The following is a 72,089-nucleotide window of genomic DNA, read 5'->3' as shown; positions in this document are numbered from 1 at the left end:
ATGAATGAGAAACTCCCGGTAGGTCCTAGTTCTCACTCTAGTGTCTGTATGTGTGGTCAGAATGGCCACTTCTGGGAAAAAAGGAGGGTCTGGCTGCTTTATTTCAAATCAATTCACATTTATTAAGTATATGCTATGGGAAAATCTGGACTGCAGAAATATATACATTTATACGCACAACACAGTCCCTGTCCTCATGAAGGTGACACTTTAGGAAGGGGAGATGACATATACATAAACATCTATAATTCAGGGGCATCCAAGGGGTACAAAGTGCTTGCTCTGTGAGGTCCCAAACCCATTACTATCTGGAGAGATCAAAGGAGACTTCCTGGATGAGGCAGTGCTTGGGTTTTCGCTTTTAAATGTTAGAACCCATGAGTTCAGGGGATGAGAGATTATGCATTCCATTTCAGCAGTTGTTCATCTGAGGCACCAGACAGGATGTGATGGGATATCTATCTGAGGAGCTATGGCTGTGGGACAGGCAGGCTCACAGAGGGAACAATCTATAGGTGTCAAACAGAGAGAAAATCCTTCTTATCTCTGACCCTCTGGGGCATCTTTTCTCCAGAAGGAAACTTATTTGGAAGTATCCATGAGGCTGGCATGCCTGGCACGTTCCTTCTCTTTGGATGTTGACCTCTGTGTCGGCGGTCTTAGGAAGAATCTAGTTAATCTCTGGTTCCCATTCTTTTTGACTGAAGAGAAACCAAGTGCAGAATACTAATGATCATGAAAATAATAATGGCTAACGTATTTTTACAGTTATAAAGTAATTTACATACATTGTCTCTTTTGAAATGAATATCAGCCTTATAAAGAGAGGAGAGTAAGTATTATTCTTTTTATTTAAACAGATAAGGAAACTGAGGTTCAGAGCTGATTTGCTCAAGATCACCCTGGAAGTCAGTGACAAAGGGGGCACTCAAATCCGGATGTTATTGTTCTTTTTACTCTCCCACAACTGGAAAGGACAAGCCTGGAACTGTGTGATGGGGAAGCCATCAGCTAGGTTTGCTCAGCTGCCTAACACAACTGGGTTTAATCCTTTTTTTAAAAAGTGAAATGAAACTGAAGTTAGGCACAACTGGGAGGCCCAGGAAGTTTGTCTTCAGAGGCCCCTAGCCTTTAACCTCTCCATGAACTCTTCCTTCCTTTAACTGAGCCCTTTCTAGTGATCCTCAGAGCCCCTCCTGTCCTAAGAAAAATGTGCCTTGTGCGCAGTTTCTCTGGGAATTAAAGAGGTTAATCTCCAAGAAACTAAAGGGGTTAAACCTCCCAAGGAGGTGTACATTTATTTATTTACTTATTTCATCGTCTTTCTTTTTTTATTTAATTAAAAAACTTTTTTCCATATTGTTCATTTTTGTGATAATCTTATAAAACCCAAACCCCCAAACATAAAAGTGGATGTGCATTTAAAAAGAGATGCTGGGTGCAGTAGAGAGCGCACTTGGTCTAAAGCCAGGAAGACCTGAATTCGCATCAGACAATGGACGCTGGCTATGTAACACTGGACAAGACACTTAACCCTGTTTGCCTCAGTTTCCTCAAATCTCTAAAATAAGCTGGAGAAGGAGATGCCAAACGACTCCAGTATCTTTGACCCAAAAAAATCCCAAACGACTGAACAACCACCACCAGGAGACTTTGCTACCCCTCAAAAGAATGAAACTCTAATGGTCAGATTTCAGGCAGGCTAATGCGAGCCTCTACATTTTACATCATACAGTAGATGACTATCGCCTAGAAAAGGTGACTCTGATTGAAATGGGGGGAACCTAGTATGGGAGCTCTTTTCCCCCAGAAGGGAACAACAGGACCCTGAACTTTGGGCAGGAGGCGGATAAGGATAATCCTGGCTTGGCTAAGAGGTATCAGAAAGTCGAGCTGACCATAAAAACGGCAGCAGAAGGAAATCTTTGTTTCTCAAGCCGATGGCCCCCTCCGCTGTACCACCTCCTCCAAGTAAGGGGGGGGGGGGAGCCAAAGCGTGAGAAAGAGTGAATCTGATTTCTTATTCTGAGTGAAGTTCTAGGCCAAGTCCGGGCCTGTCGGGACACCAGGCAAGGGCGGCAAGTCCGCTGGGCTCAGCGAGGTTCCGCGCAACCCTTTATTGTCCTTCTTTTGCTCCTCTCCCCACCCTAGCCAATCAGAGTCCTGGACTGGGTCCCGGACCTGAGCAAGTTTGGAAGGAAGGAGAAGCACCTTCCCTGGCCTCGGGCTCGCGGCCCCTCCTGGGCTCGGATGCAGGTGGTCTGACGGTGGCGATGTATGCCCCGGGATGGGGAGGGGCCGCTCCCGAAACCCCCCCTTCCCCTCGTCTGCACACAAACAGCCTTTCATCTTCAGAGGCAGACAAGCTCCGGCATTGGGACCTGTTCAGACTGGATTCCTTTCATCAGCTTAATGGGGCCTCTAAAGCTCCCTTAATAAGAAGGTGCTCGGCCAAGAGAAGCGGCCCCCTCCTCCCAGTCTACTTATTGAAGGGGGAGGGGAAGGGAACTGAAATTCCGGAGGGACTTGTCCCGCGGGGGTTGAGATGTTAACTAAGGAGGATATATGCAAGTCCCCTGGACTGGAAACCGGGAGACCTGAATTCTAGTCCGTGCCCTGCCACTAATTTTCTGAGGAACCTTGGATGTGTCCATTTATCCAATTGAGATTCATCTGCAAAACCAAATGATTTGACGAAGTCATTTGTATGACTTCGAGCTTTAAATCTGTGAATGACTCTACTTTTTGTCCTAAGTTACTAAAGAGGCCCTCATCTAGATCAGAGAAAGTCTGATAAAAGCCATTTCTTTTCTTAGAAACGTGAATATTGGAGTCAGCTGGGTAGCTCAATGGATTGAGAGCCAGGCAGGAAGTCCTAGGTTCAAATATGACTTCAGACACTTCCTTAGCTGTGTGACCCTGGGCAAGTCACTTAACCTCCATTGCCTAGCCCTTACCACTCTTCTGCCTTGGAACCAATACACAGAATTGATTCTAAGACAGAAGGTAAGAGTTTAAAAAAAAAAAAAAGAAAAAGAAAAAAATTACATGATTAACTATATGATTTCTATAAAGCCTTCCTGACCTAAATCTATGACTCTATGAATCAGAAGTCTCCTGAGGACTTAGAAAAAGCATGGAGTATTTGGAAAATAAAAATCCTTGTGTCATAGCATTATATCTGCCACTAAGAACTTTATGACCTTACTAAGTAATAGCGCACATTAAGAGAAGGCTAACAAATTTCTTTATGTTAATCATCTAATTTGGGCCTTCCAACAATTTTACAATTCAGTGAGACATGCTATGTAATGTTTTCCCCTTGTCACTGATGAAGAAACTGATTCCCAGAAAGGTCAAGTGAACTTGAACTGAGTCCCCACCAGGAATAGGTGATGGAGCCAGAATTTAATCACAAATCTCACTCTACATTGTTTCATTTCTTTGGGCCTCAGATCTCTACTCATTTGCAAAGTTAAAGGATTCATCTAGAATAATGTTTCATATCTAAACATCTAGCTCCTCTCTGATTCTATGTAATGAACAGCCTGGCATTGAATTAAAAAAACCGTGACAACCAGTCTCGGGGAAATGGATCATTTTGTCCTGATTTGTTATTTTTTTCTGCTCATTGAAGAATGGTTGCCTGTCTGTTGAAAAGTTTCTTCGCTTTTTTTTTCTCTCTGTGTGTTTCTCTCTCATTGTCTTCATCTCTCCTTTTACTTTCTCTGGGTCTCATGCTATTCAGAACTTTTCTGTGTTAATGTTTCCCTTTGCATTACACCTAACTCCTGGCTCTTGACAAAATGTACCATCTTTCTATATCTCAACCATGGGAGTATATTTCAGTATCTTTGGGACATGAGTATACTGGATTTAGTCTCTGAAGCAGAGGAAAGAGGAAAATAAAGTAATCCCAGCAACCATCAGGGTAACTCCAGTAATTATTGAAATTCAAATTCTACTTGGCAGACACATAAATGTGCTCTTGGGCTTTTCTGCGACTTCAGATTTGAAAACCATGTTTGCTTTTGTCAGTTAAAATTGAAAACATCTCTTCCTATTCACTTGAATTTTTAAAAAATTCCAATCTTTATCATCCCTCCTCAATACATTTTTTTTTTGGTAGCTCAAGTATGAGAAGCTGGATCAAATACCTTGGCAAGATGGGATTTGTGATGAAATGGTGGGGGAAGTAAATTGCTAAGAGGGATCTTTAGTTCCCTGAAGGGCAAATTTCTAACTCAGTATCAGGAAGGAAAACACTTGGAAAACCTGACAGATTACTCATGCTGTCTCACTACTAAAATATCCAAACTAAAATGTCAAGAACATTTAATAATGTGCATGGATGAGATGTTTTCATCTTTGACATACTAGAAATCTTTTTTGGACTTTACAGTGTTTATATTGAAAAGCCATTAGTCAAGGTTATTCCTTTGTTTCATGTAGTTAAGTGTGGTCATCTGATTCTCACCTTGCAAACCCAAGCATTCTATTATCTTGACAGCCATTAACATTGAAATTGAGTATACTTTCAAGTCAATTCAATTTACTAATTAGTTGTTAAGATCTCCTGTGTACCTAGTACTGTGTTAATTAATGTGTGGGACACAGTAAAAATATACACCCTAAACCTCAGTCTCACAAATCTTTAGAAAAATACTGAGAAAGAATGTCATAGATATGAGGATTTGTTTGGAAGGTAAACTCTGGTAAAGGGGCTCACTAATTTCTGTAGCACAGGTAAAGCAATGATCACATTTTTTAATTCACTTTAATTAAATACTTTACCAAACTTTTATTAAGCCCTCTTTGTGTACAGAATATTCTGCTAGTCACTGGGGCTGATTTGAAATTTAAATGAGGTCTATTCCCCATATCAATGGATTTACAGCAAAATAGATGGTTGTGACTCACATGCATTTTGTAGTCACCCCAATGTTTAATTAAGTCATTATATTTTGTAGTCTTACTACATTTGTTTGGTATTGCCTAATGTTTCAGTGATGGGAAATAAGTTACTTTTTTAATGTATCTATTTTATCAACTTTTCTTTTTTAAGGTACTAATAATCTCACACAAGAAAACTAAAAACAAGATGAATAAGTTGTTATTTGAAGGAAATTGATAAAAGAATAGTTAAAAAAATAATTAAATTTTCTATTACTCCTAAATCTACAAAGTCATTTCACATAAAGAATTATACCTCAATAATAAAGGAGAGAAAAACATTATTTTTCCAAACCTTAATTAATTTATAATTATAGGTACATTATTTATGACTTCTGTTCTTAAAATGTGGTACTAATATCTTCATTGTCTTTGTGTCAAAAATTACTTTTTTTCCCCTTCTTTCTTTTTTAAGTAAGTTTGAGAATGTTGTTGTTGTTTTAGCTACAATATATTCCCAGGACTTGCTGTGCTGTCACAAAACTGAGAATAAATAAATCCCAAATGACCAGAACCCCGCAGGCCCATCCTACAGAAAAAAGTATGAGTTGTATTCATTAATCATATAAGTCCAAATCTGCTTCAGGTATTATGTGGCAGGTGCACATCAGCAAAGTAAAAGCATATGGCTAACAAGATGCATTTTAAAATTAAAATACATTTTAGGGCACTTTTTACCCTGATATTGCTTGTAGTATTACAGTTTATCAAAAGTTGAATTTAAGTCAGTTAGCTAAAGTTCTTTCTTTTCCTTCAATCAAATTTCTTTTTAAATTTTATTTAATGCAATGAAGAATTTGATTATGAGCACAAAAACATGATATCCTAGGGCCTTTTGGTACTCAAATTCTATGGGTTGCCAAGATGCTCCAATAGGAAGTACAGACCATCTTTGAAGGAAGTTAGAAAATCATGACCATAATGAATGGGAAAACCACTTGCCCTGGTAAAGAAATGTGTTGATATTTTGATGCTAGAAAGAGGGGGAAAAAACTGGTTAGAAATCTCTGTAGGTTTTTCCTCAAATTATAGAATGTTAAATAATGCCCATCTTAGGACTTAAAGTGTTTGGTTTGATTATTTAAAATTTATTTTACACGTTTGACTTGTAAGTCTCCATTTTACTTTTCACTCAGCAGGTACAAAGTAAAGATTAGTGAAAGAAGTGAGGTCAGCCTTAAAAAGATATTATAAAACTCTCCCTTATTTCCATTAACAAAAATGTCAGCTCCCAAAGGATACATTATCCTAAGAGGAAGCATGGTGTAGTGAAAAGAGCACTGATTTTGGGTAAGAGTGTTAGAATCCCAATTTGCTATTGACTACTTTTGTGACCATGGTCAAATCACTTAATGTTTCTGAGTCTCAGTTTCCTCATCTCTAAGCTGAGAGAGTTGGATTAGATGACCTCTAAAGTCCCATCTAGTTCTAAATCAATGATCCCATAATCCTGCAATGTTTGATCCTAAGATCCTAGATTTACCTTAAATGAGAAGATTGATTTGGTGTAGAGGAAAGAGAAATGACATTCATGTCACTTTGAGACCTGTATTTGAAGCCTGATTTTTCTACTTAGAAATGTGACCTTGAGCAAACAACTTTTTAAAAATTTTCTTCCTTCCTTTCTTCTTTCCTTCTTTCCTTCCTTCTATGTGGAGTGAAATTCTGGGGGTCTCATGCCTCCAAAATCACTCTAATGAGCAACAGGAGACTTGATGCTGGCAGAGTTCACATAGCTTTATTCAGAGGCATGAGGGGGGGCATAGAGTGAAGGACACTGTCTGGAACTTAGACAGCAAACTCAGAAAGGGGCATGGATGAGGCATACTACCTGGGCATAGGTAGCATGCTCACTAGGGGTGGGGTATGGGGTGGGGAGCTAGGGCTAGTATTCTCACAAGGAGGAGGGGGCCTAAGGGAGAGGGAATATTTGACTGGGCATTACCAGTATCCCTCACAAGGCCTGGGGATAGGGAGAGAGAGAAAGAGAGAGAGAGAGAGAAGAGTGGCTCTACAGTCTGTGGTCCCAGAAACAGTAGGCCCGGATGCCTAGGTTTGCTCAGATTTTATAGGGATCCAACACAATGCTATCTCCATTTTTCCATCACTTGTATCATATTCCGCCCTCCTTCTTCTATCCTCCTCAAACCTTTTCCAGCTCTTTTGACATTTCTAAGCATATGGGAATATTCCTTAGGTTTGCAGTTTTTAGTTGAGTTAGAATTTTAAGCCTGTCCAAGGATTTATCAGTTTGCAACAATTCAAGCTGAAAACACTCTTTGAAACATTATTCGGGACATGTAGTGAAGATTTTTAACTTGTAAGTTTTGAGATTTCTCCCATAGGAATTAGGCCACCCCTAAACTTCTTCCCGCCAGAATAGAGGAAAAGGGAGGGCAGTTTCTTAGCCACATTTGAAAAAGAGCATATTAAAGTCCTATATTAATATGTGTATAAAGCTGCTCAGGGAGGGGGTTTCTTCTACTATTAATAAGGAAGTTGCTAATCTATAATTACTAATGCTAATCAATGCATATTAGGGAATAATGCACAAATGCACAAAAATGCACAAGTGACAAGTAATAAAGTACAAATTTTTGTAACTAGAAAGTTCTATGTAAGTGAACATTTATTTTCTTTTCATAATACACTGTTTATTAATATTTTATGGAGAAATATTAATGATATGCCATGTTTTGGATTTTTATTAAAATAATGGTTTCTGAAAGCATCATTTCATTTAGGACATTACTGATTTATTTTAGGCCCTGAGATCATAGAATAATGTAATTCTGTAGTAGGACAAAGAGATTCCTAAAGAATAATTTCTCTGATGTGGAGTGATCAATAAAAGACTTGGAACAATTACCATGTAAAATATAGTTCTTCTTCAACAGTCCCTTTTATTTTTCATTGTAACAGTTGTGAGCAATAAGGCCCAATTAGATTCCTGGTTTATTAAGCTCATTTGCTCCAACAGTCNAAGGAAGGGAGGGAGGGAGGAAGAGAAGGAAGAATGGAGGCAGGGAAGAAGGGAAGAAAGATAGGAAGGAAGGAAAGGTAGAAAGAAGGAAGGAAAGAAGAGAAGAAAGGAGGGAGAACTGAAAGAAGGAAAATTATTAAGTTCTTATACATATGAAGAATAAGTGAAAAAAAATCATTAAGCTTCAAGTTGAGAGCTCAAGATACAAATACAAAAGCAAAGAGAGTTCCATGTCTCCAGGAGTTTCACTTTATGTCAAGGAAGCTAATGAAGCAGTGGATAGAGTTTAGACCCAGAATCAGGAAGAGAAGTTCAAATATGACCTCAGTTATTTACTAGCTATGTGATAATTCTAAATTCTAAATTCTGGGCAATTCACCTAAACTTCCTGTTTCCTCAACTATAAAATGGGCATAATAATAGCACCTACCCCACAGAGCTGTTGTGAGAACCAAATAAGATACTATACATATTATATACTTTACTATGTAAAAAAGTTAACATAAAAGCCTGGAACATAGATGTCACTTTAATAAATGTCTTTTCTCTTGCTTCCTCCTTATATTCCAATAAAGAGAATATTTGGAGAAGTGGTGCCCAGGAAGGAATACATGATTTAGAAAGTATATGGAGATGGTCAGGCAGGCCAAATGGAAGTAAATTGACTCCCTTCCAAGAGCAATATCAACATCGATATGATATCCTGGTCCCAGAACTGGAAAAGGGAAGTATGACTGGCAACTGCCTAAAATAGTAGCCTAGGTGAAGCAGAAATCAGTCATTTATGATCTCTAAATTTGGACAAGTCACCACTTTCCTGAGTCTTAGCTTTCTTATCTTTAAAATAAAGGGGCTGAATTATATCACCTTTAAGGTCCCTTACATCTCTAAAGCTATGATCCCTGTACAAGCTGATCCATACCTAGCATGTACTTCTAATTTTTAGAGTCCTTTGCTGTATTCAAGCTTCAGTTCAACTTCCATCTACAAGAAGCCTTTTCTGACCTGCCTTTCACCCACCCCAATTGTCAGTGATCTTTATCTCTTGATATATTACTTGTATACTTTATACATTTTTATTCATTCAGTCATATTCAATCATGTCCAACTCTTTATGACTCCATTTGAGGTTTTCTTGGCAAAGATACTGGAGTGGTTTGCCATTTGCTTCTCTAGCTCATTTTATGAAACTGAGGCATACAGGGTAAGTGATTTGCCCTGGATCACACAGCTGGTATATATGTCTCAGGCCATATTTGAACTCAGGAAAATGGGTCTTCCTGACTCCAGCCCTGATACTCTATCCATTGCACAACCTAGCTGACCACTTCATATTCTACTTTTGGTATGTATTTAATTATAAATAGAAGGTAATTTCCTAAGAGTAAGGACTATTTTATATTTGTATCCTTATAATGAAAACAGTGCCTTCTACACATTTAATAAGGGTTTGTAAGGTTTAGTTGAATGGAAATTAACTAAAAAAAAGGTCATATTGGGCTGTCACTCCTTTGCTTTATAAACTTTAGTGGTTCCCTATTACCTCCAAATACAAACTCCTTTGTTTTGGTATTTAAAGTCCTATATATCTGGTTCCAACCCCTTTCCAACCTTGTTTTATATATATATATATCACTAGCGTTTACTTGTTCTTTAGACCAATCAAACTGGCCTTTTTTGCAGTTACTCCCACATTACATTCTATCTCCTGTCTTCTTGACTTTCCATAGACTATTCCTCATATTTGGATCACACTCCCGCCTCACTCATCTTATCTCTTAGTTTCCTTTAGACTTCAGCTGCAAAGCCACCTCTGAATTTTTTCAGATTCCCCAGTTGCTGATACCACCACTTCCAAATATTTTTTAGTGAGTTTACATACATTTTGTATATACTTCATACTTTGCATATTGCTTGCCCTTCCCTAAGAATGAGAACTTTGATTTCTCTCTTGGTATTCCCTTCACCTAGCAGAATGCTTGGAATGTAGCATTGATTAAAGATATTCTTATTGATTGATGCTTTTATGGGGAAACACTAGTGGGTAACTTAAATATTATCTGGGTTCAGAGGAAGGGAGAGAAGGAGACAGGACAGGGCAATAGACTGGGACCTAAGAAGTTGGGGAAACACAAATCAAGAATGGGTTTGGCAGTTGGAGGGCGTGATAGTTAGAATTCCAACTGCCTCTCAGATCTACCTAGCTAGGGAGTCTATGAAATCAACAAATAACTGAGTATACTGGGACAAAATGATTTATAAACACAGGTTTAATAATGATTAGGAGTTATGTAGGGATCATGGGGAAAGGCCACACTAACCTAAACACTAAAAGACCAACACAAGGGCTGGGAGATGGGTCAGAGACTACATCTACCACAGACTATATACAGGCTGGAAGGGACTTGGGTCTCTCACAGAGTTTTGTCTTCTTCTGCTCCTCTTGATGGTACAGGAAAACAGGTCCACAGGAGAGTAAATCCAGGAAAAGTTAAATCAAGGAGCTTGTCTCAGACTGGGATGTCCCACCCCAGTTAGATCTTCTTGCTCACTTGATCTTTCACTGGCAGGTCTTCCTTTTCTGTGATAAATCCATACTCCTTGGGCTCTCCACTGGGACAGGTAAAAGCAGCCACTCCCTGTCTCAGTCTTGACCAGAGCCCTCAAAGAAAACAGTTTCCTTCCCTTCATTCCATGGTCAGAACTCTCAGATCTTTAGAGACAACCTGGGTGTTATTCTACATTAAATAGATAACTTTCTAATTTCCTCATAACAATGCCCAATGTCCCTTAGCAAGGTAAGAAGCCAATCAGATATTAGGGTCAAAGCAGAAGGATCCAGTGGCAGAGTCCTCAGTTCAAGAGACCTGGTTTCTCCTAAATCTACTTTGGCCATTAACAAGTCATGTGTCCTCCTGCAAGTCACTAAATCTCTTTGGGCCAATCTTATCCCATCTGCTAATCTCCCAGCATCGTTGTGCCAGCCAGGACCAGAGACCAGTGGATGAGGACAGCATTGGTCATCACCTTAATGGTTCAGTGACCTCCTCCCTGGTCCAGGGTCTCTCTATAAATCCCTTCCCTCCTTTCTTCCCTCCAGGGGCCCAAGGCAGCAGTTGGGAATCTCACCGTGGAGCTGTTTACATTCCTGGGGAAAAATATTTCCAAGATACTCCTTCTTCAGAGCAAATATTTTGTTAATGCTGTAACATTGGGGGCAAACAAAGCCCGGAACCTGGGGGGTAGGGCTGAGTAGAGCTGTCTGCCTTTGGGAGTAGGGAAGGCTGAAAAGAACTTTGGCTCTGGGTGGGAGGAGAGCTTCAAAAAGCTTACTAGTCTTGGAAGCTCCAGTCTCAGCTCCATGACTGAAATCACACCCTAGACAAAGTAGTTTATTGCTTCCATGAAAACAGAGCTTTGGGCAAAACAAAGTGATGAGGATCAAGTACCTCACAGCCAAAATCTATGCCAAGAGGCCCCTGAGTGGATAGTTGAGAAGCAAAGCAGCAGCCCAGGTAGATATTCTATTGACCTTAGTTTAGAGTTGGAGATCAAGTTTGGTAATGTATTAATAATGTTATTGCCAGATGATAAACAGGGAGCCCAAGGTTCAATTTTCAGGTCTGCCTTTTACTATCCATATGACCTTAGGGAATCAATTTCTCTATGCTTTTCCCCTCTCATTCTGTAAAAATTAAATGATTAAAATAAATAATTATAGCTAGCATTTATGCTTCAAGTGCTTTATAAATGTTATCTCATTTTATCTTCACAAAAGCCCTGGGGTGGAAAAAGATGCTATTATCATCCCCACTTTACAGATGAGAGCACTGAGGCAGATGGAGGTTAAGTGACTTGCCCAGTCTCTCACCATAGAAAGTGTCTGAGGCCAAATTTGAACTCAGGGTTTTCTGACCTCAGATCCAGCACCCTTATCCACTGCACCACCAGCTGCCTCTAAGGTCCCTTTCAGCTCAGATCTATTTGTCTTCTGATCCTAAAAGAGACATTGATGAAAGAAAATGAGGATAGTTGAAATTTTCAAACATGGCTTCCCAACTGTATATGCAATAGGGATCTGTCTATCAGCCAGGCCCTTTATACCTGAGAGATTAGGTAATTCAATTCTACAATATTTTCACAAAATATCTACCATAAACACTGAAAAGATCTTGCTTCTGGGGTTTCTAAGACAAATACATAACAATCCCCAGAGAAAGATTTCTTTCTACTTGGGAGTAGAGAAGGAATACAATTTGTATAAAGGGAAATCAATATACTAAGTCTTTTGGGATGGAGGCACTAACTGGGAGAATCAGGAAGTCTGTTGTGGGAAGTGGCACCTGAGCTGAGGCTTGAAGGGGTTCCAGGAGTTGAAAGTGAAGATGGCAAGTATTCTAGGCATGGAATCCCACCTATGACAAAGCCATAGAGGTAGGAAATGGGGTGTCCCATACCAGAAAATAGCAATTAGACCAATCTGGTCAGAATGCAAAGCCTGTGCTGGAGAATAATGCAATAGAAGCCTGAAAGGGCAGGCTAGTGCCAGGTTATAAAGAGCTTTATATGCCAAAAGAGATTAGAAGATGTTCAGAAGCAGATCTTGCAGAGCCTTTACTTTCTCCTGATTTACTGTAACTCTCTCCCCAGCAGCTGTTGCAAAGCTCCTCTTTCCTCAAGTCCACAATGATACCCCAATCCCCTCAGTAGATGACCTCACATCCTATTTTTCAGAGATAATCGAAACCATCTGTCATGAACTACCACATCTTCCCCTCTACACTTTCACCTGTCCTTTCCCCTAACCTCTGAGAAAGAGGTGGTCCTTCTTATCAAGGCTAACCCTTCCACTTGTGCTCTTGATCTCATTTCTTTGTCTCCTCTGGAAGCTTGACCTTTTGATCATCAACCCACCCCTCTACTCTCAGTTTCTCCCTATCTACTGGATGGTTTCTATTTGCCTACAAACTTACTCGGATTATCTTCCATCCTTAAAATAACAACAAAAACCCTTTGGCTGACCATACCATCCTTCAAGGTATCTATCCACATCCACGTACACATATATGTACCATTTTAAACTGCTACATCCTGAGAAAAAGTTAATTCTACACTCATTGCCTTTACTTCTTTACCACCCTTCTCAGATACTTGCAACCTAACTTTCAACCCTCTACTGAAACTGCTCTAGCAAAATTACCAAAGTAAAGAGAAAAGAACCTATTTGTATCAAAATATTTATAGCAACCCTTGTTGTAGTGGCAAAGAATTGGAAATTGAGTTGTCCATCAGTGTGGGAATGGATAAAAAAGTGATGGTAGATGATTATAATGGAAATGATGAGCAGGATGGTTTCAGAAAAAACTCAAAAGACCTACATAAACTGGTGATGCAAAGTGAAGTGAGCAGAACCAGGAGAACATTGTATACAGTAACAGTAATATTGTATAAGATGAACTATGAATGACTTAGCTATTCTCATCAATGTAATGATCCAAGGCAATGCCAAAGGACTTGTGAAGAAAAATGCTATGTATTTCCAGAGAAAGAACTGACGGAGTCTGAGTGCAGATCAAAGCATACTATTTTTCACTTTCTTTTTTTTTTTCAATTTTTTTCAATTTGTCTTTTCCCACAATATGACTAATATGGAGACATATTTTGCATGATCACACATGTATAACCTAGATTAATTTGCTTGTCTCAGGGAGGAGAAATAGGAGGGAGGAAAAGAGTTGAGAGCTCAAAATTTTGGAAAATAAATGTAAAAAATTGTTATTATATGTAATATATGAAAATGAAATATATCATTAAAAAGAAAAAATACCAAAGTAAACTGCTAAATCTAAGGACCTTTTCTCAAATCTTATTTTCCTTAACCTCTTTCATGCTTTTGATGCTACTAATCATTCCCTTCTTATGAATCCTCTCTCTTCACTTGGCTTCCACAACATGGTTTTCTCCTGGTTTTCATCCTGTTTGACTCCTTTCTCATAGCAACTTTTCTATCATTAATTTCCCACCAACCCCAAGCATCTGAGTCCCCAGAAACTCTCTACTGGGCCCCTTCCTTTTCTCTTCCAATACCCTCTCTCCTCCACTTCCATGACACTCCACTACACAAACGACATTCAGGTTTATACATCAAGCCCTCAATTCTCTCCTGAACACTAGTTCTACATGGCCAAATGCCTTCTGGACATGTCCACCTGGATGTCCCATTGTAGCATATTTATTATGTAAGTTAGGAGTGCCTCAAGGGGAGACCTAAACCCCATAGACGACTGATTAGGTCCATATTGGTGAACCTATGGCATGAATGCTCCTTTCCCCCTTTCCATGAGTACCTGAGGACATTTCTCTCATCACCTGCCCCTCTGCCCAGCAGCCCAATGGAAGTGCTTCCTCCTTCCCATCTGGGGCAATGCAGGGGAGAGTAGCGGGGAGTGAGTGGGGGTGGGTGGGGAGGCTTAAAGATTGGCATGAGCATTGCAGTTTGGGCACTCAGTCTCTAAAAGGTTCAGCATCACTGGATTAGGTATTCTCCTTCAGGAATAAAGGACAGATGCTGTAGCTGAAGATTGTTGAAGTTTTCCCTCAGTATAGGAGCACCTTCCCCACCTTTAGCCATCTATACACCTTGCTTCAGATTCCTTCCAAGTTTAGTGTAAGGTTTTAAATCTGACATCATTCTAGAAAGCAATTTGGAATTCTACAAATAAAGTGACTAAAATGTTCATAATCTTTGACCCAGTCATCCTGCTGTTAGGCATATACACCCAAGAAAGTCGACGATGGAAAGAAAAGCTCCACATACCCCCAATGTTTACAGCAACACTTTTTGTGGTAGCAAAGAACTGGAAACAAAGTAGGTACCCATTAATTGGAGGAATGACTGAATAAACTGTGGTACACAAATGTTATGGAATATTACTATCTTGTAAGAAGAGGGGAACATGATGAATACCCAATAGCACGCAAAGAAGGGAAGATTGAACTGATATGAAGTAAAGTAAGCAAAGCCAAGAAAACAATGTATACAATAACTACAACATAAATGGAAAGAACAGCCATAAAAAATTGAAATGGTATGTCATGAAATTATAAAGAACAAATTTAAAGAAGAGATATGAGAAGATATCCCATTCCCTCTCCCTCCTACCTATTGCTGCTCTTTGTGGAGGTGGAGTCCATTAGAGTGGAATACTGCAAATAACAGCATGTATCCATGATGTTTATTGGTTTTGCTAAAAAAATTCTCATTCTTCTTTTATAAAATTCTTTGTCATACAGGATAGCTTTATAGGAAGGAGAAAGGGGAATGCAAGAAAAACCTAGGTACTATAAAAACAAAAATATCAATAAAATCTATTTTTAAAATAAAATGTTAATATTCACAGATAATCTTTCACAAATTTATTTCGCATTGCCTTGTTATTTTGACTCCATCAGACTCAAGAGGAATTTCCAATGAATTATCCATGCCTCAGTTGCCCATTTTTCATATTTCAAAGAGAAAACACACTCACATTTCAGTTTAGAATACCTTTCCTAAAAGAAGTTAAAATTTAAAAGACATTACTAAGCTTCCAGTGGCTTGTGTAACAGGCCTAGTCATCTCTCCTCCTAGACAAGCAGCCACACCCCAGCCAACCTTCGTCCCCAACCCCCATGACTAAGTTCACAACTTCAGTTTTTCCTAGGAAACTTCATCAGTGTGGTTTGATCCCAGCTATCAAGACCAGTAAATCGGATTAGTGCCAATGCTTGTATTAGAAAGGAGCTCCCCACAATCAAAAATTCAAGTCTCAAAGAAAAAGGCAAAAAAAAAAAAAAAAAAACCAACAAAAAACCCCAAGGTCTGTCTTTACCAACCTTCATTCTATTTCCTGACCTTCAAGAGGGCCAACAAGCTCACCCTGTGAGAACTTGAAGCTATGCGGGGTCTCATGTGATGTTTTCCATTCAGGTGGCTGCTCCCCTTGCCAACATTTTTAAAATGCATTGCCCAAAGAAGCTCAGGAAAGTGGGAGAGACAAGGAGCAAGGGTAAAGTGGATTTCCCTTTCTAGTTGCCTGCTCCCTACCCTGGTTGTTTCTTTACAAAATAGGGCTCTAAACAGTTCATTCTCGTGGATTTTTTAAAAAGTAAAACCTTTATCTTCTCTCTAAGAATCAATTCTTAGTACTGGTTCCAAGGCAAAAGAGCAGTAAGGGCTAGGCAACTGGCATTAAGTGACTTGCCCCGGGTTGTACAGTCATCATTCTCTTGGATTTTTAACTATTTTTCTCAGCATGACAATTTGACAACAGTTCTATCACTTTGCCGTTTGGGATACTTCCTATCAACTCCCTATTTCTTCTCCACACTGTGCTTTGGTCCAGTTGGGTCCAGGAGAATATAAAGGAACTTCCTGTCTGCTTGAACAAGGAGGCACAGCAGATAGAGCACTGGCCTTGGAAGCAGGAAGACCTGAGTATAAATCCTGCTTCAGGGGTATGAGACTGACCATGTAGCTTAATGGCTTTCATCTTCAATTTCCTGATGTATAAAATGGGATAATTATAGCACCTATCTCTAAGAGTTATTGTGAGGATCTTTTAAAAAATGTTTTTTTCAATTTTTTTTAATTTTTAATTTTTATTTAAAAATATTTTTCCATGTTTACATAGTTTGTTTTCTTTCCCTCCTTTCTTCCCTTCCCACTGTTGGATCCAATAAGTACTTCCAATGGGTTATACAAATGTTATCACATACCTATTTCCATATTATTCATTTTTGCAATAAAGTAATCTTTTAAAACCAAAACCCCAAATCATATATCCATATAAACAAATGTTAAGTCATTTGTTTTTCTTTTGTTTCTACTCCCACAGTTCTTTCTCTTGAGGTAGATAGCATTCTTATAAATTCCTTGGGACTGTCTTGTAGTAGCAAAATCTATTACATTGGATTGTCCCACAATTTTTCACTTTCTGTGTACAATGTTCTTGTGGTTCTGCTCATTTCACTCTGCATCAGCTCCTGAAGATTCTTCTTGTTCATATAGAAATCCTCCTCATCATTCCTTTATTGTGAAGATCTTAAGAAATATTTGTGAAATGTTTTGCAAACCTTAAAACACTATAAATAATAGCTATTATTATAAGAAGGGACTATACCACTAACACCTCAAACTTAGCATCCTCAAAATGAAAATATTTATCTTTCTCCTTAAATCTCATCTTCTTCCAATCTTCCCTATTTCTATTAAAAGAGTACTACCATTTAGATCAAACTATGCCATCTTCCACTTTATTTCCTTCACGAGTTTTTTACTGTATGTGTAATATGTGTCTTCAATCACAATATGAGCAATATGAAAATATGTTTTGCATGAAAACACTGGTATAATCTACTTCAGACTACTGCCTTGGGCTGAGGAGAGGAGGAAAAGAGAAAGGGAGAAAATCTGAATCCTAAAATGTCAGAAAATAACTGTCAAAAATTGCTTCTATGTATAACTGAAGAAAAATTAATTTAAAAAAATTTTGAGGCATAAGAACAGTAAGGGCTAGGCAATGAGGATTAAGTGACTTGCCAAGGGCCACATAGCTAGGAAGTGTCTAAGGTCAGATATGAACCCAGGACCTCCCATCTCTATGTCTGGCTCTCAATCTATTGAGCTACTCAGTTTACCACCCCACCTCCCTCATCTTTTTTTTTGATGGATTCCAAATAAAACAATATGAAGACAAATTGCTATCATTTTGTTTTTTTTAAGTAATATTCTTCAGATTGTTGTAGAGGTAGATACAATGACTGATTTTTCTCAGTAAATAAGATTATTAGAAAGTTAGATCATCTTCTATAGATTCTCTTAAAGTGTCCTTGGACAACTCCAGCAGTATTCAGGAAGACAGTGATGAAATACACTTCAACATTGTGATTTTCATTTCTTCTGATAGATCTCTGTATTAGGAAAGCCTTTTATTTCATGTAATTTGGAAATTATGAATATTTGGTATGGTGTCATCTCCTAAAAACATTGTTCCTAAAATTTCATCAATGTGGATGATTTCAGGTAGTAGTGGTAGGCATCAGATTTATCCGTCATGATATTCCAACTCTCGTATGGCTTATTTGTTGAATTCTCAAAAATATCTAAAGGTTTGCATTTGTAATACGGAGATTTTTTTTGCCTGTTAAGGATAAAGGATAGTGAAATTCCGATGTTTAATTCTAGCCATCTGGTCTTGCCTTGACTAAATTTTTGGAATCTCCCATAACATGTTGTAGTTTCCACCACTTCAGTGTATTATCTCATTAATAACTAAATTTAGACTCCTTAAGAACGACCTTCCTATAATTTCTGGTAACAATGACCTGACCATGAATCACTATTATAAACCTCTCTTTTTCTATAAACAAATCTGCATGATTTAGGCATTTGCTCAGTACTTCTTTATCAACACATCGTTGGTTGACTTCCTGTGGATGTCACCCATGGAGTGCCTTTTGATTCCACAAATGCATTTTTGCTACCCAGAGATAAGTCACTTTTAGTTACATCTAATAAGTCCAATGGCAGTATGCCTGTCATTGACCTTTATTATTGCTTTTTAAAGTCAACAAGTGGGGGGGGGGATTTATTAAGCATTTACTCTGTGCTAGGCATTGTGCTACATGTATGATATATAAAGAAAGGGAAAAAGAAAAAAAAAAAGAAAAAGAGTTCCTGCCACCAAAAAGCTTAAATTCTAATGGTAGACACAAAGCATAAATAATTAGTTACATACAAGATCTATACAGATTAGAAGTCATCTCAGAGAGTAAAGCACTAGTAGCTAGTAAGACTGGGTAAGGCTTCCTGTAGAAGATGGGATTGGAGCTGACATGACATCTGTTTGTTATAAAAGTATTTCTCTTTATTTTTTGCTTGTTTTATTGTCTGCTCAAAGAATATTTATCACTCCTCTTACTCTTTTTGACCATGAAGAGTTAATCTTTACATAGCTCCCTTGGGTTGATGAGCTTTGTGTTTTTGTTAATATCTTGGGTTACTTTTGTTAGGATACTTTCCAAATCCATTTTATAGTTCTGAAGGTGTATATCAAGACTAGAATTATATAGTTGCTAATTGTCTTAACATGTTCTTCCCATTAAATTTTGATTTCTTGGGTGCCAATCTCTTAACATTTTCAGGATACTAGTAAGTTTCTTAACATAATTAGCCACAGATTTCATCATAACTTTATGCTCAGTGTTTTGCCTGGTAGGAGATAATGTTTTTGGAAACACCATTTTATTTATGGCTTCAATTTAGCCTCCAGATTCAAGTTCATAGCACTCAGTCTCTATCTTTCCTTGTACTATATTAAGGATTTCACATTTATGTAGTTCCTCTCTTGGATTACTGCCTTATCATAGTAGAGAGGCTTGCTGAGCTCAGTGAAACTGTGAGCTATGCCAGCCAAGGTTACCCAAGATAGACTGGCCATAATAGAGAGTTCTGACAAAAGATGGTCCGCTGGAGAAGGAAATAGCAAACCACTCCAGTATCTTTGCCAAGAAAACCCATGGCAATATTAAAATGATCAAAGAAATGACATCAGACGATTTGCTCATCAAGTCGGGTGGTGTCCAACACACTACTGGGGAAGAGCAGAAGACCAGTAGCTCCAGTACTAATGAAGTGGCTGGGCCAAAGCTGAAGAGAAGTTTGGCTGTGGAGATGTCTGGTGATGAAAGGAAAGCCTAATGCTGTAAAGAACAATATTTCACTGGAACCTGGAATGATAAGATCTATGAGCCAAGGCAAGCTGAATGTGGACAAACATGAGATGGAAAAAGTAAACATTGACATCTTGGGGATGAGAGAAGTTAAATGGAAGGGAGTTTAATTTAGTAGGATGAATTTAATTCAAATGATCATTACATATGCTACTGTGGGCAAGAATCTCTTCAAAGAAATGGAGTAGCACTCAGTCAATAAAACAGCAAGAAAAACAATACTGGAGTATAATCTCGAAAACGACAGAATGATATCTGTTCAAATCCAAGGCAAACCATTCAACATCACAGTAGTACAAATCTATGCTCCAACCACTAATGCCAAAGAGACCGAAGTTACTCAGTTCCACGAAGATCTACTTCTTCTGGAAATAACATTCCCTCCCCTACCCACCCCCCCAAAAAAGATGTCACATTCAGCATAGGGAATTGGAATGCTAGAATAGGAAATCAAAAGATCATTTGAATAACAGAACAGTGTGGCCTTAGAATACGAAATGAAGCAGGGCAAAGATGAACAGAGTTTTGTCAAGGTAACTCATTAGTCATAGCAATCGCCTTTTTTCAACAATCCAAAAGATGATTCTACATATGGACATCACCAAATGGTCAATATCGAAATCAGGTTGATTATATACTTTGTAATGAAAGGTGGGAAAACTTTATACAATCAGTTAAAACAAGATCTGGAGTCTGAGTTTCTTATTTCAAAATTCAAACTTAAACTGAAGAAGGTGGGGAAAACCATAAGACTATAGATAGGACCTAAATGATATCCCTTATGAATATGGAAGTGGAAGTGATTAATAGATTTAAGGGATTAAATCTTAGATCTGTTAGATAGAATGGCTGAAGAAATATGGACAGAAGCTAGCAATATTGTACAAGAGGCAGCAGCAAAAAACATTCCAAAGAAAATGAAGAGCAAGGAAGTAAAATAGCTATCTGAGAAGGTTTTACAAGTAGCTGAGAAAGAGGAAAAATGAAAGGGATAGATAGAACAGACTGAATGCAGAATTCCAGAGAATTGCAAGGAGCGATAATAAAGTTTTCTTAAATGAGCAATGAAAAAAAAAATAGAAGAAACAATAGAAGGGGAAAGATAAGAGATCCCTTCAAGAAAATTGGAGATATCAAGGGAATGTTTCATGCAAAACTGGGCATGATAAAAGACAAAAAAAAAAAAAAAAAAAAAAACCAGTAAGGGCTTAACACTAGTAGAAGAGATAAGAAGAGTGGCAAAAATTTACAGAAGAATTATCCAAAAAAGATCTTAACATCACTGATAACCATGGTGGTGTGGTTACTGATATATACTCTTTCACCCTGTAGAATGAAGTCAAGTTGACCTTAGGAAGTATTGCTATTACTAAGGCTAGTGTAGGTATCAGAATTCCAGCTGAGGTAGTTAAAATTCCAAAAGATGATGCAGTTAAAAGTGCTGCACTCAATATGCTAGCAAATTTAGAAAATTCAACAATTTTCATTGGACTGGAAAAGATCAGTTTACTTCCCAGTCTTAAAGAAGGGCAATGCAAAAGTTCAAATTACAAAACAATTACATTCATTTTACACACCAGAAAGTTTATGCTTAAGATTCAGCAAGCTAGGCTTCAGCAGTGTGTAAACTGAGAATTACCAAACAAGCAAGTTGTTTGGGTTTGGGTTTTTGTTTTTGTTTTTTTCATTTTTTTTATTGTCATGCAAAACACACTTCCATACTGGTTACTGTTGTAAGAGCAAACTCATACATAACCCAAATCCCAAAATAAAACCATAAAATACACTAAAGTGAAAGACAACTCCAACAGTTCTTTCTCTGGAGGTGAATAGCATTCCCTTTCATAAGTCTTTCAGGATCGTTCCAGATCTTTACATTGTTGAGAGTAGCCAAGTTTTCACAAATAATCATCATCCAATATTGCTGTTTTTGTATGCAATAGTTCTGCTTATTTTGTTCTGTATCGGTTCCCACAGATCTTTCCAGGTTTTTCTGAAATTATCTTGCTTATCATTTCGTATAGCACCATAGTATTCGATTACCAAAATGTACCACAATTTGTTCAGCCATTTCCCAATTGATGGACATCTCCTCATTTTCCAATTCTTTGCCGCCACAAAAAGAGCTGCTATAAGTATTTTTGTACAAGTAAGTCCTTTCCTCTTTTTATTGTCTCTTTGGGATACAGACCCAGTAGTGGTATTACTGGAATGAAGAGTATGCACAGTTTTATAGCCCTTTGGGCATAGTTCCAAATTGCCATTTAGAATGGTTGGATCAGTACACAATTCTACCAACAATGCATTAGTACCCCAATTTTGTCACATTCCCTCTAACATTTACCACTTTACTGCCATATTGGCCAATCTGATAGTTGTGGGGTGGCACCTCAGCATTGTTTTTATTTGCATTTCTCTAATCAAGAGTGGTTTAGAACATTTTTTGATATGATTATTGATGGCTTTGATTTCTTCATCTGAAAATTGCTTGTTCATAGTTTGACCATTTGTCAATTGGGGAATGACTTGTATTCTTATACATCTGACTTAGTTCTTTCTAAATATGAGAAATTAGACCTTTATCAGAGACACTTATAAAAAAAATTTTCCCCGTTTTTTGTTTCCCTTCTAATGTTGGTTAGATTAGTCTTATTTGTACAAAGGCTTTTAACTTAATATAATCAAAATTATTCGTTTTACATTTTATAACAGTGTCTATTTCTTTTGGTTATAAATTCTTTCCTTCTCCAAAAATCTGCTTGGTAAACTATTCTGTGTTCCCCAATTTAGTTATGGTATCACTCTTTATAACTAAATCGAATATCCATTTTGACCTTATCTTGGTATAGGGTATGAGATATTGATCTATACCTAGCTTCTGCCATACTGTTTTCCAATTTTCCCAGTAGTTTTTGTTAAAGAGTGAGTTCTTATTCCAAAAGCTGGGATCTTTGGGTTTGTCAAACACTAGGTTACTAAGGTCATTTACCCACATATATTGCGTATCTAATCTGCTCCACTGATTTATCATTCTATTCCTTCACCAGTACCAGATTGTTTTGATGATTGTTGCTTTATAGTACAGTTTGAGAACTGGTATTGCTAGGCCCCCATCCTTTGCATTTTTTTTTCACTACTTCCCTTGATATTTTTGACCTTTTGTTCTACCAGATAAATTTTGTTATTGTTTTTTTCTAGTTCTATAAAATAATTATTTGGTAGTTTGGTTGGTATAGCACCGAATAGATTAATTTAGGTAGAATTGTCATTTTTATTATATTAGCTCTGCCTACTCACAAGCAATTAATATTTTTCTAATTATTTAGATATGACTTTGTGTGAAAAGTTTTTTGTAAATTGTGTTCATTTAATTTCTATTTGCATTGGCAAGCAGATTCATAGTTATTTTATATTGTTTAGACTTGATTTTAAATGAAATTTCTCTTTCTAAGTCTTGCTGCTAGACTTTGTTGGTAATATATAAAAATGCTGATGATGGATGTGGATTTATTTTGTATTCTGCAACTTTACTATAGTTATTAATTATTTCAATTAGTTTTTTTGTTGATTCTTTAGGATTCTCTAAGTATACCATCATATCATCTGTGAAGAGTGAAAGTTTAGTCTCTTCATTGTCTACTTTAATTCCTTCCATTTTTTTCTTTCTTTATTGCTAAAGTTAGCATTTCTAATACAATATTAATAATAATGGTGATAATGGGCATCCTTGCTTCACCCCTGATCTTTTTTTTTTTAAACCCTTAACTTCTGTATATTGGCTCCTAGGTGGAAGAGTGGTAAGGGTGGACAATGGGGGTCAAGTGACTTGCCCAGGGTCACACAGCTGTGAAGTGTCTGAGGCCGGATTTGAAGCTTCGCCCCTGATCTTATTGGGAAGTCTTCTAACTTATCTCCATTGCAGATGATACTTGCTGAAGGGTTTTTATATATACCACTCATCATTTTAAGGAATGACCCAGCAAGCTAGTTTTATGAAGAGGTAGAGGAATGAGAGAACAAATTTCCAACATTTGATGAATTATGGAGAAAGCAAGGGAGTTCCTGAAAAACATCCACTACTTTTTCACTAACTACACTAAAACTATTGACTGCGTGGATCACAAGAAAATGTCTTCAGAGATAGGAATACCAGATCATCTTACTTATCTCCTGAGGCACTTGTATGTGGGCCAGGAAGCAATAGTTAGAACCAAACGTGGAACGACTGATTGGTTTAAGACTGGAAAAGAAGTATGACAAGGCTGTATATTGTCACCTTGTTTAATTTATATACAGAATGTATCACATGAAATACCAAGTTGGATGAATTAAAAGCTGGAATTAAGGTTGCCAGGAGAAATATCAACAGTATCAGATATACAGATGATTTCACTCTGATGGGCAGAAAGTAAAAAAGAATTAAGAAGCCTCTTAATGAGGATAAAAAAAAAAGGGAGTGGAGTATATAAAAGCTGGCTTAAACTTTAATGCACACAAAAAAACCCAAAACTAAAATCTTGGCAACTGGTCCCATCACTTCCTGGCAAATAAAGGCAGAAGAAATGGAAACAGAGTCAGATAATATACTCCTGGACTCAAAGATCACTGCAGATGGCAAATACAGCCATGAAATGAAACGATACTTGCTCCTTGGAAAGAAAAATGATGGCAAATCTGGACAACTGAAAAGCAGAGACATCACCTTACCAACAAAAATTTGTATAATCAAGGCTATGGTTTTTACAACAATAACAAAATGTATGGCTGTGAGAGTTAAACTGTAAGGAAAGCTGAACACCACAGAGTCAATGCTTTCAAATTGTAGTGATGGAGAAGACTTTTGAAAGTCCCTTGAATAGCAGGAAGATCAAAGCAGTCAATACTTAAATAAATTAATTCAGACTATTCATTGAAAGATCAAATACTGAAGATGAAGCTTAAATACTTTGTTCACTTGATGAGAAGACAGGACTCATTTGAAAAGGCCCTGATGTTGGGAAAGGGAGATGGTGTGTGTCATGGAAATGACAAACATGAACTTAGACAGACTTTGAGAGATAGTGATGACTAGAAGGACCTGGATCCATGGTTGGCAGGGTCATAAAGAGTTGGACACCTTTGAAGAACAACAACAATATCAATAACACTTATCAAGTATAGATAGCATTTGGATATCATTGAAGAAAGAATTTGTGAAATGAAGGTGCTCTTTGATTTGTTTTTCAGTGGTGTCATATTGATTAATCTCATCTGTCTACATCAAGTGATTCATTAGGCCTTTTGCTTTGATTCCCTCTTTCATTTGGAAGCCATATTGAGTTCTATTAAGAACAGACACTAAAGAGTTGAAGACCAGGCAGGTCCATAATGGACTTAAACTGTCTCTTTTGAAAGGTGTCATATTCTATATCAAATGTTCTCAACATTGGAGTGTTAACAATATGTTTTAAATGAACAGTTCCATGTGAACATCAAACACTCTAATATCCTCATTCTACTTGTGTCTATTTTATATATTTATAGTATATATCTAACATTAAGAGCCTATTGTTGGGCATGGGGCACTGTTGCACTGCATATGCTCCTTTCTCCACTTATAGACCTATCTGCTCTCAGTCCATACATGAGCTCCAGCGTGGATTCAGTCCCAAGGGAGTCTGGTCTCTCATAAGAGAGGATAGGCTCCATTTTCTTGCACTCTTTAGCTTATTATAACCCCAACCCTGGCAATCTGGTGAAAAAAAGAAAAGCTTGTGGCTTATATTTTGCTTTCTGCCCAGTGTCTCACCAAATACTAGAGAGTAGAAATAGTCATTATGGATGTAGACTCTAAATAATCACTCTAATGCAAATATTAATAATATGGAAATAGGTCTTGAAAAATGATATATGTAAAACCCAGTTATTGCCCATTGGTTATGGGAAGGAGGAGGGAAGAGGAGAGGGAAAGAATACAAATCATGTAACCATGGAAAAATATTCTAAATTAATTAATTGAATTAATTAATAAAAAAAAGAAATATTCATTATGAATCAGATATGGGACAGGTTTTTATTTCCCCCACACAAAAGAAATGGTTAACACAAAATATTCAAATATCATTAACAGATTTAAGCAATCAGTAATATTACTATCTATGGGGAGACCAAGTCATAAATACTAGATCATGAAACAATTCATAGTACTACTGAATATACATTCTACATTTCACTTGATCTTTGCATTGTCCCTCTTCTAGCAGAAATCTTCTGTTAAGACAGGACAAGTTTGGGGTTCATTCTTCAGCCAGTGGTTGCTTCCTTCAAAAAGCACTACATTAGCTATCGAGGACTGCTCCCCTCTCACCATTAGGCCTCAACAAAAAGATCCAGGATCTCTCCGTTTCTCAGATTTCATGAGGTGGCCTCCAAGCCTGAACATTTCAATCTAAGGACTGGTATTCATTCATCTAACATCAAGAAAAAGAAGAGGCAGCCTCAAATCCAGGATCAGATAGGTAATCTGAGAATTGAAGAATTACAATTGGAGGAAAGATTAGGGGCTTTCCAAATTGGGAGGCTAGTGAACTGGTCAAATTCTTTGAAATCAAAGAGATGTCCCCCTCCCTCCTCCCTGCTATGTATCTGAATTCATTCAAAGAAACAAGTTAACAGAAACCGATTAATCAGTAAGCCAGTTTTCAGATAAAATATATGCATTGCTTGAGATGTGTAATTGGTGGTGGAGGGAAACTCCTTGCATTAATCTTACAATCTGACTGGGTTTCTGGCCAGCATAACCTAGGCCCTTGGTTATGGGTCTCTCAGCAGCAGGTAGAGGTTGCCCAGCTTCCCAGCCACACAAGGCTAGGTCCAAACAATGCAATAGTTTTTCTCAGGACAGAAACTAGGCTAGACACATAACAGAATAGAAAAGGAACCGAGTTAGATCCAGTCTTGAGTCACAAGATGAAATTAATGTGATTCACTCAGTTCCCACAATTCCCAATTTCTCTCCTCTGATTGTTATTGTTATTATAACCAACCTCCTCTCTATTCACATGGCCACTATACTAGTTCAAACTCATTACTTCTTGTCTGGACTATTGAAATAGCCTCCTAACTGATCTCTCTGACTTCAAGCTCTATTCATTGCAATTTATTCTCCGGATAGCTGTCCAAATCATCTTCCTAAAGCATGTTATCTGACTGTCACTCACAATACAAAAAACCTTTGGTAGCTCCCTATTGCTTCTAGAATACAACAAAAAATCTTCAGCCAGGGATTTAAAGTCTTCCACAGCCTAGCTTCAATCTACCTTTCCAACATTATTTCATACTTCTCCCCTCATAGCTTCTATGTTCCAGCTGAACTGGGATATTAGACATTCCTCCAAATCTGACATTTCAACTCCAATATCTATGTCTCATTCAAGTGGCTCTCTATTAAGGCATGGAGTGTGCTCTCAAGGACATCACAGTCTAATAGAGGAGACCACGTGCAAACAACTGCATCTAATCAAGCCATTTGCAAGAAAAATTAGAAATAACCAACAGAGGGAAGACACAGGCATTACAGGAGATCTAGAAAGCCTTCCTATAGAAGGTGGGATTTTAGCTCGGATTTGAAGGAAGTCAGGAGGTGGAAATGAGGAGGGACAACATGCCATGCCTGGGGGAAAGCCAGGAAAAATGCCTGGATTCAGGGGATGAAGTGTCACATGGGAGGAACAGCAAGGAAGCAAGTTTCACAATACCACATGGGTGGTATGGGTATGTGGGTATGTGAGATCAGGTGAGGAAGAGCTTTGAATGCCAAACAAAGGATTTTATATTTGATCCAAGAAATTACATAACATGAATGTGGCCAGACTTCAGGAGAGAGAGGAGGAAAGAAGGGCCTACTGTGCCAAGGTCCGTGGTGTCCAGACACAACTGAATGACTTAACCACAAGAGAAATGACAGGGCATCATTGGAGTTTATTGAATAGAGAGGGGGTGAGATTGGTCTCACCTGTACTTTGGGGGATGACTTTGAAAGCTGAGTGGAGATTGGCCTGAAGTAGGGAGAGATGTATGTGAATAGGAGATGGAAGAGAAGACCAGGAGCTTAGGATATATGCAGAAACATTGGATGTTCCTGTAATAGCAGTGTCAGAAGAGCTAAGGTCCAGGATGATCTGAGATTTGTGATAAATATTAATGAGGGTGGAAGCTGGGTGGCTCAGTGGATTGAGAGCCAAGCCTAGAGATGGGAGGTCCTGGGTTCAAATCTGGCCTCAGACACTTCTTAGCTGTAAGATCCTGAGCGAGTCACTTAACTCCAATTACCTAGCCCTTACTGCTCTTCTGCCTTGAAATCAATTCCACACAGAAGGTAAAGATTTAAAAATATATATTAATGACAACATAAAGAGCTTTGGTGGGGAATGGAACAAAGGGAGGAAAGCAAAGAAAATAATAGGTCCCCTACTTAGCATACCCTTACCACTCCCGGGCCAAGGATGGTCCCTAGCCCCGATGAAAAAGGAGGAGGGTTGGGCGTGGGGCTAGCAACCCCACCCTGTAAAAACTACGTCTGCTAAAGAAACTGCAACCCAAAGTAGGGACAGCTGGGCTAGCTCAGTGGATTGCTCAGTGGATTGAGAGCCAGGCTTAGAGACGAAAGGTCCCAGGTTCAAACCCGGGCTCAGACACTTCCCAGCTGGGTGACCCTGAGCAACTATGTGACCCATTGCCTACTGGTTGTGGCCCTATGCTCCTAGAATGGAGTCCCAGGATTAAAAAAAAAAAAAAAAAAAACTTAGCATAGATTAGGAGATGATGATGAATGGGATGGAATGAAATTTTTTATAGCATCATCTACTTTATTTATATAGGTATATATATTTCATATTTTTACACACAATGGCTTTCAAAGTGAATTTAATACTGGTCTTGCCAGACTGTTGTCAATTCTGTCCCCTTGGCCTTTTATCTTTACACTTGGTACAATTTTGTCTCAGTTTCATCTTTCTAGAAGTTCTCTGTAAGTTGTTTCTTTAAATCTGTCTCATCAATCAATGTGACTCTCTTACTGGACTTCTTTAGCCACTTATGAAAAAGATATTAATTTTTCCTAACCTGGGCTCCTCATGATACTCTCAGGGAATTACTCAAATATTTTACTTTTTCTACTAACTGCATACAGGTCAAGTGTTTTGTTTTTTTCCCCTCTGATAGAGCATTTGCAGGATATGTCCTTAGCTCAAGCCCATTTAAGTCATTGTAACTATGGGTTTTTTCCCCCTCTCAGATCGTATTCTTCTTTTTTCTACCAATCTTAAAAAAAAACAAAACCTTACCCTCTGTCCTAGAATAAATACTGTATATTGGTTCCAAGGTAGAATAGCAATAAGGGGTAGGCAATGGGGCTTAAGTGATTTGCCCAGGGTCATGTAGCTAGGTAATATTTGAACCTAGGACTCCTCATCTTAAGTCTTGGCTCTCTTTCCACTGAGCCACCTAGCTCTCCCCTTTTCTCCCAATCTTAATACTAAACTCAATAGCTGCTTGTCAGATTTGGATGGTGATTCCTGCTTTTTGCTGAAAGATAAACTGGCCCTGGGATGGCATATGCCATCCTAGCACCTAGGATAAGGTCTATTGTGTCATCCTAGCTTTTGTTAGCATTTTGATAAATAATTTCAGGTTTTTCTGCTCTCCGTGACATCACAATTTAAAAAAAAAAAATTTTTTTTTAAACCCTTACCTTCCTTGTATTGGCTCTAAGGCAGAAGAGTGGTAAGTGTAGACAATGGGGGTCAAGTGACTTGCCCAGGGTCACACAGCTGGGAAGTGTCTGAGGATAGATTTGAACCTAGGACCTCCCGTCTCCAGGCCTGGCTGCCCCCGACATCACAAATTTAAAATCAAACTTTCAGATACTTTCTACTAAATTTCACATTTATTTTCCAATCCAAATGCTTATCAGCCTTTTAGTAATACCTAGACTAAATCTTTACTGATTCTTTTTTAGGAAGACAGGGGTTTTGCTCTAAGAAAAACCTCTGACATGGGTCCACAATATTTTTGTAGCAAAAGAAATGTATATTCAACACTACCAACAACTGAAATGTCTTTCTCTAACCTAAGCATGACTGAGTTTTCTGACTAACAATGACTCATACAATCTTCTAAATTCTTAATTAACTCCTCTTTCTCAGAGGGTGGTCTAGAGATCAGTTTCTAAAAACCATGTTCTATGTCACCGTATCAGGAATTTTGGAGGGATCAGCCAGTTTAGTGATTCACAAAATGCCCCTTGAGTAGTTTCTCCAAGTTTTATCCTGCTAATTATCTCTTTACATTTCTCCATCTCTTTTTCAGTTCCTTCTAACAATCTGATGTCTTTGCCTTACATTCAGGATTTACTTCTAATATCGGGATGTTGGGGGTGTTCAGGGAGGACTAGCATTTCTGGTGAGAGGGCTTGCCAAGCACTTTTCAGAGCTGTCCAGCCACCTTTGGTGTTTACTTTCACCCAACTCACACCTGTGACTCCTGGAAGCTTTATCATGTTTCTTTTTTGAGCAGGTGGGCTAAACCAGGTTGAGGATGATCAACAAGTCTCAAACCTTTCAGTGAGTTAGGGGGATATCGACCCCCAAGCATGTGAATCCCCGAGGAATGGGCAGATGAGAATTATTTGTTCCAGTGGCCATGAAGGTGGCTGAAGCAAACTCTGTGGAGAGCTTAGAACTTGCTTAGACATCAAAGAAGCCAAGATCATCACCCACTGTATTCCAAGTCATTGCCAGGGTCTTGTATTGCCACTGGACATTGATGACTCTGAGAAAGAGAGTGACCCATCATGATAACTTTGTGTAACTCTGCCTCACTTAAATCCAATTCACTCTCAAGTCAAGAGATTATGCTGTGATGTTAATGGTCCTCTTGGAAATGAAGTACCAACAAAAACAACATCCAATATTAAGATGCTTTCCACTAGTTAACTCACAGTACTAATTAAACACATCAGCCTCCATTTAGTGCAAGGGTCATGGTGAATAGGAGAGTGGACAGAAGACAGGAGATGGGTAAACATCCCTTTTTCAAAAAGAGGAAAAGAAGATAGATTCTTTAAGCTTACAAGCTAATGAGCTTGATTTTAAATCTTGGTCAAATTATAGAACAGATTAGAAAAAAATATTTCTAGTGAACTCAGTGAGGTCTCAATTAGCTTGAATAATTGAATCCCAGGAAGTGGTCACATGGTTCAAATTCATACTGTTCAAAGTAATAATTACAAAAAACATGGCCATTTGGACAATCACCCTCTGTTTTCTCAATAAAGCATGCCCATACTTCCCAATGGAAATTTAAATAATTAAGCCACTCCACTGGGATTTATTATTCAAACTAATCAGAATCTAGCTAATAAGAGCAAGAGATGATCACTAGAAGTCAAGAAGAATAATGGCGTGTTCAATTATTGAATATTGAATATTGAAATATTGTTCTAATTATTAGAACAAGCCATATCTCACTAACAGGAAGCTAATGGCATAGCGGATAGAGTGCCAGACCTAGAATCAGGAAGACTCATCTCCCTCAGTTCAAATGCAACTTCAGATACTTGCTAGCTGTGTGATCCTGGGCAAGTAACTTAACTCTGTTTGCCTCAGTTTCCTCATCTGTAAAATGAACTGGAGAAGAAAATTACAAACCATTCCAGTATTTTTGCTGAGAAAATATCAAATGGGATCACAGAGTAGAATGTAGGGGGCTAGAGCTAGATGGCTCAGTGGATTGAGAATCAGGCCTACAGATAGGAGGTACTAGGTTAAAATCTGGTCTCAGACACTTCCTATCTATGAGCTATATGACCTTGGGCAAGTCACTTAACCCCCATTGTCTAGGCTTGACCCCTTTTCTGCCTTGGAAGTATTTATTCTAAGACAGAAGGTAAGGGCTTAAAAAAGAGTAGGATGTGACTGAATGACATCTCACTAACCTTACTTCCTTTTATGACACTATTAATAGATTAGTAAACTAATAGAATGCTATGAACATGATCAATCAAGATTTTAACAAGGGTGTGGGTTAAAACTGCCTTCAAATATCTGAAGGTTCTCATATAGAAAAGAGATTAGATTTTTCTGTTTGCCTCCAGAGAATAGGATTCAGAGTTTCCACACCAAAGGACAAAAGTTGAAGAGAGATAGGTGCAGTATAAGGAAGAACTTTGCAACAATTACAGCTCAAAAAATAGAATTAGCTGTCACTGGGAAGTGATAGAATTGCCCTTTACTAGAGGTATTCAAGCTAAAGAATGATCAGTTGTCAGGGATATTATAGAAGTGATTTCTATTCCTTGGACAAGAGAGCTTCTAAGATTTCTTTCAACTGTAAGTCTAAGATTGTGTGAAAATCTGTCATGAAATAATTCTGAGGTACCACCTCATACCTATTAGATTGACTAATATGACCAAAAATGAAAATGATAAATGTTAGAGAGAATGGGGTAAATTTGGGACATCAGAATACTGTTGGTGGAACTGTGAACTGATACAACCATTCTGGAGAGCAATATGGAACCATATAAAAAGGCCATAAAACTATGCATATCCTTGACCCAGCAATACCACTAGTGGGCCTATATCCCAAAGAGATCAAAGATAGGGGAAATGGACCTGCTTGCAGAAAAACATTTTAAGTAGCTCTCTTTGAAGTGGCAAAGAACTGGAGACTGAAGTGGTGTCCATCAATTGGGGAAAGGCTGAATAAGTTGTGGTATATGGTTGTAATGGAATACGATTGTGCCATGAGAAATGACAAACAAGATCAGTTCAGAAAAACCTGGAAAGATTTATGAATATGAACTGATACAAAGTGAAGTAAGCAGAACCAGGACAATCCTCAATAACTGCAACATTGTGTAACATTGTGAATGACTTAACTATTCTCAGCAGCATAATAATCCAAGACAATTCTGAAGGATTTGTGATGAAAAAAATGCTATCTACCTCCAGAGAAAGAACAGATGGAGTCTGAACGCAGATTGAAACCTACTTTTTGCAACTTTCTTTATTTTTCTTGTTTATTTGTTTGTTTTTGGTCTATTTTCTTTCACAACATAATTAATATGGAAATATGTTTTGTATGGCTGCACATATATTACCTACATCAAATTACTTGCCTTCTCAATGAGGGGCTAGAAGGGGGAGGGAGAAAATTTAGAACTCAAAACTTAAAAACAATTTAAATGTTAAAAATTATCTTTACATGTAATTGGGAAACAATAAAACATAAATAAATGCAGAGAAAAGGATTGTGAGCTCCTTGAGGGCAGGGGATGTCTTTTGCCTCCTTTTGTATCTCCAGAACTTAATACAATGCTTGGTACATAGTAGGAGCTTAATAAATATTTATTGACTGACTGACCTATAAAATTAGGATCTTAACAAGTTGGAATAGTGGGCGAAAGTTAACAAGATAAAATTTAGTAGCCATAAATATCCCTGTAAAACAGCCTCCCCAGCACTCTGGCCATTCATCTTGGATCCAGCCCTAAAGCCTAAAACCTAGTCAGGAGTTATCCTTTGTTCTTTCAATAAAGCATTAATGGATATGCGTGCCCACACTCTCCAAGCTGGGAAAGCTTCGAGTATGACCTTAGTGACATCTATAATGCAAGAATGAGCCAAATGAGCTTGGAGAGGATCCTCAGCAGAAGCTTGGCTACTGGATGATGATGATTTTTTTTTTTTAAATTATGATTCACAGAGATTCCCTACCAAGGTCTACTAAGCAGTACGGGTAGAGTCAGAAAGAGCTGAGTTCAAATCCTACCTCACACCAGCTATGTGATCCTGGGCAAATCACTTAACTTCTGTTTTTCTCTATTTCCTTCTATAAATTAAGGCTATTAACATCTAGCTCCAAGAGTTGGTGTAAGGTTCAAATGAAGTAACATGTATAAAGCCCACTGCAAACCTTAAATGTACACATAATACACACACGAGAGTCAGACATGACTGAAATGACTGAACAAAAAATATAATATACATATATATGATATATGCTATTATAATGCATATTATAATGTTATATCAATGGACAGTATTAACCCTGATGCAAATTTCAGATATTTAAGTAAGCAATTTAGTAAATGTGTGAGTGTGAGTGTGAGTGTAAGTGTAAGAGTGTGTGTGTGTGTGTGTGTGTGTGTGTGAGAGAGAGAGAGAGAGAGAGAGAGAGAGAGAGAGAGAGAGAGAGAGAGTGAGAGAGTGTGTGAATTTGGGTTGTCATTAACTTACTATGTGAACATAAGTAAAATCATTTTCCCTCTCTGGACCTCAGTCTCATCAACTACCCTGTGAAGTGGAGAATTTGGAAAAACTGAGTTTCAGGGTTTCTTCCAAATCTAATATTTTATCTTCTATGTCTAGTCTAAGGTCTCTTACACATTGATATTTGACATTCTATATCCTAAGGTTTCTATCACCCTTGGCCTTCCATATTCCATATGACATTCGATTTAATGATGGCTGGAGCTGTGGGCAAGGAATATAACCCAGTACCACTCTGACATTGACAGGATTTTTCTTGAATCCTTGACATACATTACACAAGAGGGTGTGCTCTCATGCATTCACACTTCATGAAATCATTTTACTAGTTTCAACAAGGGAGAGAAGAGAGAGAGAGAGAGAGAGAGAGAGAGAGAGAGAGAGAGAGAGAGAGAGAGAACCACCAGGACAGAAAAGCCAGCCTTTTATAATATTCACAGTATTTAACTTTTTTATCTGTGCAGTGAGCCTCGGTCTTGTTCTAGCAAGTCTAGAATGTCCTGAGGGCAGAGACAGAATGGGTCTGTTGGGCTTGGCACTCCTGCTCAAGGGAGGAACAAGAAGGCAGGCAGAGACCCTTTATTATCTCTTAGGGCTGTTGGAGGTGGAGACCTTTTCTGGGATCTGACTCTTCTATAATAGGCAGCCCTATACCTGCTAGAAACCTGGCTAAAAAGCAACAATAGCTTAGGCTCAAGTTGCTAATGATTTCAATGCCTCATCTTGAAGTCTGTCATACTCCATCGCCAACATCCTGTTCCTAATAACCTTAAACCTATGGAGAAAGGACCCTGAATTCCTTGGAGGGAAGAGAGATGGGGGTGAAATGAGTTCTTCCTGCTGAATGGGAGCCAGGGCTCAGTGGCATATGGAGGGGCAGCTGTCCCTCCAATAACAGACTTTTTCCCATGCTCCACCTGTCAGCTGGTCCAGCTTTGGAGCAGACAATCCAGAGCCTGCAGGACCCTGGGCTTGTGCCGAGAAAATAACAAAAGGGGACAGCATGTCATTCGCTATTTGAAATCCCCATGGCTCTTGGAACAAATTTCTCGAGGGACAGGAATATTAAAGAGGTGTGTGTGTGTGTGTGTGTGTGTGTGTGTGTGTGTGTGTGTCTGCAAGTGAACATAGATGTTTATGTGGTGATTTCTATGCTGTTATTAGATAAGCACAGAGACACAAGCCATTGTACTTGTCTGAGCCTGGCTCAGCTGGCCAGAATTTGAACCCCATGTAGGCTGGTCAAGACCAAAACATGGTTGAAACATGGGTTTAAGTGAAATAATGGACCATTCACTCAACAAACATTTATTAAGTTCCCACCACATGCAAGGCACTGCGCGTGGCCCTGGGAATACAAAGACAAGAAGCTTTGTTTCATTCTTAGGCCACATATTACAGTATCAGAAACATCTTCCCATTGATTACAAAAAAAGAATGGATTTCTTCATGCAGGTAACAAGTCAAGTTAACAAGCACTGATTACACATTTGATATGTGGGAGAAACTGTATCCAGAGTGGATAAGCAGCATTAGCTTTTTATCTTAAAAAATTTGGTATGTGCATACTATGTGGATAATAGCCTGGGAGACCTAACACTGGAGCCAGAAGACTTGAGTTTGAGTTCTGGTTCTGACACTAGCTGTGTAATTCTGGGCAAGTAACTTTTCTGTTCCTCAGAGGGTTTTTTTAATCTATAAAATGGGTACAATTATATTTGTATTACCTGCTTCACAAGATAGCAAAGAAAACTTTTTAATCCTTAAAGCACTTTGTATTAATATTCACATATCATCAACAAACATTTATAGAACACCTAGTGTTTGCAAGGCACTGGTCTACAGCTCTACTAAGGTGCAGAGGTATTATGGTCTGCACTGATAGTGGAAATGTCCATGATGATAAGATCATAAATTCTTGAAGTTGAAGTAGGTGGAAAAGGAATATGTAAAGTACTATATGAGATTCAGGGGGGGAAATGTCATTACGCATTGCTGAGATCAAAGAAGACTTCATGAAGGAATGGCATTTCAGTTGGGCTTCATAGAACAGATAAGAATTCATCAGGCAAAGAATAAGCACAGTCCAGTCAGAAGAAATAGGAAATGCCAAGACAAGGGAGCAGGAGAAAAAAGGGCATATTCAGGAGGAGGGGGATAATCCAGTTCGTCTAGAGCAGAGAATATGGAAAAAAGTATCTGGCTAAGAGAGGTGGGCTGGTGTTAGCCTGGGGAAGGCTAATGGGAAGAGTGGGCAAATCCAATATGGTAGAAAGAGCACTGAATATGGAATCAGAGGTCTTGAAATAAAATCCCATCTCTGTCAAGTATTATCCATGTAGCCTTGAGCAAGCAAGTCATTTGACTTTTCTGAGATTCAGTTTCCTATATGTAAAAAGAGAATAACTCCTGTCAAATCTACTAAGTGTTGTTGTGAGAAACAAGTGAAATTCTATATAAAGTGTTTTGAAATCTTTAAGTGTTACATAAATATCAGCTGTTATTTTAATGTGATTCAGAAAATAGGTGCTAATAGGTAAATATAGCATGTATAATGCCAAAGGGCACTCCAAAATCACAGAGCAGACCAACCAATGGACAGTTAATTGCCCCAGGTTCAAGGTTCTCTGTGGACTCATTTTACATCAAATTCTAGTTTACAAGCCCCAATCAGTATGTTCGCCTTTGATAGTCAGCCAGAAGACATAATTAGTTTTAAGCAAAGGCTACTAGTGAAATGGCAAAGTAAGAAAATAACATCAAAACATTTCCCCCATCAGCTTAGGGCACACCCTCCCCTAAATTCACAAAATATCAGTAGGCAGAGTAAATGTACATAAGAGGCACACATGGAGAGGTAGGTATAAGCACCAAGACATATGTGGAGTGACAATCTACACCTTCGGTGATTCAGTGCTTCTAATGTCTTCTAAAGACATCATCTCTTCTAATGTCACTGTGTGGCTCCCAGTCTCATACTGTCTGCTGGAAGGTTCTACTCTCAGCAACCCATCATTACTCCCCATCTTTCCCCCTTCTATTGCTGGATGGCCCTACTAGTCTTTTCAAGATAGTACTCCAGGGAAGTCTCCATTACCCCTAGCTTTAGGCTCAGCTAAAATACTTGGCTATCTCCTCCTCAGGGAAGAAGTTTTACTATATGTTCTTAGTTTAAAATCAATAAGCTTTTTAAGAAAATGCAAGAAAACCCTTGCCCTAGGACCAAAAGAAAATTTCCTCTGTCTAGTTTCTTCATAGTCTTTGATACAGCTGAGCCTTTCATCCCTCTAACAGAAGATTTCCAGCTTTAGGTGCCAAGTTCTTTAGGAAAAAAGAACAATGCCATCAGAGCTAAGTAGGGCCTGAAGCTTACTTTGTCTTTTCTTTGGATTCCTCTTCCTAGTCTAGGGCTTATTTACCTCAGTCAGAGACCTCCTTTTGACTTACAGAGATTTTCCTATATACTTCCGTAACTTACAAACAGTACCAAAGCTTCAGCATTCCCCAGGACTTCAAATCCTAAGTTTTTTTCTGATATTCCCTGTAAGTGAGCACAAGGAGGAATTATTTGAGAGACAATGCTAAGGGGGCAGGGAAAAAGGTCATTATCTGTATCACCAGTTCATGTGTATTCTTTAACCCTTCATATTGCAGATGCTGCTAATCTGAACCTTAAAAGGGCTCTGCCTCACATACTTATACACGTATACATGATATCTTTTTGAAATTGGTATATGTCTGAGGGCACACAGCTTATAGTCTTCTCCTTTCAGAATTCCCACAAAAATTTGATATGTTTCTGACTTCTTCCACCTTCTTTTTTTACTTTTCCTAGCATCTTCTACAATAGAAGTAGTTTATCCTCCATTAGCAGGAAATTTTGCCCATTTCGGTGCTTCAGTTGATCTGGCAATTTTTTCACTCAATCTAACAGGGATTTCATCTATTTTAGGGGCTATTAACTCCATTACAACAATTATTAACACGAAACCATCAGCAATGTCCCAATATCAAATGCCTCTATTCATTTGATCAGTAATAATTACAGTAGTTCTCCAGTTTATTTACTAGATATAATTTCAATAGACATAGGGGCCTTCCTTGCTCAGTCATTCCACCATCTCCTGCTATATTTCCTGGATGGAACCTATAGAGTTGAATAATTAGTTTCAAAGGATAGCCGTGTCTTATGCACTTGGGAGGAGCAGAGATCAGAGTATCTTAGAGCTGAAAAGGTCTAACTCTCTCATTTACAAATAGAGTAATAGAACATCCCCCCCCAAAAAAATCAAAGACAGGGGAAAAGGTCGTATTTGTACAAAATGTTTATAGCAGTTCTTTTTGTAGTGGCAAAGAACTGGAAACTAAGGGGATGTCACTCAATTGGAGAATGGCTGAATGAGTTGTGGTTTATGGTTGTCATGGAATACTATTGCTCCATAAGAAATGATGAATATCACTTGACCCCCATTGCCTACCCTTACCACTCTTCTGCCTTGGAGACAATACACAGTATTGACTCCAAGGTGGAAGATAAGGGTTTTTAAATTAAAAAAGAAAAAAAAATGATGAACAGGGTGGGTTAAAAAAAACTTGGAAATATTTATATGAACTGATGCAAAGTGAAGTTAGCAGAACCAGGAGAACAGTATATACAAGTAACAGAAATATTGTAGGATGATCAACTGTGAATGACTAAACTATTATCAGCATTTCAATTTTCTGAAATAATCCCAAGGGACTCATGATCAAAAATGCTATCCACAGTCAAAGAAGGAACTGTTGGAGCCTGATTGCAGACCAAAGCATTCCATTTTTTTCAATTTATTTCCTTCATGAGTTTTTTCTTATATGTGCAATATATATTGCCTCTCATGGCATGAGAAATATGGAAATATGTATGGTATGACATCATTGGTATAGCCTATATCAGACTATTTACCTTTTGGGGAAGATAGAAGGGAGGAAGAAAATTTGAATCTCAAAATGTCAGATAACAACTGTTAAAAATTGTTTCTACATGTAATTTTTTAAAAAGCATAAAAAAATTTCCCTAGAGAAGAGAAATAATTTGCTCGAAATACCTAAGTTACTAAGAAGAACTGGGTTTCAGAACCATGTTTTCTAATCCAGATTATGTGCCCCTTCTCATGCAGCATAGATAAAAGCATAATGGAAGGGAACAAGCATTTATTATACACCTGCTGTGTTGAACACAGCTAAGCACTGTGAAATGCTAAGCAGAATGTGTTCTGGGATCTGACCTTGGCACTAAGGGGTGTGACCCTCACCTTTACCAAAGGGCAGCAGAGTTCATGGCACTGTCATGCTCATTTGAAAATATCTATCTCTTCCCCAGGTTCAAAACTTACGTCTGATGCTAAAACCTATTGATTTGGGGTGCCATTTAATATCCCTGGATCTCATTTTCCAAAATTATAAAACAGGAGAGGGGTCAGATGGCCTCTGAAATTCTTTCTAGATCTAACTCTATAATCTTAAAATCCCTCTCCTTTCTCCCTAAAACAATCCCACTCTACATGTGTTTAAATTTTCTGCAGATTTCTGCAGAGGGGTTGCTAAACCAGGCCTGCCTGTCATGGATAGACAGATTCCTTTTCCTTTGCAGACCTGCTCTTAATAGGGGGAGGGGGAAAGAAAGGGAGAGGCCAGCCCTGCATAGTTCACATTCTTGAAATGTTCATCTGTGCCAGAACAGCTGGCATTTCTCATAGCGACTGCTCTTATTGTATGGGGGTGGGTGAGAAGCTGGCAAGGCCAGGGTGGGAGTAAGCCTACAGAAGCCAGGATCTGCCCTGGACATGAAAAAGTCAGATCGAACTTTAGAGAAGAAGATAAACTGTGGGCATATTGGGACATTTAAAAAAATCTTTTTTTTTTTAATTAAAAAAAATCTTCCAATCTGAGACAGAAGCAACAGGTGCTGCTGTGGGTTGGCCTGGGGAAAGGTTTTGTGGGGAATCAAATGGTTTTTTATTTATTTTCCACTCAGATGAGAATAAAGGTGAAGCATGTATAAAGTCCTGCATAAATGACAGGAATCACTAGCATTTTTCCCCCCTGAACTATAAGGTCTTTGACAACAGGAACCTATTTCCATATATTCTTTGTATCTTTCAATTTAAGTAGCAGTATGTTGCACACAATGAGGGCTCCTGAAGAGCTCACTGACTCAAATTGAATTATATGGTACAAGCTAAGTTCTTAGGCTGGCCTCTACTCATTGGAGTAGGATAAGAAAGGAAATAGGAAGGAGGCACAATATGCCCTATTTGCTTATCCAGCCCAAGTTATATTGTATAGATATGTTACCCAAGAGTAATGGGGGAAGAGAGGAAGAGAGAGAGGGAGAGAAAGAAAGAGAGAGAGAGAGAGAGACAAAGTGATTGAGAGAGACAGAGAGAGAGAGACAAAGAGATTGAGAGAGAGAGAGAGGCAAAGAGATTGAGAGAGACAGAGACAGAGACAGAGAGAGAGAGAGAGAGAGAGAGAGAGAGAGAGAGAGAGGCAAAGAGATTGAGAGAGAGAGAGAGAGAGGCAAAGAGATTGAGAGAGAGAGAGACAGAGAGAGAGAGAGACAAAGAGATTGAGAGAGGCAAAGAGATTGAGAGAGACAGAGACAGAGACAGAGAGAGAGACACACACACAGAAAGAGAGAGAGAGAGAGAGAGAGAGAGAGAGAGAGAATGAGAAAATCTATTCAGAGTAAGCATCTTGGCCAATTTGGTTAAAGTGGAAGCCGAGGAAGGGAGAAGTCTCAATGAGCAACACACAGCTTAGAAAATATTTGTGGAAGGAGAAAATGGACTGAGATAGTCCTTGGTGACAAGATTTTTATAGGTTGACTCTGTTAGTCTCAAGTCTCTTTCTGCTTTCCCCATCTGGAGGTGCTACATAAATGTGGAAATCATGGAATCTGAGACAGAAACAACCTTGCTTCTGTTGCTTGCTGTGGTTGTTGCTATCAGTGATGATGATGTTGATGATAAGCAGCAGCCTCCCTGAGGTACCAGCCAGCCTCTGGTTCTATAAGCTTTTTTTCCTTCCTACACAGTGCCCAGGTTCACTTACTTTCTCTCCCCACTTCCAATGGGGAATCTGCTCTCAAGAGCATTTCATTTGCCCAGAAACATCAGTGACTAACTAAGAGCTATGAGTAAGACCCAGAGATCATAGAACAGGGGTCGGCAACCTTTTTGGCCGTGAGAGCCATAAACGCCACATTTTTTAAAATGTAATTTAGTGAGAGCCGTACAGTGCTCACAGTGCGCTCCTGTAACAGCACCTGAAAAAAAATTGACTTTATGGCTCCTGCAGAAAGAGCCATAAGTTGCCGACCCTTGGAAAAGAAACTAGAGACCTCTGAGTCCAACCCTATTGTTATACAGAGGGGAAATTAAAGCAACATGAAAAGAACACCAGATGTGGAGTCAAAAGACTTGTGTTCTAAACCAGCCTTCTGCGCGGTATCTGTATGCCTTGGCAGGGAAAGGGGAAGACACAAGCACATACAATGTGCCAAGCACTTTACAAATCTTATCTCATTTTTTCCCCCTCACAATCATCCTAAATTGTACAGGTGCTCTTATTCTTACCATTGAACAACTGAGGAAACTGAAGCAGATAGAAATTAAGTTACTAACTCAGGATCGATCACATAGCTAGGAAGTGTCTGATTTTGGATTTGAACTTGAGGCTTCCTGATTTCAGTCCCAGGACTCTATCCACTGTGTCACCCAGCTGTCTGGACATTGGATAAGCCTTGGCTAACTTTTCTTTGGTCTATACATCTATATGATCAAAGGTATTGGACTAGATGACCTTTAAGGCCTCTCACATACCACTTAGCTGCTCCAAAATGAGGGGTGAAGATTATTGAGTCCTCCTCCTCCTCCTCCTCCTTCTTTTCTTCAATAACCTTTACCTTCTGTCTTAGAATTGATAGCAACTATCAATTCCAAGGCTGTACAGGCTAGCAATTGGGGTAAAGTTACTTGCCCAGAATCACACAGTGAGTAAGCATCTGGGGTCACATTTGAACTCAGGACCTCACATTTCCAGCCCTGGCTCTCTATCCACTAAGCTACCTGGCCTTCACCTAGCATTTTTTCTTTCAGGAGTCCCTACAATTATCTTGGATCAATGCATTAATTAGAGCCATTTGAAGTCTGTCACAGCTGATTATCATTGCTTTCAATGTACATAATGGTCTCCTGGTTCTTCTCACTTGGCTTTACCTCAGTTCAGATAGGTCTTGCCACGTCAGAATATTTTTAAATATATAAAATAAAATTCACAGGATCATATAGGAAGCTAATTGTGTTGAAATATAGTTATCAAAATATTTTTACAAATAAGTTTACAGGGGAAGGTAGGGAACACAGAGGACAGAACGCCTGGCCTAGAGTTGGGAGGATCTGGGTTCAAATCTGGATTCATACATTTCCTAGGTGTTTGACCCTGGGCAAGTCACTTAACCTCAATTGCCTAGCCCTTGCCATTCTTCTGTCTCAGAATTGATACTAAGAGAGAAGATAAGGGTTTTAAGAATAAAACAAAAATAATGATAATAAAACAAATATGTTCACAGGTCCCAGGTTAAGAACTTCTACTATAAATGGTTCTCCAGTGGTAGAATTTCATGTTGTGTTTATAATCTTATAGGATTCCATCTTCCTTCTTCTTGGGGCAAGATAAGGGCTGATTCATCAAGGCTATGAGTCGGCTGTGGCTGCAATCCACTGACAGACAGCTGGTGTCATAAAGTATTGTGCATGGGCAACAAGTGCATCCATGCATTTCTTTTGGGAAGGTGAAGCTGTTTTTTCTTATTACTCCCTTGCCTAGGATTTACAAAGATCTTATTTTTCCTAAACTGAAGCTTCCCTGTAAGTATTTAATCCTCAGAATTCCTTGCCCCCAGTACAAAGGAATCACCTAGATAAATTTCACTTTCACAGTTGGTTGTTTATAGACATGAAATGCATAACCTGCTTTCTAGAAATCCAGACTTCAGGGTCAGCCAGGAGAGAGGGAGGTGACCCTACTTTCTGGAACTCAAGGAAACTGCTAATTCTCTTGGCATATCTAAAGCACAGGGCCTTACAAGAGGAAGAAAATGGAAAAGAGGAAGAAAAAAGAAGTAAGGACGGGCAGGGAAAGGACAGAGAACTGAGTAGAAAATGAAAGAGAAATAGAGAAAGAAAAAATGAAGGAGAGAAAATCAGCGAAGGAAAGAGAAAGGGGAAAGAGAAATGGAAAAAGATGTAAATATTGGGAAGCAGAGAGTAGAAGGATATTAAGGATTTTTTTTCTCTAGGGTAAATACCACAAACCACACCCAGACTTGTGGCTGAAAGCATACTTAGTTTTGGAAGGCAGACCCCAGCATACTGACTTAAGGCAACTATTGTAAAGGCTATTCCTTTTAAGAGGCTAGGAAACAGGTAAGGGTAGAGGAGAGGTCCACCCCAGCCCATGATCTGCCTTTTTTTTTTTTTAAACAATTTATTCTTACTAGTTAGTAATTGTTGGGTTTGGGTTTTTTTTATGTTGTTGTTGTTTTTTTTTAAACCCTTACCTTCTGCCTTAGAATACTATATATTGGTTCCAAGACAGAAGAGTGGTAAGAGCAAGGCAATGGGGGTTAAGTGACTTGTCCAGGGTCTCACAGCTAGGAAGTATCTGAGGCCAGATTTGAACCCAGAACCTCCTGTCTCTGGGCCTGGCTCTCAATCTACTGAGCCATCTAGCTGCCCCCTACGAACTAGGTTTTAAGCTGTGTTGTTTGCTCCTAAGTGTTAAACGTCTGAGTTTTATAAGCACTGTCTAAATTCAGCAACATGAGGCAAATGATCATCTCAACTTAGTTGCATCACTGGAGGAAAGATGCTAATGAAATGTAAAATTGGTAGGAAACTTACAGATTGTCTAATACAATCCCATTATTTTACAGATGAGGATGTGAAAAAAGGATCTGACTTGCCCAAATGTATATAGGTTCTAGGGAACAAAGGGTAGCTAGATGGCATAGTGTATTGAGTGCCAGGCTTCAAGTAAGGAAGACTCAGCTTCTGAGTTCAAATCTGGCCTCAGATAATACTTACTAGCTTTCTGACCCTGGGCAAGCCATTCAACCCTATTTTCCTCAGTTTCCTCATCAGTAAAATGATTTGGAGAAGAAAATGGCAAACCACGCTAGTATCTCTGCCAAGAAAATCCCAAACAGAGTCACAAAGAATCAAATCTGACTGAAATGACTGAACAACAATTATCAGCATTAAGATTTTAAACTTGGGTTCTCTGGCTCTCAAACCCATTCTAGGCTGCAGATGTGTGATAATGCTCTTCAGTGTCCTGTGGGAAGGATAGTTTGCTAACCTTGGGCTGGGATGATGGGTAGAAAAAACTAGAAGCAGTATGGTATCATTGAAAGAGTTGGGAGTAGGAGATCTTTGTCTACTACTTTGTCACCACTTTGCATTTAAATTTGGAAAATTCATTTCCCCCTTTCTGGATTGATACTGTTATTTATGAAATTAAGGGGTAGAACTTGATCTTTAAGAATCCTTCCAGCTCTGAGATTCGGTGAGGCTGTATCTGATTTTGATTTAGAAAAGGAAACCCCAGGGCTGAGGCTGGGACTGGACTCCTCATTGGAGGCAGACAGCATTTTCTATGCAGGGGGCAGTGGCCTCACTGAGAGTTGGCCCTCAAAGAGAAGTATGTTGGGCCCCTGCCAGGTAGACAGACAGCATGAATGAAACACCTGTTGGGGCTTTGTGAGAGTTGGGAAGCCATTTGATTACAGAAAGGTACAGACTGACCTTAAAGCTAATTGAATTCCCTGGTGTTGGGTAACACACACTGTGCTCTCTGGATCAGCATGGGGGAAGGGCAGCTTTTCATCCTCTGGATGAATGGAGAAAGACAAAGATGATAAGCAAAAGATGCATTTCCCCTTGAATTTCTGCAAAAACAATGACCAGATATTTCATAACCATCAAGGATATCAGAATTCAGCCCTTCTCCTTTTATTAGATTATTTATACAGGAAGCCAGAATTTATTGGGGAAATTAAAGTGAGGTATCTTAAAAACAATCTTGTAAAAAAAGAGGAGAAACAAACTGAACTTCGCTAGCTGGGTGAGCAAAGGCTCTGGACAGATCTCTGCTGAGAGAGGAGGCCCTATTGTTCTCTACTTGTCCTTCTCCAGCAGTAGCAGGCCCTCCCATCTCCAAACTGCCAAGCAAAGTGTGACCTGGTTGGGAAGATATGGGGTTAAGAATGAGACCCATTCTATGCTAATACTGCATAGCTGAGGTTAGTTGAAAAGCTCAAGGGCAGCTAGGTGTCATGGAATAGAGTGCCAAGCCTGGAGTTGGGTTCAAATCTAATCTTAGAATTGATAGTAAGAAAAGAAAGAAAAGAAAAGAAAGGAAGGAAGGAAGAGAGAGAGAAAGAAAGGGGAGAGAGAGAGAGAGAAAGAGAGAGAAATAGTTCACAGTAAAAAAAAAAAAAAAGACCTCTAAATCTGAGGTCAGAAGATGGGTTTGAATCTATTACTTAGTAGTTGTGAAATTCTTATCACCTGTGTGATGTGGCAAGTCAAGTTACTTCTCTGTATATCTCTGTTTCTTCATCCATAAGGTAAGGAGATTGGATTAAGTGATCTATCTCTGAATTCTATTATTTTTTCTAGGATGATGGGATATTTTCCTGTTGGCTAAGGGAGAGGTGGGTGGGAATGGGAACAAGAAATGGAAGTTGCTCTGTTTTACTTTTCCAGGAGAGACATTTTGCCTCAACCCTTGGCTCAGTGATATAGTCTAGGGAAAGTATCCCCTACCTAGCCTTACAGCTGGCTATCACAGATTGACCTTGAAAACTAGTTTTGAAATATTGGCTGGCTTGAAATACTGACTCCAAAAATCATCCTCAGGTTACCAGGTTACTTCAGATGGTAGACAGGAGAGTCTGAACCAGCACTAATTGGTGTCAAAGAAGATTAATTACAAAAGCAGTTAGCTTTCTGGAAAAGCAAATAGATCATTTTTCCTTTTCTGCCCTCACCCCTATCCACTAGCCAATACAAAAGTAACCTGTTGCCCTTAAAGAAATCAAAAGATTATAGAATTTAAGATATAGATGGGACCTTGGGCCTCACCTAATCTGATCCCCTATTTTACAGTGTCCAGTTTCATAGTGTTATCCCAACTGAATTTCCTTCCTGGAGTAAAATCAGTTCCACTTCCTCCCTCAGTAAGGTCTATGATATTGACTTAATTGTCTAGGGTCCAAATCCCTCTACTAAAGTTGTCTTTTGGCACCTTATCATGTTGGAGATTATTCTAGTATAATTGGGGATTCTTAATCTGGGATTCATGAATTTCACTGGCAAGATCCAACATGTAGGATTTCTCTCCCTACCATCCCCATGTAAAGGATAAGATTGGCTTCCTCCCACCCCCTCAAACATTGGAAGAACGAAACTCTAAGAGGAACAGAGAGGTCAATTTGCTCAATCACTGATTCCTAGAAAGGCTACATGAAACCAATTTCCCTTCTGTTAGCCCATCCTAGCTAGGCAAAACAAAACTACATGCCATCAGAAAGCCATGTAACTGGCTGAAAGTGATCCTGGAATTGGAAGAATGGAACAATAAGCTTAGACCATAAAGTTCAGGTAGGCAGATTCTAAATTTGAGTATAAATCAAAAGCAAGACACCATTCTCATCTGGGGCCATAATATCATAGACATATGTGAAAGGGTTCATCAAGATGGCCTCTCCAAACATAGGAGAATTTTAGGATAATATTATTTAGGAAGTTTAAGACCATCTGATCCATAAACTCACAAGTTAAGGTCTAGAGAGGAACCTTAGAGGTCCTCAAGGCCAATACCCTCATTTTAACAATGAGAAAAGAGGCTAAAATGACTTTCCCAGGATTATGTAGCCATCTGAACCAGGATTTGAACTCAGGTCTTCCTAGGTCTAATTATGAGTAATTTTCCTTACTACACATCTCTCATGACTTTCCCTTACATCATTTCAGAATTTGCATAACCTCTTCCCCCTTGTAAATAAACCATAGAAAACATACTTTTATGGTAGAATATGTGAAGAGAGGATAGAGGAGAGAGCCAGTTGTGAGTAATGACACTAAGTGACACCTAAAAATAATGAGGGGAAAAGGAGGGCAGAGAATTGTAGAATCAAAGAATCTAAGAGATGAAAGGAGCCTCAGAAGCCATCTAGTTAAATCCATATTTATATATGAATATTTTTCTCTTCAATGTAATCAATAAGTAGCTATCGAGCCAAGATACTCACCTTTAGTGAAGAGTAAGCAGGGGTTTGTGGGCAAATGTTTAACAACCATCCCTCAAGGAGAAAAAATATTATATACTCACCATACTTTTAAGTTTAATTTGTATTTAACATTTTCTTCATCACTTTCTGAAGTCCATGAAATCAGCAAAATCAGTCAATCAAACCTTGATTTATAGCATTTTCCAATTTTCAAGGTGTAAATATTCACACTGAAAATTTAAAAATTTATTCTCAGAGGTCTGATATGAGCTGGCTCCAACACAAACCTGTGAATAACCCAAGGCAAGCTCTTCTTCTCTGGATAATTCTAATAGAAAGTTTTCCCCTCTATATTGAGGTATTTTTATTTGAAATAGTTCAATTTACTTCTCTTTAAAATATTTTGTTTTTTTCAGTTATCACATTTTTTTATTATTCTGTCCCTCCTCAACTTCCCTCTCAAGTGAGCAAATAATAAAGAAGAAATCTAGCCCTCAATTCATAGCTACATAATCCAGCAAAATAAATTCCTACATTATCCATATTTGAAAATAAATATCTCTTTCCACATTCCAAGTTTTCCCTCTCTATCATAAACTGGTGTGTTTCATCTTCATTCTTTTGGACTCATGATTTAACATTGTAGCTGTCAGAATTCTAAAATCTATCAACATTATTTTTCCTTACAATACATTGTATATCATTGTATAAATTGTTCTATTTCTGCTCACTTCATTCTGCATCAGTTTATACATGTCTTCTCAGTTTCCTCCAAAATTGCCTTTATAATTTCTTATAGCAGAATAGTGCTCTATTTTATTCACAAACCATAACTGATTTAGCTATTCTATATTAGAAGGGTACCCTCCCCCTTTGTTTCCAAATTTTTGGCTTCCATGAAAAGAGCTACTATAAATATTTTTGTATTTATGAATCCTTTCCTCTTTCTTTGATCCCTCTGGAGTCATAGACCTAATAGAGTTGAATGATAAAGTTTAAATTAAGTTTAAATCTGACTGAAATGTTCATCCTTTTGTAAGGAATTAAATTAAGGGTTTTACTAAATATGTGAGAATTCTAAAATAACCTTGTGGTTGCTGATTTAAAATATTATACCTCAAGTCAAAATGACTTGTAATATCTTTTATTTATAAAAGAATGGAAAGAGTGAAAGTAGAGAAATCCAAAAAGAGGGCAGAGCAGACATCTACCCTATCACACTAAATATTGCTCCGGTGTTAGGCTCAGTCCAGCAGGGCTTGTTAACCCTAGACTGGAAGACCCAGAGTTCTGCCCACATGGCCTCCCCCAAGAAGGGAAGGCCTCTATGAAACTAATCTCTTTTCAGACACCAGGAAAGGAAATCTAACTGCCAAGAGGCAGTCCAAGTCCCAAATTACCTCCAAGAGGCAGGTCACCAGTCAAAGACGACTACCAAAAAAGACCCTCAGCTGAATAAGTTCAGGACTTTTATAGTCCTTTCTTGTCCCTTTCCTTCTTCACCGGGGTCAATCACAGCTTCCAAATTGTCTAGTATTGCCTAGTGGGACAGTGTCTGTGGGATTCACTTCTCACCTCTGAAGGTGTCAACCTTTTATCAAAAGCTGCTGAAGGTATCAACTTTTATCATAGGATTCACATGTTTCTGACTGAGTTATCACCCACTTTAGTAAATGACTTGGAAACACTCTTACTTAGTGTTATGGGTGCTTTGAGCTCTGGAGTTATCACTCATTTTAGCAGATGACTTGTGAATTCTCTTCTTCAAGTAAGTGACTTGTGAATTCTCTTGATGGCTATCAAAGTGTTAACTCTAAATAGACAAAGAGAATAAAGAATTCCCTTTCACACTTTGCTCCTTGTTCTGATGAACAGACTAAGTCTAATTCTACCTGGAACTCTCTCAAATCCTTGAAGATGGTTTTCCTTTTTCCTAGAAATATTTTCTTTTCCTAGTCTTCCACCTCTAATCCTTCGATTATTCCTCATATGGCATGAATTTGAAGTCCTCCAACTATCCTTTTTGCCTACCTCTAGACATTCTCTAACTAAGCAATATTCTTCCAAACATTTGGTGGTCATAACTGAACATGGTATTCCAGATGTGATCTGAGTTAGAGTACAATGAGATCCATGCCAACCTAGTCCTGGACAGCATGCATCTCTAAATGCAATCTGAGATCACATTATTGTTTTGGGCTGCCATTTACCAACATTTCTTCTTGTTGAGCTCATAATGTCTTAAAACACCACCACCCCCAATTTCTTTTCCATATTGTACATGTGAAGTTGATTTTAACTCATGCTAAATTTCATCCTATTAAGTTTTGTCCATTGATTTAGCCTGTAAAGATCATTTTAGATTCTGATACTGTCATCCAGTGCATTTGGCTATCCCCCTTAGCTTTGTGCCATCTGCTAATTTAATAAGTGTGCTATCAGTGTCTGTCCAAAATATCAATTAAAAACATACTACATGGAATCTAAAAACACTCAAAACAATTTTTACCTACAGTCTATTTCAGATAATGAAACATACATTTTGATACATTCCTCCTGATTTTCAGATAGGAAAAATAACATTACTTTGCATTTCTTCTTGTTGCTATTTATTTTTCTGATGAAGTTACCAATGGAATATCACATGACCCCCCATCATTGTAATCAAATACTAACACTCCCCTGCCACTATTCCCATACTGGGGAGACTCTCCTGACTATTGGTCTTCAAGGATGGTGACCCAGAGTCTATTTTTTTATTTTAAATTTTATTTTTATTGTCATGTAAAACATACTTTCATATTGGTCATTTTTATAAGAGCACACTCATACATAACTCAAATCCTAAAATAAAACCATAAATGCAGTGATGTGAAAGACTGTATGCTTTGATCCACATCCATCTAACTCCAACAGTTATTTCTCTTGAGGTGGATAGCATTCCCGGTCATAAATCTTTCAGGATTATCCCACATCATTACATTGCTGAGAGTACCCAAGTTTTCACAGATAATTATCGTAAAATATTGCTGCGGCTGTGTACAATGTTGTCAGAGTCTATTTTTTTTTTTAATAACCCTTACCTTCCGTCTTGGAATCAATACTGTGTATCAGTTCCAAGGCAAAAGAGTGGTAAGGGAATAGGGGTCAAGTGACTTGCCCAGAGTCACACAGCTAGGAAGTATCTAAGGCCAAATTTGAACCTAGGACCTCCCATCTCTAGGCCTGGTTCTCAATCCACTGAGCCACCCATCTGCTCCTTCAGAGTCTATTCTTAGGGCTTTTGGTAGGAAAAGAATTTAAAACTATAGAGCTAGAAGAAACCTTTTAAGCTACTTTGTCCTCAATTTTCAAGGGAGGAAAATAAGACCTACAGATGAGAGAGAAGTTGTTCCAGTTCACACTGTAGTTGGTTTGCAGCAGGTGTAAAGCTAAAACTCAACTATCCTGCCCCTCTGTCCAATAGCACTTTCCATCAGGGTACCACACCTGTGCTGGATCCTTTCATCCCTGATGTCTGGGGTATAATAGATAAAGCAAAATATGGTTTTGGAGTCAGGAAGATCTAGATTCTAATAGAAATATATCATCCTGCCCTTGCCACTTATTATAAATGTATGTGTGTTACATAACTCAAAAAAAATAACCCTTTCTGTCTTGGTAACAACTTTAAAAGAGAGGGACTAGGGCTAGGTAAATAGGGTTAAGTGACTTTCCCAGGATCACACAGATAGGATGTATTTGAGGTCAAATTTCAACAAAGGACCTTTTATCTCTAGGCCCAGCTCTCTACCCACAGAGTCACTTTGCTGCCCCTCATTACATAACCTCTGGGGCCTTAGTTTTCTCATTTATAAATAAGGGAGTTGTACTAGATGACCTCTAAGGTCCCTTCTAGCTAGAAAACTATGATATTCTGAACTTGAGTGCTGGGCCCTTTAACATTGATATAGGAATAGAAATAATCTGATTTGGGGATTTTAATCCCTTCTCTCAGAATTCACAAGGATTTACCACTAATTCCTAGGAGAAGCCTCTTCTCAGGGCTTCAGTTTTCTCATCTGCAAAATAAGGGTAAGGTGTAGAGGAGAAGGGGGTTGAGGACTAGAGAGTCCTATGCAGTTGTGATAGTCTAGTATCTTAATTTGTCTCTGTAATGAGTCAGAATACTGGTGGAACTAGGAGAATTGAGGTAACCTCACACTGTCCCACAATACCATTGTTAACAAGGAAGTTGTAAGGCAGAGATGGGACAGTTGGGTTAATCTTGTCCCAAGGTGGATACATCTTCCACTTTTGGGTAAGAAAAATATAACAGCAGTTTTGATGACTGTGGTAGGCAACTCCCTTCTGTTCTAGATAGCATTTCTTTCAACTAGAGAACCTAAAATATAGTTGAGCACCTTGGATGTGTAATATTTAAAATTAGGTTTGACAAATATAAACATTTTAAAAAGAGTTGTTGTGGTCACCATTAAAAAATAATTAACTTCTTAAGTCAAAAAAAATCTGTTGGCAGCTCTTAATAATTTAATATAATATAAATACAGCAAAAGAGAGAAATGTAAGAGGAAAGTAGAAAATATCTCCTAGCTAAATATCTTAGCTAAATACCCTATAATTGCCAATCTGAAGAAATTCAGTTCAACTCTGACAAAAACTCTCTCAGGTCCTGATCTCCACATGGAAATCAGATAACCTCTTCAATATGGGTTTCACTAGTGTAAGCCTCTTCCTTCAGTACCAGTCATCCACCCAGAAAGCCTCCAGTGCAGAATCATGCAGAATCCTCCTAATCTAGGAGAGTCTACTCCTCAAATAGGCAAGGAATAAATGAATTCTTCTTTGCCTTGATCTCACCTTTTATAGTCCTTTTTCTGTGTCACTTCCAGTCTCTCTCCCACTTCCCAGGAACCAATCACAGCTTCCAAATTGCCTAGTGTCTGTGGGATCCACCTCCCATCCTCTGAGGGTGTGAACTCTTATCGGAAAGGATTCACAAGTTCCAGACTGATTGAGTTAAAAGGGTGGGACACTCCAAAGTACTTGATTAAATTAAGATAAAGAAATTCCCTTTCACAGTTGGCTTCAATAGACTGAAGGAGAATTTCTCATCTAGTTTCAATACAACTGATTCAGAGAGATCAAGGTACCCAAGTGCCCAAGATGAAAATTATAAAGCCAATGGAGAGTCTACAAATGTTGCAGAGGAAAGAGGTTTGGGGAATAAACCAGGAGACATAATCTCCAAAGACCCCTGGAAGCCTCACTGTGCCGACTGCTTTTTAACATTCATGTCAAAAACTTGTATCTATTTTTATCTTCCTCAACTGCCTTTAATCACCTTGGGAATTCTTCAACCTGAAGGTATTGGAATATGTTTTTAGTAAAAAGACTGTTTTTTTGAACCCAAAGTCTGATTCCTTCCTACAGTAGACTCCCTGTCTCAGATCCAGTCCATCTTCCACTCAGCTGCCAAAGTGATTTCCCTAAAACATAGGCCACATCTCCTATTCACAACATTCAAGTGGTTTCCTATTACCTCATGATCAAGTACAAAATCTTTTTTGGCATTTGAAACCTTTTATCCTTTGGCTCCATTTCTACCTTTTGGCTATTTCACACTTCAATGACTCTTATAATAAATACATCTACATTGGCCTGCTTGCTACTTTCATATACCACGCTCCATTTCCTGAAATGTGCCTTTGTGCTGACATTTCCCCATGTCTAGGATGTTCTTCCTTCTTTATCTTCCCCCTTCTAACTCACCATGCTTCTTTCAACAAAATTCAGCTCAAATCTCAGCTTTTGTAGCCAGCACTCCACACCCACCCTCCAGCCCATCACCTTCTCTCTGAGATTACCACCTAACTGGCCTGTATATATCTTATATGAATATTTGATTATTCTCTTCCCCTTCAAAAGTGTTCCCCTTGAAGGCAGGAATAATTCTGATGGCTTTTTTTTTTATAGCTTATTAATGCTTGACTGACTGGTTGTATCAATATTGTCTAGCCGTTTGTATATCTGATAAAGGAGAAGAAAGGCTCATACCACCAGGACAAACATATCCTTTGCAAAATAATGGCATAGCTTCTATTGGTCATTTTTCTTACAAATTTGCCATGGTGGAAAATGCTCGATAAATAGTGAAAGAATCTGGCAAGCCCAGAAAAGATCTGAACTGTCAGCATTGACATCAGTACAATCAGGAAAGTCATCTTAGACATGCTTTTCCCTCCCATTTGAGAATGAAAGTTTGCCCTGAGAATTGACTAGGGAAATGAGTTAATTGAATGTTGACTCATTTTCTCTGGAGTCCAAAGGGAGGTGAAGCGGAAACTTCTATGCATCAGCTGGTAATTAACTAATGGCTTAGAGTAAGTAAACTGAATATAGTGTTTCCCCGAGGGGGTTCAAAGATGTGAACCTAGCCTAGTTTTGTTTTCTTTTTTGTCTTTTCACTGCTTATGAAAAACACTCCTTCACTGGGGATAAATGCTGCTCCCAGCTGGGTCCCATGTTGGCTTCTTTCTCAAGGACTCCACAGTATACAGGTGTAGGGTTATAAGATAAAGCTCAACAACGCAGTACAGTGGAATAGAGTGTGGTGAAATTAGTAAGAGATTTGTTGTCAAGGGACTGGCATTTGAATATGTGTCCCTTAGCTTATTACTAGTATAATTTGGGGCAAGTCTCAGGGCCTGGGTTCTCTCATCTATTAAATGGAGGAGTTGGATTAGATGGTCTCTGAAGTCTCTTCTGTTATCTGGAGTTGGGGGATTTGGTTTCCAGTTCTGTTCTGTATTTTATTAAACAATCAACAAACATTTATTAAGCTTTATGACCTGTGACAAGACACACAGGTTAATACTTATTATTCTGAACTGCAGTTTCCTTGTTTGTAAGAGGGAATTAATAAAATTTGTCCTATCTCTAGCACCATTGTGAGAATCTAGACAGAAAATTTAAGTATATAAAATGCTTTGTAAAGCAGAAAACCTATACCAGTGGCATCTATTGTTTTTATTCTATACTCAATGGAGAAAGTGTCCAAAAGGGACAAAAGGTAGCCTATTGTGTAGGGATAGAAGGAGGAGGCTGTTGTCAGTCAGTCAGCCTTAGGTCCCTAGACTTTTTTTTGTTTTTTTTTAATTAAAAACCTTATCTTCCATCTTGAAATCAATACTGTGTATTGGTTCTAAGCCAGAAGAGTGGTAAGGGCTATGCAATGGGGGTTAAGTGACTTGCCCAGAGTCACACTGCTAGGCAGTGTCTGAGGCCAGATTTGAACCCAAGACCTCCTGACTCTGGGCCTGGCTATCAATCTACTGAGCCACCTAGCTGCCCTGGGTCCCTAGCCTTTTTAAAAAATCTGATTAGAATATTAGAAGCCTCTAATCTCTTCTTTGTCTTTCTTGTCTCTGCTTCTGTCTCTGTCTCTATCTCTCTTTCTCCCTACCATTCTCCAATCTTAGAGCACACACACCCTAGTATACATATTGCCTCTTAGCATTTACAATAATCTTATCTCCCATGTTCTAGGATTCTAGAGATTACCCAAGGTGGAAGGGAGAGAGGGAGGGAGCTGTGTCCTTGGAAGCTTAGGTATCTTGGTAGAGTGGAAAGAGAGCCATACTTAGGCAAAGTCTAATGAAGCAATCTCTAAGACAATGTTGGCAAACCTATAGCACGGGTGCCAACGGTGGCACGCAGAGCTGCCCCCTCCCACCCCCTGCCCAGAGTCCGTTACTAGAAAGGCAGAGGGACTCAAGCAGAGCTGCTCCCTTCCCCCTCTCCACCATGCCTGATGACATTTTTTCTCATCTCCACCTCTCTGCCCAACAGCCCAATGGGAAAGCTTTCTCTCCCCCCTGTGTGAGGTAAGAGAGGGTGGAATAGGCACAACACTTGGTCTGGGTGGGGCAGGGACTAGAACTTCATCTCTAAAAGGTTCACCATCACTGTTCTAAGAGAATTTCCTGAGACTTTTTCATCCTGGTTGACAGAGAAGGCTAAGTCTTCTGATCTCCTTCTCCTGTACACTTTCTCTAAAAGGTTCCCTTCTTCTTTTCCCCAATCTCATATCCAGGTGGATCTGTGATTAATACAAATATCTCTGCCATCAGAGGGTGAGAGTATAAAGCGTTTGTCCAGAGAATTCCATGATCAGTTTGATTAGTTTCCAAATTAATTAGATGAGTTCACAGGGTGGTGAACCTTTGGGGTATCTGATGGGTTTCTCCCCATGGAGGGTAGAGGTATATGCATTGGTTCTCATTGAGAAGTTAAGGGATGACTCCTGATTGGGTTTCCAGAGACTTGGGCTTTCTCCAAAATGATTGGTTGACTAGGGCACAAAAGGATAGACCCTTTACTAACCTCCAACAATCTTTAAAAGTGAATTGACACAGAGCAGCTAGGTGGCTCAGTGGATTAAAAGCCAGGCCTAAAGATGGGAGGCCCTGAGTTCAAATATATCCTCAGATACTTCCCAGCTGTGTGACCCTGGGCAAATCACTTAACCCTTAAAATTGCCTAGCCTTTACTGCACTTCTGCCTTGGAACCAATACACAGTATTGAACCTAAGACAGAAAGAAAGAGTTTTTAAAAAATTAACTGAGAGACTACTGTTTTCCTTCCCTTTCCTCCCCAACTTTTAACATCTTCTCCCCAATTACAAAACAGGCTAGAATTTAGTAGAGTGGATCTATGTCCTGATTGGGTAGTGGAAGCCTATATGTATATGCAGCCTCCTCCCCTCTGGGAAATGAAAATGGTTACCTTTTGGTAGAAACATCTGGGAATAAAAAACACCTTCATAAAATGTTGGCACTCATGTAGTATATGGATAGAATTTCTGATAATGAATTTTCCCAGTCCAAGAGATGGCAGCAAATGATAAGTGTTCTTGCAGAATCACATAGCAGAAGCAAATTTATATTTGCCCACTTTGCCCCAAAAGGGAAATTTATGGACAATATTACTAAATCCTACCTTCTGTATAGAGGAAAGAGATTTCAATGTTCCGAATAGCATGATTCTAAACTTTTCACTTGTAGTCAAAGAATGGAGAATTTGGGAAGAGTCAGCATTAGAAAATACCTTCTGAATAGCCCCAAATTTGAAAGAACTAGAATATGGCCTAGCTGTGGAAAGGGGATTTCCTACGTATCTTGATCTCCTTTTAGCTAAAGGAGAGAAATTTCTTTAGTGCCAGCCTTCAGGGTTGCCTGTTCTGTTACCCCCAAATTTAAGATTTCAATGACCCAATGTTCTAGGAAGATGGGAAAATCCTGAACAGTGTCCCTCTAAAAAAATAAGAGGCTAACCAATACAGGTCCTATAGTTGAAGGAACAGTCATGCTGTGGCAGAGGGGAAATGGCAGTACAAGACAATGGAGGCTTTACAGAAAGAGGAACTACCTCTTCTAAAACTCCCAAGATGTTTTGACTTCTAGAAAGAGAGTCCAAACTAGAGTGAGACTAAGAGTCTTGGGGAGCCTGTATAGGACCCATTGGAAGAACTAGGGATTCACTTGAATGGTAGAAGGGTTGCCCTATTGGGAACCCCAAGGTCATTTTCTTTCTGAAAGAAACATAGGCCAACTAGTTTTGTTAGTCTTCATTATCTTAATTTGTTTATGGGTTCCTAGGAGTCCTTTGACTTCTATGGGACCCTTTTTTTATGAAAAGAATTAAAGGCTCTTTTCTACCCAAATGCATTTGTTATTTTGTACTGGAACAGAGGACCTACATTAGTGGAAACCTAGACACAAGTTATATTAGGAGATTTTCTTGGAGTGAAAATTTCAGGTTAGGACAATAAACCATAACAGAAAGAATATGACCCTTTTGCGGGGACCCCCAAAATAAGATAGTTTATGTGATCTTGAATCACAGATAACAAGAGAAATTTGACTATTTCTCAATGTGTCCTAATTCTCAAGCTTATTTCCCTGACACTATTCAATTCAATTTCAACATTTATGTAGCATTTACTAGGCATATAGTGGTACGTTAATGAGTTAGGATATAAAGACAAAAATGAAATTGTCCTTACCCTCAAAGAGTTTACATTCTAACAAGTAAACATATAAGTATAATACTAATTTGGGTAAAAGGTGCAAGAGTGAGAGATCGAAGTGCTCAAGAATATTTGAGAAAGAGAGAGAGCAATAACAGCTGAGGAGATCATGGAAGGATTCATAGAGAGGGTAATCTCTAAACTGATCTGTGAAGAAGAAATAAAATCTGAGAGAGGGAATAATGTAGTATATTCTAGATTGGGGAATAATGCATAGAAGAAGGAGACAGAATGTTGATTTAGAGAAATAGTTTGTCCAGAAAAATGAATTATGTGAAGGAGAATAATATACAATAAAGTTAGAAAGGAAGATTCAAACCGAGTTGTGGAATAGCTTAAACCCCAGACTGAAAAATTTATATTTTATTGTTGGGAAAAAGAGGAAGCAACTGAAAGTCATTTTTTTTTAAGGCATCAGAGTATGTATGATACAGACCTTGCTCTCAAGAGGTTTACAATCTAAAAGGAAGAAGGCATGTTCACAAATAACTATGATACATGAAATATCAATCAATCAACAACTTTTTTTAAATTAAAAAAATCCTTACTTCCTGTTTTAAATCTAATATTGAATATCAGTTCTAAGGCAGAAGAGCTTTAAGGGCTAGACAAGGGTTAAGTGACTTGCACAGGACCACACAGTTAGGAAGTATCTGAGGCCACATTTGAACTCAGGATCTCCCATCTCCAGGCTTGGCTCTCTAACCACTTAGTTGCCCCTCAATGAACATTTATTAAGCACCTACTGTGAACAAGGTACTACTCTTGACACTGGAGATACAAAGAAAAAGTGAAATAGCCCCTGCCCTCAAAGAGTATGCGTTCTATTGGGGAAGACAGCACTTAAATTTACACACATATATACCTATATTTAGGAGCCCATCTGATAGTTACTCCTCTACTGGTTACTTTTGCTCACAGGTTAGGTTCCCCAGAAGCCAGCTAAGTACTTCTTTCTCCACAGAGCTAGGGATAATATTAAGAAGCTGACATAAAACTGGTATTTATGCATCTCCTTCATTGTTCTCCTTTTTAAGGGTCTTGCCATCTAGACTTCCTTAGCTTAGACAAAAGAGGTTTACTGAGCAGGCATGGCACAAACAGTTGGTATAAAAGATTCCCACCAAATCCTGAATGCACTCTCTGACACATAAATGCAAAGTTCAAGGCAGGAGTGGGCACTAATTTAAAGTATACATATGAAACACATATTTAAAGAATATGTGTGGCAAAGAGGTGCCTTCATAGGCCTGAAAATTCTTTTTCCCCTTTGTAGAATCCTCATGGAGTTCATTGTGGGGTGTGATGCAATGGTTGATTGGATGGTGGTAGCCAGAATGAGAACTTGACCTCTGACTCCACAGAGAATGTAAACTACCTTGAGTAAATGTAAATAACAAAAGAAGTTCCAACTATTCCATGGGAAAATTTACACGTGACCCTGGGTCAGCCCTGGCACGATGCCTTTTTTGTTCTGTTCCTATATAATATCTGTTCTGGCCCAGGGTTGGTGCAGGGACCCACTAGGTTACTTTGTCCTGCCAATGCCCAGGACTGGCCTCTTGTCTTCAAACTCCCACAATTAACCTAATTAAAGCAACAAAATCTATTAATAATCAGACTGGCATGGGTCCCTCTTTCCTTGGTATCCCAGTATTCTCTGAAAGCTATCCCACCCTACACTCAGCACAATCAGTGGAGAACAGATCAGCCCCTTAACATTTGATATAGTTAGCAGGATAGTCTGCTCCCCTACACATCTTGTGTCCTTCCAGGGATGGATGCATCCTCTCTGCTGGGCTGGCTACTCAGAGGGTGAGATGTCTCCAGCATGAGTCTATTTGCCGCTAATCCAGATAGTTCTGTTTCTACTTTGCCACCTCTTCCAACCTCCTCATGCTTGTAAACACACTTCCTGGGCAAATCCATCTCGAAGCTGTTGCTCGATCACCACACAACTCCTGCTGCCATTGCTGCTGGTTCTAATGAACTCTGCCACTAGATCTGGTCCCCCACAGAACCACTGTATCTCTCAGACTTACAGGGTTGCTGCCTGGACACATCCACATTGGAATGCTCATGTACTTAAGACCAAGGAAGAATAAACATCAGAGACAGATGCAACCATATGCTCACAGTCACCACAATTGTATAGGAAATAGGGCGGTTGTCTTTCCCTCTGTCTCACAGCTCAAAATAGCCCTGTCTTTTTGCAATGGTAAAGGAAAGAGAACAAAATGAGCAGGTCATTCCTTCCTTCTCTATTTTCATTTAGTTTGAGCTCAGCATCTCTTTGGTCATCAGTTCCTCTGACTTTATAGACAAAGAGAAGAATTTCTAATGCCATCATGGCTAGAAACAGATACCCCTAAATGTTCCACATGGTCACATTGACTGAGACTAGGTGACAAATACCTGTACATGCTTTAAAGACTCAAATCAGGCAAGGAGAATCCGTGCATACTTCAAGGACTAAAACTGGGCAGGGAATATTTGCATTTGCTTCAAGGACTGGCTTTCAACCGGCCAGTTGAACACAATTACACAACACTAATTGCACAATACATATGTGTGTATACATGAAGTAATTTTGGAGGCAGAGAAGGTATGAGCAACTGAGGGAATCAGAAAAATCCTCATAAGGAAGGAAGGTACTTGAGCTGACTTTTGAAGGAAATTAGGGAGTACAAGAAACAGAAGTGATGCAGGAGAACATTTTGGGCATGTGGGACCACTCACACAAAGGCACAGAGTCCAGACATGGAATGTCTTATGTAACAAATAGCACAAAAAAAAATTTCACTTTGGTAGGACTATAGAGTTTGTGAAGGGGAGGGATATAGTGGGCTGGAAAGGTAGGTTAGGAAGGCCAGGTTATATATAGCTCTCAATGCCAATGAGAGGAGTTGATATAAGTGAGATAAATGCAAAGGAGAGATCTAGTCAAAATATTGTGAACATTTTAGGAAAATAATCACTAATCAGAAGAAATCCAAATGTAAATAGCTCTGGTGGCTTACCTCATACCCATTAGAATGGCAAAAATGTCAAAAAGAAAAGAAAATGATATATGTTGGAGGATCTGTGAGAAGAGCTATGAGTTGGTCCGATTATAGAAAACAATTTGGAATTAGTCAAAAGCACCACTAAATTGTATACACCCTATGATCCAACATTATATCAAACTGATATATAGCCTAAGGATATCAACGGAAGGGGGAAAGGTCCATATCTGTAAGTCTACCCACAGTGGTACTTTTGGTAATAGCAAAGAAGGAAGAAATATGGTCATCATTTGTTCTGAACAAATTGTGGTATGTGAATGAAATGGAATATTACTCCAAGAAATCATGAATTTTAAAAAAGAGAAATTTGGGCTAATATGTAGAAACGAATACAGAATAAACAAATACAACTAGGAGAATAATTTATACAGTGATCTCCATAATGTAATTGAAAACAACCATGAAAAACTTTAGAACTCTAATCAAACAGCAACCAGTCATGAATGATTATGAAGCTTGCTTCCTGACTTTTTGCTGAAGTGAGACATTTGTTTTTTAGATGATAGCATTATTATGGTGGATTTTAATCTATTTACTTGATTGCCACAGAAAGGGTTCGATTCAGTCATATGCAGATAGTTATAGAGAGGGGAAGATATCTAGCAAATGAGGAGATCAAGAAAGGCCTCCTGAAAAAGGTGATGCTTAATCTGAGTCTTCAAGCAGAGATGCAGGTGAGAAGGAAGTGTATGCATTACAAACATGGAGGCAGTGAAAAGTTGCCAAGACAAGAAATGGAATATCCTGTATGAGCAATGGTGAAAAAAGCCAGTTTGATAAGGCTGTAGATTTTGTAAAAAAAGACTGATGTATTAAAAAAAAAAAACCTTGAAAAGTGGATCAGGGCCAAGGTGTGAAGAATATGAAATGTCAAATTAAGGAGTTTATATTTGATCCTAAAGGATATAAGGAGCCCTTGGAGTTTTTTGTGAAGAATATTCATATAATCAGACATGGACTTTAGTAAAATTACTTTGGCAACTGTGTGGAGGACAAATTGGAGTAGGTAGAGACCTGAGGGGAGGGGATAAATTAGAAGGCTATTTCAATGGTCCAAGCCAGAGGTGGTAAGGACCTGAGTTAAAATGGTGGCTCTGTTAGAAAGAAGAGGGCAGAAATGACAAGATTTGGAAGCTGATTGAATATGTAGGGTGAGTAGAGATGAAGAGTCAAGGATAACCCAGACATTCCAAACATAAGCAAACCAGAATTATAGCAGTGGGATAATAGTGTCCTGGACAGAAATAGAGAAGGTTATAAGAAGGGTGTGAAAGTAAGGTTTACTTTGGCCTTCTTGAGTTTGAAATACCTATAAGCCCTTCCATTTGAAATATCTAGTAAGCAGTTGATGATAGGGGACCACATCTGGGGTCTTTATGGAAGAAACAAACAAACAAAAGAAACAAAAAAATCAATATTTTTGAAAAGAAAAAAGTATTTAAAGAAGAAAGTGATCACTTTTATGGGTGGACGAATGTGTGTAAACTGAATAGAGGTATAGAGGAAAGAGCATCTGGATTGAGCTTTGAAAGAAGGGACAGACTTCAGTATTTATTTAGTCCTCATTGCCTGATATGAGTGGGGAGGAGGCAGGCAATTTCATTCCAGAAATAAGGAATGGCATAAACATGAGCAAAAAGCACATTTCCCTTTATATTACATAATTTCAAGACTCTCATTGATCTTCTACCATCCAGCACTTTTGCTCCTATTCACGTGCTGCTGGATGGAGCTAAAGAAAATCTCAAAGCCATGCTATCTCTGTCCAAAGCAAATTAATGTTACACATATTATCTACTACTGAGTCTACACTGAAGCAAGGCAATACATCTTTTACACTTCCTAATCAATTAATTCCCCTACTCACATAGTATCTATTGAAAACCTTTTCATCCATTGTCAGGCTTCCTGTGGCACCTCCTTCAACTACCCTCTCAGCTGAGAACCCTACCTCATACTTTAATGAAAAATTTGAGGCCATGTGCCAAGGTTTCCCTCTTGTCCCTTCCTTCTCATCTCTTATTACTCAGATATTTCCCCACATGATCTCCTCTTTCACCCATGACTCACCAAAAGTGACTCTTCCTCTTATGAAGACAAAACTCTCTACATGCACCTTAAGCCCAATTCTATTATATCTTTTCAACACACTGCAACATATTCATCTCTACTCTCTTGCTAATAATCTTCATTTTCTCCTTTATGCACTGGCTACTTCTTTGCTGTCTATGAACATGCCTACATTTCCCTAATCCTTTAAAAAAGAAACCTTCACTTGAAATTAACATCCCTGTCAGTCACCTTGAGAAAACTCTATAGTTGATGTCTCTAGTTCCTCTCCTCTCATTCTCTTCTAAATGTTCTGTAGTCTTCATCATTCAATTAAAATTCCTCTCTCCAAAGTTACCAAATGATCTCTTTGTTGCCAAATCTTATGGTTTCTTCTTAATCCTCATCCTCTCCTCTGCAGCCTCTAATACTGCTCCACTTACCTGCCTACGTATTTCACTTTCCTACATTCATAGTCATCTGTCACATCTGCATACATTCTCTTAGATAATTTTTTTTTGTGATACCATTCTCTTTTGGCTCTCCTCCAATATGTCTGACTACTTCTCAATCACTTTAATCAACTCTTTTTACAGGTCTGAACATGTCCCCAAGGATCTCTCCTAGGCCCTCTTTCCTCCTCCTTCCATATGATCCCAATCAATATTCTCATCAGCAATATTAGGTTCAATTATCATCTCCATGCAGATAATTCTTTAGATCTACCCATCTCTCATATCTCTCCTGACCACCAGTCTTTTTTACCAATTGCCCATTATATGTCTAGAATGGGATTTTCCATATGCATTTCACTCCAAAACAGAAATCATGATTTCTCCCCCACCCAACATTCCCCAGAACAAACTTCCCTATTACTGTTGATAATATAACAGTAATAATAGTTTTCTATTATTGTTCCGTATTACCACCTTTATTTCAGTTACCTAGCTTCTCAATCTAGGTCTTGACTCCTCACTAGAATGCCCACCCCACCTCCCACACACACACACACACACACACATCAAATCCATGTGAAAGCTTTGTCATTTCTTCCTTCCAAATATCTCTCTTATCTCTTTCTCTCCAACCACAATCATCACCTCATCACTGAACAATTGTAATAGCCTCCAATTGGTCTCCTTGACTCAAATTTCTCTTCCCATTTCAGTCAGCTCCACTTACCTGCCTACGTATTTCACTTTCCTACATTCATAGTCATCTGTCACTTTAGTCCTTACTGCACATTCCTTGATCTTGTAATACTGGCCTTTGAGTTGTTTCTTATAAAAGATAATCCATCTCCTGACTCCTAGAGTCTTTTCACTGACTCCCTCTATGAAAAAATTGTGCAGGGATTAGAACAGTAAGTGGTTAGTTGTGGAAACTGAGTGAACCACACTGACTCCATCTCATGTCTCAATTTTGCAACTAGTTTAGTTTTATGGTCCTATTCCAAAATTTGTCCTTTGAGAAGACTTTATTCAGTTGTGAAAATTTAGAGGAAATCTTTTTGTATTGTTTAAACCTAGCCCTCTGTGGCTGAGAAAACTGAATCTGCTATTTAGAGACATTTGACCAAGGACCCAAGTTATGTAGCTCAATACTCCCCTACTCTTTCCTCTTGCCCCTCTGGCCTTTTGTAGATATATTGATATCAGTCAATCAGAGAAGTCATAACTTAATTGCAACCTAGGCTTTCAGAGAAGCTGTGAAAGCACACACATGTCTATTATTCACTATTAAACACTGTCCAGTATCATTTCATTGTTTCTTTACAGGCACTTCAGTAGGACTTCCAGGGCCAAGGTGGTGAAGTAAGAAAGAAAATCACTGAATTCACCCAAATTCACCTCTAAACAGCTACTGAAAAAATGCTTCAAAATGAGTTCTGGACTGCAGAACTAATAAAAAGATGAGGTGAAATAATTCTCTAACTCAAGATAACATAAGCAGGAAAGATCAATCTCAATGGTTAAGAAGAAGATTATAATTCAATACAGACCTACAAGGCAGCCAGGCCATTCTCATACACCAAAGCAAGCCCCAGCACAAGAAGTTTAAGACAGTGACTTTTCTACTCCAGGAGAAGACTGGAAAAATTAGCAAAAGACAAAAAAAAAAAAAATCTGATCGTGGAAAACTACTTTGGTGACAGGGAATATCAAAACACAGACCCAGAAGAGGACAACAATGCCAAAGTAGATACATGTGAGGCCTCAGTGGAAAATGTGAAATGATGGCAGGTCCAAAAATAATGCATGGAAAAATCTCAAAAATGATTTTAAAAAATTCAAAGGAGAGAAGGAGTAGAAAATTTGGGGAAAGAATTAAAAGTGATGCAAAAGAATCACGGGGAAAGAGTCAAACATGTGATAGAGGAAGCACAAAAAAAATGAAGAAAGATATACAAAAATTCACTGAAAAATTCATCCTAAAAGGTAAAATTGTTTGATAAACTCAAAGATACACTCTTTTGGAATAAGAATTCATTGTTTGACAAAAACTGCTGGGAAAACTGGAAAACAGTATGGCAGAAACTAGGTATAGATCAATATCTCACACCTTGCAATAATGAGATTAAATCTACCTTGCTCAAATCTAATCACCAAAAGTGCAAACAACTCCACTTAACTCACAGTTGGGTAGTCTGTGACCCACGTGTGCTAGAAGGAGTGATGAATCAGAATTTACTAACTGCCTCCTGGGCAGTCCTAAGAAAATTATCTGTTGTGATTGGACACGTAAACTTAAGAGGAAGGTACAGGAAGTGAGGCAAAAGAAGCCCCTTTAAAAGAGAGTTCAGTGAGTTCAGCTGGTCTCTTCTTGTTTGTGTCTTGGACCTGAAGGACTTCTTGTTCGTGACTTGGTCTCAGAGGAGTGCTCAACCTGGGACCCGGAGACCTTAGTGAAATTGTTCTTAAATCTTTCCTTTGGAATTTCAGGTGGTGAGTGTAAAAATGAAATCTTCCTGAACTTCTCTAAAGGAACTTCCCTTTCAAAAGAGACTCTGTGACTGAAGCCTTTGCTTCTTTCACCTCCAGGGTCCTCCAGCTCTCTGGCCCTTTGGCCCTTAGGCTCTCTAGCCTTGGGTTCAAGGCTGGGTCTTGCTCAACTGAGGACTAATTAGATCTGCCTAGTGTGTTAAGTTACTTATCCTATCTTATCTTCTTTCTGATTTTCTGATTTTCTCTTCCTCTCCTCATTTGTAAATAAACTTCCATAAAGGTCATTTTGACTTGAGGTTATTCTTTAATTGGAGATTGATAAATCTTCAATTCCCTGGTAACCAAACCTTTTAATATCCACCTAACCAAAACTCCTTATTACCCCTCACAACCCTATGCTAAGATAAGATCAAAATGGATAAATGATGTACACATAAAGGGTGATATCATAAGCAAATCTGAAAAAAAAAAAAAAAGAACTCTTACCTTCTACAGGAACCCTTCCCTAAACTTTCTCAATTCCTTTACCTTCCTTCTGTTAATATATTATATTATAGATTGTAAGCCCCTTGAGGGCAAGGGCTGTCTTTTGCCTCTTCTCCTTTTTTATTTTTATTTTTATTTTATTTATTTTATTTTTTGTATCCCCAGCACTTAACACAGTGTCTGGCATATAGAAGGGATTTAATAAATGTTTAGTAATGGACTGAAAAAAAAATAAGCAAATTAGGAAAACATGGAATAGTTTACCTGGCAGATCTATGGAAAGGCAAGAATTTATAACCAAACAACAGATAGATAGAAAAATGCTATGAGATGTAAAATAGATAAATTAGATTATATTAACTTTTAAAGTTTGTGTATAAACAAAACCAATGTAACTAAGATTAGAAAGGAAACAACTAACTAGGGGGAAATTTTTGTAACTAATTTCTCTGATCAAAGTCTCATTTCTCAAATATAGAGAGAATTCAGTCAAATCTATAAGAATACAAGCCATTCCTCAATTGATAAATGGTTAAAGGATATAAACAAGCAGTTTTCATATAAAGAAATTAAAGCTACCAATAATCATATAAAAAACGTTCAAAATCATTCTTAATTAGTGAAATACACATTAAAACAATTCTGAGATCCCACCTCACACCAATCAGATTGGCCAATATGATAGTAAAGCTAAATAGTAAATGTTGGAGAGGATGTGGCAAAATTAGGACACTAATGCACTGTTGAATTTGTGACCTGATCTAACCATTCTGGAGGGCAATTTGGAACTATGCCCAAAGGGTTATAAAACTGTGCATACCTTTTGATCCTGTAATACCACTATTAAGTCTGTATGCCAAAGAGATTTTTAAAAAGGGAGAGGGGGATGGGGAGGAACTATTTGTACAAAAATATTTATACCAGATCTATACAGAAGGCAAGGATTTATAAACAAACAACAGATAGAAAACACTATGAGATATAAAATAAATAATTTAGATTATATTAAATTTGAAAGTTTTTGTATAAACAAAATCAATGTTTGTGGTAAAAAAGAATTGGAAATTGAAGGGATATCCATCAAATGGGGAATGGCTGAACAAATTGTGGTATATGATGGTGATGGGATACTATCATTGCTATTAGAAATGATGAACAAGATGATTTCAGAAAAAGCTGGAAAGACCTACATGAACTGATGCAAAGTGAGATAAGTAGAACCAGAAGAACATTGTATACAATAACAACAATATAGGATGAAACCATGAAAGATTTAACTACTCTCAGCAATTCAATGATAAAGGACAATTCTGAAAGACTTATGACACAAAATGTTATACACCTCCAGGAAAAAAAACCAACAACTTTTGGAGTTGGAGTGCAGATTAAAGCATACTATTTTTCACTTTTGTTTATTACTATTTTTTATTTGGGGGTTTTAGTTTTAAATGAAAATTCTCTTACAACAATGACCATTAGGGAAGTAAGTTTTGCATAATAATATATGTATAAACCAGTTCAAATTGCTTAACATTGCCCTGAGGGTAGTGTTATAAATAAAAGGGTTCCAAAAGAGATGTATAGATGTTCAAAGATGTTGATGTATCTATCTGTACTCTCTTTAGCTGCAGATGATGGAGGAACACCAATACCATTCAACCTTGACTGCTGCTGTAATTTATCACTTTCTCTCTAACAGTTGCCCAAGAAGGACCCTCAAGAGGTTAGATAGATGGATAACCTTTCCAGGTTCAACCTGGGGTTGGATAGATTAGTATTGGGCTATTCATTTGCCTTGGATGATATTTAGGATCTGACTGCGTTTGACTCCCTTCCCAAGGGTCGTGATATAAAGACCACTCAGGAAAGTAATTGCTGGATTCTCTTTATCTATAACCAGGGAAAGGATAACAAGGACAAGGATTGGGGATTGGAGATCCTATTGATCTATTATCTATAAAGTAGTTGACAATCAGGACTGGAAGCTATTGATCAAGTGAAAGCTGGAGATTTGCTCACTCCCACTCCCTCTGGCCAGACCTGGCCACAGCCAAGCCAGAGAATAGGGAAGGTATTGATGCAGCTGTATTGATGATCTTATTCTCTCACCTTTCTCACTATCAGTGTTGGTGATGCTCTAACTCTCACAGTCTATCAGGAAATAGCTTCAGAGTTATTCCTGCCCTCTTCTTCATAGGCCTCCCTGCCACCCTTCAACCACCCACTCAGAGATTTCCCAGTCCAGAGACCCCTGTCCAGAGACCTCCAGAGAGACCTCCCTCAAAGTGGCTGTCAGGGGTATTTATACCGTGGGGCCAACCAATGTTTGCCCCTGGCTCATGGTACCTGGGAACATTCTGAGTCTCTTCAACTGCCATCCCTGTCAGTCAAGGTGGCATCTATCACTTCCCAGATTATAAATATAACAGTAGGGAGGGAAACAATTTGGATATTATAATTTAGGAAAATGTATGTTGAAAATAATTAATACATGTAATTGGGGGGGAAATTTTAAAAGATTGTAGACAATATAAAATACCTGGAGGTCTACCTACCAAAACAAAGTTAGGAACTACATGAATACAATTATACTTTTCACAACAATAAAATCAGGTCTAAACAATCAGAAAAACATTCATTGCTCTTGGGTAAGCTGAGTTAATATAATAAAAATAACAATTCTACCTAAAATAATTTACATATTCAGTGCCTTAGCAATCAAACTACCAAAGAATTATTTCATAGAACTAGAAAAAATAATAACAAAATTCATCTGGAAGAACAAAAGGTCAAGAATATTAAGAGAATTGGAACAAATAAAAGGTGGTCTGAAGGCTTAGCATCAGAGTTATAACCCAGAGTTATAACTATTTATTAGTGAAGAGAGAGTGGGAGATGGATTTCAGCTTTACTAATTAAAAGTAAGATCAAGTCCCAGATTTCAGCCCAGCTGAATCCTCTCCATGTTGCAATGCCACTTGCCAAGTGCCAACCCAGGGAATCAGTCTGTTCAAGAGCAAAAGTTAAAAGCACAACTGGGCTTCTGTCTTGGGTTTAAGAACCCTGTCCTTGGCCACTAGCTTTCAGATGTAATGATCATGTCCTCTGCCCTTCCCTGGCAACATTCATTCCAGTGATGCTCCCTTGTTGATGCTGGGAAGCCCATGCTCATGCTGGCTCTGCCACTTTGTCACTCACAATAATGCTGAAGCCAGGGGATGCCAGGGGTCACCAGCCTATGACACATTACTCTGTGACACTCAATTCTGGATGAAGGTATTTTACTTCACACAATCCACCCCCCTCTGATTCTTTGGGAGACCAGCAGCTTAAGTCTCCCCACTCTTGGTGCTCTAGGAGATTAACATGCCAGGTCTCCCCAATGAATCATCCCAAATATGGAGTCTATAAATTTAGGATTTTCTCACTATGGGGTATTAAAAAAGAAAAGATACAGTACGTTTCATGAAGAGAATTACAATAAAATAGAAAGAGGGAAAGAAAAAAATTATTGAAAGGTACATTGACAAAAAGCCACTTAGGGGACACTCCCTTTATAAAGCATAAATGTTTACAATCAGGAAAAATGATGGACTCAACTACCCCTCAGTTCAGTTCATTATATCCAAAAGTTCACTCCAAATCTCCCAAAGAAGTGACTGATCTCTGCAAGCATCCCCACAGCATATTCTCCAGAAGATCTGCTTCTCTGGTCCAGGGTTTTGGTGATTATCTTTTCCTAAAATTACTTTAAAAGTTCTTAAACTTTAGACTTTTAGAATAAATATACAATTCCCCCCTCAGGAAGTCATATGCCAATAATATAATTGACACAGAATGCATGGCTAGGCTGTAAGATATATGAATCAATTCTCTGAAAAACAGGAGGAGAGAGAAAAGTTAAATTAAAATAATATATTAAAATCATATGTATGTGAAAATATTAGCATAAATTCAAATCATAACAGATCCTTGATTCACCATCAAGGTCCAATTGAGGTAGCTTATATTCTATGAGCATGCAAGACAGGTGCAGCAATATTGCAGTTACCTAACATCAGCCATGACTATAAAATTGCCAAACCTTTGTTTCTGGAGAAAAAAGAACAAAAATCTGAGGAAAAAGGGAAATATGATTCCCTGATCTGATTTCTTCTTCAATCACAAGAATAGCAAGCCAAAATTAAAGCCAAAAAGAGATACACTTTAGTCTCATATATAGACAGAAAACAGGGAAATCCATTGTCAGGACAAATGAAGTAATAAGCAAATTGGAGACCATAATTGGCCTGCTGGAAGCCATGAAAAGCAGGATAGACCAAACCAAAAAGGAAAATCAAAAGATCATAGTTGAAAATCACTCTTTAAAGACTAGAATTGAGCAAGCAGAAGCTAATGATTTCATGAGACAGCAAGAAATAATAAAACAAATTCAAAAGAATTAAAAAATAGAAGGAAACGTGGAATATCTCATTGAAAAAATATGACCTGGAAAACAGATCCAGGGAAGACAATTTGAGAATTATTGGACTACCTGAAAGTCATGACCAAAAAAAAAAAAAATACCTAGACATGATATTACAAGAAATTATCCAAGAAAACTGCCCTGATATTCTTGAACAAGAGGGCAAAATAGACATTGAAAGAATCCACAACTTATCACAAATTATCCCCTACATTAAATCCCCAAATGACAATGCATATGGTATCCTGGGCATGTGTATCTCGCAGACCAAGAATTGCCTCTGCTGCCTCGATCACCCTATCAAGAAAGCTACTTGGGTGCTCTTCTTCCCCTTGTTTTAGTTTTTCAAACTTTTGCCATGAGTTTGGTCTCTTCTTGTGGATTCTCATTGCCTCAAGTAAGTCCATCCTACACCACATTAGGTATCTCAGATTGGCATGCTGAATGAAATCTAAGTCCTGATGGACTAATGGCCAGGATTCTAAATTTGGGTTCGTTCTTGTTTTGTTGAGGAATTTTTCCTTTTCTGAGGAAGAGTAAAATTCCTCTAAAAGAAATTCCACGTTATCAAAACTAGGATTAAATAACGTGAACACCCTTTTGAGTTCCTAGATGCTTTTGAATGGTTTCTCGAAGAATTTGGGGAAACGTCTCTTTAGGACCTCCATGTCACTTGGGGTGAATGCTTTGTATGTCTTCACATGCACCACTCCCTCTCCTGCTTGCACAATGGTTCTATCCACAATTGGTAACAGAGAGACTACAGCGTTTGTGATTGCTTGTTTGTTAGAGGAGGTATTGCTTCCTAAATACTTTGATTCCACAATCTCCAGTTGGAGGATTGTGTGCTTATCTAATTCCTTTCCTTCTCTTATTTGTTTTAATACTTGGAACAGTAGTTTGATGTTTTCTACCAGTTCCCCAGAGTCAGCATCATTTTTAGTTGAAGTTGTCTTGAAGTAGTGCCACAGGTGAGTAAAAACCATCTTAGAGATCACTAGGAATTGCCAAAGAGATAGAATTATGGCAATAGCAGTAGGGATGAAACATATACATTCAGCAAGGGTTAGGGCACACCATTTGTAGTAGTCATATATGTCAAGAACTTGTTGCACAAAACTAGGGACCTTCACAAACCAGAAATTGATAAGACTTTGCATAAATGAGCATGCCATTATATAGACACTGGATAGGATAAATGTTATCCTAGCCAGATTCATCTTGGGTGTCTCAGATGAGTTGTAGGTATTCACTAACTTTGCTTGTCAAATTGTAATAAAAGGTAATAAAGAAAAGGTAAATAGGGAGTTTTTAGTCCTATGGGGGGAAGGAGGGTGCAATAGTGGATTGTGGTGGTAAGAAGAGATGTAAGGGAATGGCTGAGTTTAGGGAAATAGAGGACTAGGCAGTATAATGAATGGCAAGGGAAATGATGAGGTAATTAGGGGTGGCAGCTGCAATGGGGAGACACTCAGACTAAGACAGAGGTTATTGGGGAAGGAAGGCTGGACTCTTCCAGGGAAAATGGTATTTTCTACACTCACAAAGGTTAGGGCCAGTCAGAAGTGGTTTGAATCTGACTAGAGGGCTTTCTAGTGAGTTTCTCAAGTCCACAAAGAAGGAGTCCCAAGG

The sequence above is a fragment of the Gracilinanus agilis genome, chromosome 2, assembly GCF_016433145.1.
Source record: "Gracilinanus agilis isolate LMUSP501 chromosome 2, AgileGrace, whole genome shotgun sequence".
Classification (NCBI taxonomy): domain Eukaryota; kingdom Metazoa; phylum Chordata; class Mammalia; order Didelphimorphia; family Didelphidae; genus Gracilinanus; species Gracilinanus agilis.
The sequence above is the reverse complement of the archived record's forward strand: the minus strand, read 5'-3'. Positions refer to the sequence as shown.